The 72,089-nt window shown below is 35.5% G+C and overlaps 3 protein-coding genes, 1 long non-coding RNA gene, 1 other non-coding gene and 1 pseudogene across 7 annotated transcripts; 4 read left to right on the top strand and 2 right to left on the bottom strand.

Moving 5' to 3' along the window:
• Positions 1-18,294: 18,294 nt before the first annotated feature.
• On the bottom strand, positions 18,295-23,381 carry LOC110800473 (LEAF RUST 10 DISEASE-RESISTANCE LOCUS RECEPTOR-LIKE PROTEIN KINASE-like 2.1; annotated as a pseudogene).
• A 237-nt stretch (positions 23,382-23,618) lies between these two features.
• Positions 23,619-27,410, bottom strand: LOC110800474 (LEAF RUST 10 DISEASE-RESISTANCE LOCUS RECEPTOR-LIKE PROTEIN KINASE-like 2.1). Its single transcript, XM_022005779.2, has 3 exons — positions 25,937-27,410; positions 25,798-25,830; positions 23,619-24,944 (listed from the first exon to the last, which is right to left on the bottom strand). The coding sequence occupies exons 1-3, from the start codon at positions 26,766-26,768 to the stop codon at positions 23,830-23,832; spliced, it is 1,980 nt and encodes a 659-aa protein (XP_021861471.2). The 5' UTR covers positions 26,769-27,410; the 3' UTR covers positions 23,619-23,829.
• A 791-nt stretch (positions 27,411-28,201) lies between these two features.
• TRNAD-GUC (transfer RNA aspartic acid (anticodon GUC)) lies at positions 28,202-28,273 on the top strand. Its single transcript has one exon. It is a non-coding gene; the product is annotated as a tRNA-Asp (tRNA).
• Positions 28,274-31,450: 3,177 nt separating this feature from the next.
• LOC110779799 (uncharacterized) lies at positions 31,451-36,327 on the top strand. 3 transcript variants are annotated; one of them, XR_008919079.1, is made up of 4 exons: positions 31,451-31,702; positions 33,412-33,593; positions 34,883-35,101; positions 35,751-36,327. It is a non-coding gene; the product is annotated as an uncharacterized lncRNA (long non-coding RNA). The 3 variants fall into 3 exon arrangements; XR_008919078.1 differs by having other exon boundaries at positions 35,733-36,327; XR_002531234.2 differs by having other exon boundaries at positions 31,458-31,702; positions 34,883-36,327.
• A 3,490-nt stretch (positions 36,328-39,817) lies between these two features.
• Positions 39,818-41,521, top strand: LOC110780124 (F-box/FBD/LRR-repeat protein At1g13570-like). The gene is made up of 4 exons (XM_056841379.1): positions 39,818-40,166; positions 40,281-40,597; positions 40,681-40,839; positions 41,096-41,521. Exons 1-4 carry the CDS (start codon positions 39,818-39,820, stop codon positions 41,369-41,371), a joined length of 1,101 nt encoding a protein of 366 aa, XP_056697357.1. The 3' UTR covers positions 41,372-41,521.
• A 24,898-nt stretch (positions 41,522-66,419) lies between these two features.
• On the top strand, positions 66,420-68,034 carry LOC110777895 (F-box/FBD/LRR-repeat protein At1g13570-like). The gene is made up of 4 exons (XM_021982476.2): positions 66,420-66,745; positions 66,907-67,276; positions 67,370-67,528; positions 67,732-68,034. The coding sequence occupies exons 1-4, from the start codon at positions 66,420-66,422 to the stop codon at positions 68,032-68,034; spliced, it is 1,158 nt and encodes a 385-aa protein (XP_021838168.2).
• Positions 68,035-72,089: the final 4,055 nt, after the last annotated feature.

Raw genomic sequence — 72,089 nt, 5'->3', positions numbered from 1 at the left:
GTGCTGGGCCTTCGTCTAGCAAGCTCGTCCGATGCTAATTCGTACGACGCGCTTCCGATTAATTTTCCGATTCCGGAATTCATTTCCGATACGAACAATATTTAACATTTCCGATTCCGGAATTAATTTCCGTTTCGAACAAATATTTAATATTTCCGTTTCCGGAATTATTTTCCGATTCCGATAATATTTCCGATTCAGACAATATTTCCGTTTCCGGCAATATTTCCGATTCCGGCAATATTTCTATTTCCGATAATATTTCCCGATATGTACCATGTTTCCGTTTCCGGCAACATCTACGACTTGGATAATATTCATATTTCCGATACGATCCATATTTCCGTTTCCGGCAATATCATCGTTTCCGGAGTATTCATTTCTTGCTTGTGACGATCTTAGCTCCCACTGAAACCAAGATCCGTCGATTCCGAATATCCATAGATGGAGTATTTAATGCCATTAAATACTTGATCCGTTTACGTACTATTTGTGTGACCCTACGGGTTCAGTCAAGTGTAAGCTGTGGATTAATATCATTAATTCCACTTGAACTGAAGCGGCCTCTAGCTAGGCATTCAGCTCACTTGATCTCACTGATTTATTAACTTGTTAATTAATACTGAACCGCATTTATTAGACTTATCATTGAATGCATACTTGGACCAAGGGCATTATTTCCTTCAGTTGACACTAACTTGGATCGAATAAATGAGATAAAAGAATTTCCAAATTTAGAATTTTAAAATGATAAACGACATGGATGAGACAAATGTGATTTTGGTAGTAAAATTCATAAGGACTGCAAATGAAATTTGTCTTAGTTTGTCTCACTAAGCTGAAATTTTTTCTTATTACATTTTTTTTTTCATTTAACATCGATCAAGTTAGGACTCATTTTGATCCAAACATCCACTTAAATACAAAAGTGATCTAGTTTGTCAATCTGAATATGCTAAGATTGTTGGTAGTGTTATGTTTCGTATGAACTACACTACGCTTGACATTGATTATTCTGTGACTGGATTGAGCAGGTACAACCATAGCCCAAATAATGAATATTTGGATGCTATAAAATGATTTATTCGGTACTATATGGATACCATGGATTGGAGTTTGCACTACTCCAAATTTCCAGGAGTGTTGGAGGGATTATGTGATGCTTATTTGGTATCTGTGAATTATAAAGTTGACTCCAACAGTGGTTATGTCTTCACCCTAGCGGGTGGAGCTGTATATTGGATATCTTGCAAGCAATCTTGTCTAACTGCTATGAATAATATATAATATGAATTTATTGTTATTAAGTTGGCAGGTTATGAGGCGAAATGGTTGAGGAATGTGCTTGCAAATATTCCAATGTGGGGGAAGCCAGCTCCTTCAGTTGCAATCGTTGTTGCAAACAACCTTGTCTACAATGGGAAGAAAGACACATCCGTTTGAGGCATAAGGTCGTCAAAGGTATGTTGTCTATTGGAGTTATAACTTTAGACTGTGTAAAATCTAAAATGATTAGTGCGGATCCGTAACAAAAGGCCTATTAAAAACTAGTTTTGGAAACATCGGACGGGTTGGGCTTGAGGCCCATTGGATGAATTGTAAAGTAATGAACTCCTACTCTTAGAGTTCAAAGGGGGCCATCATATGACAATTCGGAAGCACAAAATTTATTTTTGTCCATCCCTAGATGTTTGTTATGTGCTTGCTTATTGGAACGAGGTTGAGCACACGGCTCTTAATGAACCCATATCCATACTTTTGGTGGTGTGATGTAGCTCACACTTGATGGGATTCACCTACTTAGGTGTGGAAGTGAGGCCGCTTCCTATGAGAATTGCATGGGCTATTCTCTAGAGCACGTATGAGCATCCAGGTTATGGACGTATGGCCAGTATAATGCGTCATTTTTTTTTGGCGGAGATTCAGAATATCATACATGTTCAATTGTGTGCTTTGAGTAATGAGTTTCTAACCTCCTATTAAGTTCAAAACGAAAGTCACTTGGTAGGAAAGAGATTCTAGCTTGAATGTCACTAAGTGTTAATTCAAGTCGAAAGACATTGACACCTATTCAATTGTTTGTTTTGCCCAGAAATTCAATTATTTTATTTCTTTCTTTTTCTTCTCATCTTCGGACCTGTGGGGGATTGTTGGAAATCCTAGTGAGAATACAAAAGAAAAATGAGTGGGGAAAAGGGAATGTGAAAAGTCCCACATGGGAGAAACACCAACTACTTTTAATGTTTATATTTGGGGGCTTGAGGGAATCATTTGTTTAAGAAAGCATGTGAGTGGCATAGGTGGATACACAACACACGCGGGCCGGGCTGTGGGCCATGGGCCTTAGTACTTGGTACTTAGCGAATGCGGTTCGCGGGCGTGGGGTGGGTTTTGTGGTCCAAGTCTTTCTTTTTGGTCAGTGGTGGGCTTAATTAATTCTAACGGGCAGAAAGAATTAATCAAACCCACTAATCCCGTAAGTGCCCCATTAACTCCACTAAATGTTATAACTGCCCATTAATTACCTAGTAAATGTGGTAACCTCCCACTACCCCACTACTAGCTGTTTATGGCTGTTGCAGCTTCCCTATAAATACATCCCTTCTGTTTCCATAAACACACAATCACAGAAAGTATTCTCTGCATTATTCTCAAACACTGTTCTCGTTTTTCTGGGCAAGTATTCTAGTCTCCAATAGAGTCTTGTGAGTGCACACAAGTCTTGATGTCGTGTTAACCCTGGAGGACAACCGTAAGCGTTCTACTGCACCGGGGTAGCGCGGAATTGTCTTTTAGAGCAGTGGTTTGGCCACGGCGCGACAATCGTTCAAATCAATTACCTCGTTCATCACGATATTGAGATAAATTTATTCTAATTATATTCCAGTTATATTATTGTTGCAACATTATTCTTTTATGGTATTAAATCGCGACAAACGATCCATTATTACTTCCTCGTTTATTCATCAAGGAGATGAGGGTAATATGGAATAGAATAAGACTGTGGAACATTTTTTTAGATTTGAATGAAATGGCTACACCGAGCTTTTCTCATCAAAAAACAAGTAGTTGTATAAAGAATTAAAATTGATAGAAAATCAAATGTACTCTGTATTGTGTGGGTGGTATCGAGTACAAAACCTATATTGTTTTCAGATATACTTAGAGGGGTGATGATAAAGGTCGCAAGTTGCGACAACATTTAGTTGTCGCAATCTTACGTGTCGCAGTTTAATTGGTACATACAGGCGCCACGTAGGCTATGCGTCATCAGAATATTTTTACTATCAATGCAATATTTTTACTATAAAAATATATAAATAAGGTAATCGATGTAAGGAAGGAAACAAATTAGAATATTAAGATTTTCCTACCTTTTTTAAAACATATATAATAGATTATGTAAGTTAAATATTTTATTTTCCAATTTAAATCATGACACATAAGCATGCCATGTCACCATTGTGACACGGCTTAAAGGTCGCATGTTGCGACCTTTATCATTTTCGTACTTAGAGTTAGTTGGTTCCAGAGATGCTCAGAGCTAGCATCAATTGTAAGGTAACTCTTATTTGCCCCTTCATAGTCTCTTCTCTCATCCTTATCACCACCATAAGGGTTACCAATCAAAAAATCCAAAAAATAAACCATCTTTTATATATTTACTCCCTCCTAATTATCTTTTTACATATTTTTCCTTTTTAAAAAGAAAATAAAAATAGGCTCTGCAAGTGCTCAATGTTGTTCAGTTCTTGAAAACGACCCAAGGCCTACAGTCAAGTTCATCCATAGCCTCGTCTGCCCCGGTGCCTCTGCACCCACCCCTAGTGCTTAATCAATAATATTATTGTGTTACGTAGAGTAGTACGGAGTAAGCATGCAATGCAATTATAGTTACGTAGATATTTTCATTACAGGTTCAATAGTAGTTGCAGTTAAGAGGTTTAGAATTAATTTTAAATAAATTATGATTATTTACTGTTCATAACATTTATGTAATGGTAAATTTCTCTAAGTATAAGGAGTCATTGTTATTTTGATAGGGTACGGTATAGCCTTTAATAAGTTCAGTTGCAAGAATTAACTGCGACTTTGAATGCGTCTTACAGTCCCTAATCCACCAATGCGCACCCGTCTTAATAAAGACTCGGGCCCAAACGATGGATTCAAGAAGTTCTTGCCAATAACCACGCCCGCCGGTACGCTTTCCGGCTCGCAACGACTTCAAACGGGATAGTGCTCGACCGGAACAACGGGGTATTCTGATACGCTATAGCTCCTTAACTACGGCTTTGGGACTCGGGCCCGTAGTTGTCTTGCCTTGCGGAGTCAGGCATTTCTCTATTCCTCACATCATTAAGGTATGAAGCATGCGTGACTCTATTTTATATAGGAATAAGAGTTAGCTAAAGCTATCCTTTTATTTACACGCTTAGTGCGAAGCATTAAGAAGTCGCTAAAGCGAAGCTTTTGGAGTCTTGTGTCTCGGGGTGTGGTTTGTAAGCCTAAAGCCCCCTCCTCATCGCACGCGGATGTACATGATTTTTATCAGAGAAGCACATCTTACGCTGCTTTCAACGCTGAATAATTCCTTAATGTTGTTGCCAACGCTTTCCCGGGCTTGAATGAGAGAAAGAAGTGAGGAATCCTCTTTTCGACTCTGACTCTGTCTACTTTCACAACTTTTCTCGCTTCGATGGAATAATATCATATAGTAGCTCAAATCGGGTCCTTTCCCCCCAATAGCAAGCTAGATTACCATGCCACTCAAGCCCCATGCATAGGATATTCTTTCATTATAAATGGATAGAGTGAGTTCACCCGTCTTGGTGACAGGATTGATTTCGTGACCAGCTTTTGGCTATTAAAGGTGCAATCGTAGCTTCCTTCGGTTCTAGGTTTCCGCGAGAATAACCAATCCCGGTTTGTGGATCGCGGTCTCACACACTAATCCCTACAGGTGCCCGTAGTAGGCCGGACGCTCTCTAATTGGATTCCCTTTTCTAACTGGATTTTATTCCAAAGATGTTATCTTAGAGCTCGCTTGCAGGACTGGTGGGAGTATGTCCCACCTAGGGAAGCCAAAAACGTGTGCGGTCTATGGTACTATGCCGGTTCTTTTGACCATCACGCTGTTAGGTTATGATACATATGATATTACATAAATCATGCGGAAACAACCATTAACCCAGGAATACATATTATTTACACATAATCATATAGCATAATTTAGATGCATACTCTTTGTTGCGTGCCTTCCCTAGCTGCGCCCGAACCGAACAAGAACAAGTCTTTAGGACTCCAAGTGTCGTCCCTCCGTAGATAGTCCACATCACGTCCGGATCCGCCTTAAGATTGACCAACTAGAATCGCCCTTAAGGTACTAGAATTTTCGGCACTATTGAGCAAGGAATGTGGCTGAATTTTTCTCTCAAAACTCACTTTGAATACTTGAATTAATCTCTGAAAATATGTGACCCTAGGCACGTATTTATAGAGTTATGGAAAGGGAATTGTAATCCTAGTAGGACACGAATTAATTAAACTTAGAATCCTACAAGAACTCTAATTAATTAATTTATCCAATTAGGAATATGAATTTAATCATATACAAACTCTAATAGTTTTAGGAATCATGCATGAACACAAACTCACACACACACGGCAGCCACAAGGGCCGCCCATGCGCGTGCGTGCGAGCAGCAGCCCACGCAGCGAGGCCCACGCAGCCGTGGCCTTGGCGCGTGCTGGGCCTGCCTTGCGGTAGGCCTGGGCGCTGCCTTGGCTGGGCTTGTGGCGCGCGTTTGGCTTGCTGGGCGATGGCCCGGCTTCGTGCTGGGCCTTCGTCCGGCAGGCCTCGTCCGATGCTAATTCGTACGATACGCTTCCGATTAAATTCCCGGTTCCGGAATTCATTTCCGATACGAACAATATTTAATATTTCCGATTCCGGAATCAATTTCCGTTTCGAACAAATATTTAATATTTCCGATTCTGACAATATTTCCGTTTCCGGCAATATTTCCGATTCTGGTAATATTTCCATTTCCGATAATATTTTCCGATACGTACCATGTTTCCGTTTCCGGCAACATCTACGATTTGGATAATATTTATATTTCCGATACGATCCATATTTCCGTTTCCGGCAATATCATCGTTTCCGGAGTATTCATTTCTTGCCTGTGACGATCTCAGCTCCCACTGAAACCAAGATCCGTCAATTCCGAATATCCATAGATGGAGTATCTAATGCCATTAAATACTTGATCCGTTTACGTACTATTTGTGTGACCCTACGGGTTCATTCAAGAGTAAGCTGTGGATTAATATCATTAATTCCACTTGAACTGAAGCGGCCTCTAGCTAGGCATTCAACTCACTTGATCTCACTGAATTATTAACTTGTTAATTAATACTGAACCGCATTTATTAGACTTAACATAGAATGCATACTTGGACCAAGGGCATTATTTCCTTCAGTCTCCCACTTGTCCTTAGGGACAAGTGTGCATTTCCTAATTCCTTTGTCGCTCGATGCTTGCTCTTGAACATAAGGTAAGAGTTGTCATCCTTATTATGTCCAGAGGTGTTCCTCGGTTTCAGAGTTCAACTGATCAAATAAACAGATAATCATAGCCTATGATTCATCCGAGCACGGCCATGCATTTCACAGTTTCTAGCTCTCCGAGTGGCCTTGTACAACTTTTAAGCATCTCATCCCGATTTATGGGAGGACAATCCTAATCTTGCGATCTTGAGATTAGACTTCGTTTGATAGGTGATTACCTGAGCGTTGCCTTTATAGCCTCCTTTTACGGTGCGACGGTTGGTCAACGTCAAAGCAACCAGTTCTCAAACAAGTAATCTCAAATCACTCAGGTATTGAGGATTTAGTGTCTAATAATTTAATGAAATTTACTTATGACAGATCTTCATCTCATACAGTAAAGTTTCATAGGTCTTGTCCGATACTAGTCTTCCCAAAGTAAGTATCTATGCAAATGATTATGACATTGCCATGTCCACATAGTTCAAGAAACAGAACTACTAGCCACCTTGCATTCTAATCGTCTAACGTTTTCTATGCGTCCAATTTTATAGAAAACTCCGACTAGGGACCATTTTCAACCTTTGACATTCAAGTTCACTTGATAGACATTTCTTAGTCACAGGACTGGTCCTGACAGTCTATCTTGAATATATTGTCAAATTGAAGGGACTCATCATTTAATAAACCACAAATTAAATGGAAAATGAATTCTTTTCATTTATTGTGAATGATTAACCAATAATGTTTTACAAAGATTTAAACTCTAAAACTTTAAAACATTAAACAGAGACATCAAAGCCATTCTCCAATATGCTTGATTCCCATAGCTGCAGTGTGCGAGTTGTGCTTCGCCTGCGGCAGAGGTTTAGTTAATGGATCTGATATGTTGTCATCAGTTCCAATTTTGCTTATCTCGACTTATTTTCTTTCAACGAACTCTCGTAGAAGGTGAAATCTACGAAGTACATGCTTGACTCTCTGGTGGTGTCTAGGCTCTTTTGCATGTGCAATAGCTCCGTTATTGTCACAATACATGGCTATTGGTCCTTTAATGGAGGGGACTACACCAAGTTCACCTATGAACTTCCTTAGCCATATAGCTTCCTTTGCTGCTTCATGTGCAGCAATGTACTCAGCTTCAGTTGTAGAATCCGCAATGGTGCTTTGCTTAGCACTTTTCCAGCTTACTGCTCCTCCGTTGAGGCAGAAGACAAACCCATTCTGTGATCTGAAATCATTTTTGTCGGTTTAGAAACTTGCGTCCGTATAGCCTTTAACAATTAATTCATCATCTCCACCATAGACCAGGAAGTCATCTTTGTGCCTTTTCAGGTACTTCAGAATGTTCTTGGCAGCAGTCCAATGCGCCTCTCCTGGGTCTGACTGGTATCTGCTCGTAGCACTGAGTGCGTACGCAACATCCGGGCGTGTACATATCATAGCATACATTATTGAACCAATCAATGATGCATATGGAATCCCATTCTTTCGTCTACGCTCATCAAGTGTTTTTGGGCACTGAGTCTTGCTTAGAGTCATTCCATGAGACATGGGTAGGTAGCCTCGCTTGGAGTCCGCCATCTTGAACCTATCAAGCACCTTATTTATATAAGTTCTTTGACTAAGTCCAATCATCTTTTTAGATCTATCTCTGTAAATCTTGATGCCCAATATGTACTGTGCTTCTCCTAGATCCTTCATCGAAAAACATTTCCCAAGCCAAATCTTGACAGAGTTCAACATAGGAATGTCATTTCCGATAAGCAATATGTCGTCGACATATAATACTAGGAAAGCAATCTTGCTCCCACTGACCTTCTTGTATACATAAGATTCGTCCGCGTTCTTGATGAAACCAAAGTCACTGACTGCTTCATCAAAACGTATATTCCAGCTCCTGGATGCCTGCTTCAATACGTAGATTGACTTCTTTAGCTTGCATACCTTTTTAGCATTCTTTGGATCCTCAAAACCTTCAGGCTGTGTCATAAACACAGTTTCTGTTAAAACGCCGTTTAAGAAAGCAGTTTTGACATCCATCTGCCATATTTCGTAATCGTAATATGCAGCGATTGCTAACATTATCCGAATAGACTTTAGCATTGCAACTGGTGAAAAGGTTTCATCGTAATCCACACCGTGGACTTGCCTGTAACCTTTTGCAACCAATCTAGCTTTGAAAACTTCAAGTTTCCCATCCTTGTCCTTTTTCAGTTTCAAAACCCATTTGCTTCCAATGGCTTGGTAGCCATCTGGAAAATCGACCAAATCCCATACTTGGTTTTCAGACATGGAGTCCAATTCAGATTGCATGGCTTCTTGCCATTGCTTGGAGCTAGGGCTCGTCATAGCTTGTTTGTAAGTCGCAGGTTCATCACTTTCAAGTAATAGAACGTCATAGCTCTCGTTCGTCCAAATACCTAAGTACCTTTCCGGTTGAGATCTATATCTTTGCGATCTACGCGGGGTAACATTTCTAGATTGACCATGATTCTCACCAGATTCTTCTAAAGATCTCTGAGTTTCATCCTGAATGTCATCTTGAGTATTCTCTAGAGTTTGTTGTTCGACTCGAATTTCTTCGAGGTCTACTTTTCTCCCACTTGTCATTTTGGAAATGTGATCTTTCTCCAAAAAGACACCATCTCGAGCAACAAACACTTTGTTCTCAGATGTATTGTAGAAGTAATACCCCTTTGTTTCCTTTGGATAGCCCACAAGGATACATTTGTCAGATTTTGGATGAAGTTTGTCTGAAATTAATCGTTTGACGTATACTTCACATCCCCAAATCTTAAGAAAAGACACATTTGGAGGCTTTCCAAACCATAATTCGTATGGAGTCTTTTCGACAGCTTTAGACGGAGCTCTATTTATAGTGAGTGCAGCTGTATTTAGTGCATGTCCCCAAAATTCTAATGGAAGTTCGGCCTGACCTATCATTGACCTGACCATGTCTAGCAAGGTTCTTTTCCTCCGTTCCGACACACCGTTCCATTGTGGTGTTCCAGGAGGAGTCAATTCTGACAGAATTCCACATTCTTTCAGATGGTCATCAAATTCATAGCTCAGATATTCACCGCCTCTATCAGACCGCAGTGCCTTAATCTTCTTGCCTAATTGATTCTCTACTTCACTCTGAAATTCCTTGAATTTGTCAAAGGATTCAGACTTATGCTTCATTAGGTAGACATAACCATACCTACTGAAGTCATCAGTGAAAGTGATAAAGTAGCTGAAACCACCTCTAGCATTTGTACTCATTGGTCCACATACATCTGTATGGATTAAACCCAATAGTTCATTTGCTCTTTCTCCAACTTTAGAGAAAGGTTGCTTTGTCATTTTGCCAAGTAAACATGATTCGCATTTACCATAATTCTCTAAGCCAAATGGTTCTAGAATTCCTTCCTTTTGAAGTCTTTCTAAGCGTTTCAAGTTTATATGGCCTAATCGACAATGCCACAGATAGGTGAGATCTGAATCATCCTTTTTGGCCTTTTTGGTATTTATGTTATATACTTGTTTGTCGTGATCTAATAAATAAATTCCATGGACTAATCTAGCAGATCCATAAAACATCTCTTTAAAATAAAACGAACAACTATTGTCTTTTATTAAAAAGGAAAATCCCTTAGCATCTAAGCAAGAAACTGAAATGATGTTTTTAGTAAGACTTGGAACATGGAAACATTCTTCCAGTTCCAAAACTAGCCCGGAGGGCAACGACAAATAGTAAGTTCCTACAGCTAATGCAGCAATCCGTGCTCCATTTCCCACTCGTAGGTCGACTTCACCCTTGCTTAACTTTCTACTTCTTCTTAGTCCCTGTGGATTGGAACATAAGTGTGAGCCACAACCTGTATCTAATACCCAAGAAGTTGAATTAGCAAGTATACAGTCTATAACGAAAATACCTGAAGATGGAACGACTGTTCCGTTCTTCTGATCTTCCTTTAGCTTCAAGCAATCTCTCTTCCAATGCCCCTTCTTCTTGCAGTAGAAGCATTCGGATTCAGAAGTGGGTTGACTGACCTTTCTCTTTACAGATTTGGCGCCAGTTTGCTTAGTTGGGCTGGCCTTGTTGCCACCTTTCTTAGCATTCCTCTTCTTTCCAGATTTCTTGAACTTGCCCCCACGCACCATAAGCACATCCTGCTTATCACTTTTGAGCGTCTTTTCAGCGGTCTTCAGCATACCGTGAAGCTCAGTGAGCGTTTTGTCCACACTATTCATACTGTAGTTCAGTTTGAACTGATCATACCCGCTATGAAGAGAATGGAGGATGGTGTCTATAGCCATTTCCTGAGAAAACTGCTGATCCAGCCGACTCATATTCTCAATGAGTCCAATCATTTTGAGAACATGTGGACTTACGGGCTTGCCTTTCTTAAGCTTGGTCTCAAGAATTTTCCTATGAGTCTCGAATCTTTCGACTCGAGCCAGATCTTGGAACATGTTCTTCAACTCACTGATGATTGTGAAAGCATCTGAGTTGATGAACGTTTTCTGCAGATCTGCACTCATGGTGGCGAGCATTAGACATTTCACATCCTTGTTGGCATCAATCCAACGATTGAGGGCTGCCTGAGTGACCCCGTCGCCTGCGGCTTCGGGCATCGCCTCATCTAGGACATACTCCTTTTCTTCCTGCATAAGAACTATTTGCAAGTTCCTTTGCCAGTCAAGGAAGTTTTTCCCGTTCAACTTCTCCTTTTCGAGAATTGATCGAATGTTGAATGAATTGTTGTTTGCCATGTTAAAAACTACAATTGAAAAGAATAAACAAATAAATAACCATTCACAGTTTCTCTTAATAAACTTAAATTCTAGCATGCATGCATAATTCAATGTTTATTAAGCATTTTATTCAAGTTATGTGTTCCGGCAGGTGTGAATAAAATGATTCCAAGATCCTAAAATCATTGAAGAACTAAGCACAGTTTGTCGACTTAATCCTAGAACATCTTAGGTAAGCAAAATCCTTTTGCTAATAGTCTAGAAACTATTCTTGGTTGATAGGTACGTCTAAGAACTTATTAGGTAAACCTATCGATTTTGCCACGACATAAAAGGACTCCTTACTTATATCGTTGAGTTTCACCAAAACTAACATGTACTCACAATTATTTGTGTACCTTGCCCCTTTAGGACCAATAAGTAACACCTCGCTGAGCGAAAACTATTACTAGATTGATGTAAAGGATATCCAAGCAAGTGTATATTTTGGCATGGCACCTTTTAACTCAATTTTTAAGTTTGGAACTTAAGGCTCTTACTATGTTGGTTAGATTTTAAGTGAACTAAAATCCTTAATCATGCAACATAATCAAGCTTTTGATCTCATGCATTTTAAGACATATTTAAAAGCAATAAATAACTTAAAACATGCATAAGATAAATGTGATCTAGTATGGCCCGACTTCATCTTGAAGCTTTGACTTCAAAGTCCGTCTTGAAAATCTCCGTGGGAGGCACCATTTTCTTCAAATAGGATAAGCTATAACTAATTACAACTATTTGATGGTACGCAGACCATATTTGAATTGAAAAATAACTTTGGTACTTTAGACCAATTACATTCAAATTAATGGTACGCAGACCATATTTTCTATCCTATTTGGGCCATACTAGTCACTTCATAACCTGCAAAACAGTACATATACAATATATACCATTCACCCATTCATTATCATGAATGGCCCACATAGCTGGTTAGTAAAACACATTATGCATCACGTAAACATTTGCAGCAATTAATCAAGGGCACCAATAATCTACCAATTATTCAGTCCTTATTAATTCTAATCAAGTTGTTTTAACCTTAAGGATTTGTAGACCTAATCAAGAGTTTTATGACTAAAAAGGCTCCCACTTAAACCAATAAATTCATATGCTTTACTAATTTTAAACATAAAAATGTATTTCTAGTCTAACCGGAAACATACAAATTTAATTAAAATTTAAAGCTCATATAAATTTATAATTGAATCCAAAAAGTTTAATTTAATTTCAGTCGTTATTTAAATTAATTCATGATTTTAATTTTAGTAAAATAATTAGAATAAATAAAATTTATTATAATTACAATATTCAAAATTAAAATCCAAGAAAATAATTTAAATTATTAATTTTAAAATTAATTAAAATTACGTGAACTGAAATTTTCAAATTAAACATTCAAAACGATCTAATCGTAACGCAAACACCCTACGCATTGCACGCCCATGGGCCGCACGCACACAGCCATTGCTGGCCATGTGCGCGCAGCCCATGCGCTCGTCGCATAGCTGCTGCATCTTCTATCGCAAGCCATCGCACGCTGTGGTGCTCGCTGCGCGCGCGCCAGCGCTCGTCGCACGCGAGGCATCGCTCGCTGTGCGCGCGAGGCATCGCTCGCTGTGCGCGCAAGCTATCGCTCGCTGTGCGCGCGAGCCATCGCTCGCTGTGCGCGAGCAATTCCGCGCGATCAACGCTGGGCGCAGCGCTCGTGGCACGCGAGCTTGCGCTCGCTGCGCGCGAGGCTGCGCGCCCTTGCGCGAGGCAGTGCACGTTGTGGCGCAGCTCGCTTGCTGCCCACACGCGACTGTCTTGGCTCGCCTTTTGCCCATGCCCATTTGTTCATAGCTCGTGGCCCACGACACAAGGCAGGGCTGCTGCCTTGTGCTCGTGCACCATGCCTTGCTCATTGCATTCGTGCCGCACGGGCGACGAGCTCCCTTGCTCGTCGTCGCATGCCCGCACTATACAACACCCCTTAAGGGTAACACAAAGCGTCCATTGCTTTGTGCGTGCAAGTTATATGAATGAATCGCATAAAATTTTAAAATTTATATTTAAAATTAATGACAAATTAATAAATAATATTAATTTCATAATTTTAGGGCGAAAAATCGAAAATTTATTATTCAATTGATTTCCGATTGTTGTGGATTCAAGTCTAGGTCATAAAAATTTAAAATTTATCATAAATTTACAATTTTTATGGTGGTTTTTAATCATAGGTTTCTAATTAAATTATAATTAATTATGAAAATCAAATTAATTCTAAATTATTCTAATTTTCAACAAATTAATCATAATTACAAATTAGATTGCATAATTAACAAGGCTAGGCATTCAAACTTGTTAAACATATACAGTAGGTCAATCAAAAATTCAAGATTTATCAACAAGAATCGCAAATATTTAATTTAACATCTTAAATTTACGAAATTTTGCATTCGAAAAACTAAAACCTTCGAAAAGTCATAGTTAGGCTTCGAATTTGAGAATTCTGGGTTCGGCAGAAAAATGTTATTTTTGTCAAAATTTTAGAATGCCTTTTACATGCGAAATTGACACAAAAATCACTCGATTTGGATGAATAACGAAGAAACTGCCGAAAAACTGCGTACGTATAATTAAATAAACGCAATTTGCAATTAATTAACAATTACGAAAATTAATCACCCCTTTTAATTCTTGCAAATTTGTAATATTTAACCATGTTCATGCAATTTAGATTATGAAAATAATAAGGGGCTCGTGATACCACTTTTAGGTTATGATACATATGATATTACATAAATCATGCGGAAACAACCATTAACCCAGGAATACATATTATTTACACATAATCATATAGCATAATTTAGATGCATACTCTTTGTTGCGTGCCTTCCCTAGCTGCGCCCGAACCGAACAAGAACAAGTCTTTAGGACTCCAAGTGTCGTCCCTCCGTAGATAGTCCACAGCACGTCCGGATCCGCCTTAAGATTGACCAACTAGAATCGCCCTTAAGGTACTAGAATTTTCGACACTATTGAGCAAGGAATGTGGCTGAATTTTTCTCTCAAAACTCACTTTGAATACTTGAATTAATCTCTGAAAATATGTGACCCTAGGCACGTATTTATAGAGTTATGGAAAGGGAATTGTAATCCTAGTAGGACACGAATTAATTAAACTTAGAATCCTACAAGAACTCTAATTAATTAATTTATCCAATTAGGAATATGAATTTAATCATATACAAACTCTAATAGTTTTAGGAATCATGCATGAACACAAACTCACACACACACGGCAACCACAAGGGCCGCCCATGCGCGTGCGTGCGAGCAGCAGCCCACGCAGCGAGGCCCACGCAGCCGTGGCCTTGGCGCGCGCTGGGCCTGCCTTGCGGTAGGCCTGGGCGCTGCCTTGGTTGGGCTTGTGGCGCGCGTTTGGCTTGCTGGGCGATGGCCCGGCTTCGTGTTGGGCCTTCGTCCGGCAGGCCTCGTCCGATGCTAATTCGTACGATACGCTTCCGATTAAATTCCCGGTTCCGGAATTCATTTTCGATACGAACAATATTTAATATTTCCGATTCCGGAATCAATTTCCGTTTCGAACAAATATTTAATATTTCCGATTCTGACAATATTTCCGTTTCCGGCAATATTTCCGATTCTGGTAATATTTCCATTTCCGATAATATTTTCCGATACGTACCATGTTTCCGTTTCCGGCAACATCTACGATTTGGATAATATTTATATTTCCGATACGATCCATATTTCCGTTTCCGGCAATATCATCGTTTCCGGAGTATTCATTTCTTGCCTGTGACGATCTCAGCTCCCACTGAAACCAAGATCCGTCGATTCCGAATATCCATAGATGGAGTATCTAATGCCATTAAATACTTGATCCGTTTACGTACTATTTGTGTGACCCTACGGGTTCAGTCAAGAGTAAGCTGTGGATTAATATCATTAATTCCACTTGAACTGAAGCGGCCTCTAGCTAGGCATTCAGCTCACTTGATCTCACTGAATTATTAACTTGTTAATTAATACTGAACCGCATTTATTAGACTTAACATAGAATGCATACTTGGACCAAGGGCATTATTTCCTTCACACGCTCCCTTATCACATACGATACAATTGAACTTCACGGTCAAAAGAAAGAGCTTCGTTCGGTTGGCCCCAACATCACGATCCATCTTGATAGACGTCCGTTGGGGTCGATCCCAAAGCCATAATGTCTCAAAACGAGGAGGCCTCTGCTAGGCAGCGTGTGGAATGGCCGAGAGCGGCCCTCAATGAGATGGGGAATTTTGAACCTCCCATTTATTAAGACTTTTGGTTTCTCTTTCTGAATTGAGGCCCGGCTCACGTCGTTCCAACAACCGGAAGCGAGTCTCCTAAACGAAGCTTTGGTCGCAATAGTGCACAATTGAAGTTGTGAAGGATAATTAACCAATAGTGCAGCCACGCCTTTACTTGATACCAGCTAGCTTGGGAATATGATGAAGACCTGGCTAAAAGCATTAATCTTATTTCATACTTTGCTAATAAAGCGGATCAAAAAATATCAGACATTTACAAAAACATCTGATGCAACAGAACAATACCAGACCAGGCTAGGTAGTTGGTCAGGTAAAGGCTGACCAAGCCAATGATGCTTAGCTGGTCTTTTCGGATGATCAGCCACACCGGGACTGAGACACGGCCCGGACTCCCATGGGGGGGCAGCAGTGGGGAATCTTGGACAATGGGCGAAAGCCCGATCCAGCTTTTGAGCTTAAGCGAAGCTTTCGGATTTGTAATAGCTAAAGCATCGAGGTGTGAAACGACTCCGTCGATAAGAGCTCTTGGGAGTCATCAGCCTGTTATCAACCTTTGGAATCCTCGTCAAGCACGGAGTCCTTGGCCACCTATCGGTTACTCTAGATTTTGGAAATTTTCTCTTCGATCCCACTCCATTTCTCCGCCAGGAATAGCCGTTAGTGGACACCCACTACTTTTCACCGGTTAGAGAGGCCCTCCTCATTAGAGGTGAAAGACCGACCATCGAAGGCTTTCCACAAATTGAGATTTGGCCGTAGAAGGATCAAATTGTAAGCTACGGGCATATACCCCGCCCCGGGGGGATTTCATTGCAAGCTTGCCTAAGGTGGGGGAGGATGGATCACCTAGTAAAGGTTGTACTAGACATGAGTTCTATGCCATCTTCACCCCAGCCCCATCGCTCGCTTGACTGAACTCGTTGGAAGAAATGAGGCAAAAAAGAGATCTTCCACTATTAGGGGAAGACCAGCAGGGCCGGAACCCCCAACGAGAACCCTTTCACCGGGTTGCCCCCCTCAACCTATTGAGTAGAAAGTGTTTTATGACTTGGTTCCGCAACTCCCTTGTTTCCAACTGTTCATATCCCTACTTTAAGGAGTGGGCCATCTCTTACACTTGAAGCTAGAAACAGTTTGTGTGCAAGCTCGAAGTTGAGCTTAATTAAGCGAAGCTTTTGTTTACTCGCTAAAGCTATGCTTTTGGAAAATAGCGATGCAAATCTCCTTGGCCAAAAGTCATATTTATTTGGGAGGCATAAGGGGCCAGGGGGACGTACAAGGATGATCAGACTGCTTGATTCGGTTCGCTTTCCTCGCGGGCAGGAAGCACACCAGCAGCGTGCATTGCGTGATTCTACTGTGTTTTTTGCACTTGGCTGGGTTGTTGTTTGTGTGAAATCCTCTTGCTTTTGAAGGGGTTTTCATTCGACCAATCAGGCTGGCACAATAGAAGCAATAGCTGCAGGAAAGGAACTGCCCCTTGACTCCATTCCCTTCGGTCAGTGTCGTGGTAAGAATCTTTTTCACACTGCCGGTTGAACGTCCGATGGTATTATCAATAAATTTATGAAAGTTTAATTACGTACTCTGACTTCTTATCTTTCTATTTTCCATGTATGCTATAGTGTTTGTTTTCTCTTTTTTACTCGAGATTCATGATAAGTTTGTATAATATACAATGAACTGGAGTATTTACAAATTAAAACACTTTTTGCACTTGGTTGTTTAATTTATGAAAGTTTAGTTATTCGAATTTTTATCTTTATATTTTTGCGTGTATATATGTTATTTACACATTGAAGTTACTTTTTTAAAAAAGTGATTTTTTTTTTTTAGAATGTTTGGCTAAAATTGATATATACTCCGTAGTTTGCTATAGTATTAGTGGACTGTGGACATATGCTCAGGGTTGATGTCCTTATTCAAGTCCATATTTGTGAGATCTTATCGAAGTTGGGTTGATGTTTTAACTGAAGTTTGGCTTCGAGTGAATCGAGTTGTATAAAATAGCAAATAGTAATGGGATTGCCCACTTTTGTAAATAATTATAGAGTGATATATTTGCATTGTCAATTTGTTGCAGTATAATTTTATCCCTCATTTAAAGAATCAAATAGTTACGAATATCTTTAAAAACTAAAACATTCTTTTTCGTGCATCGTACGGGCACTAACCTGGTACAAACACTATAAATATGTCGTATAAACATGTCGCCTTAGTGCACATACCAAAGTACACTTATTTATTGTCTTCGCATATACTTTAACCTAGATAACTCTTTCTACTACCTAGCCTAGTACTTACTTAGGCATCGAAGGGGTTCCTCATAACACTCCCGGGACAAGTTAACTTACTAGTGTACAGGTACTCTCGAGACCAAATACATTCAAGAACAAATTAGATCTTCTCCATGAACGAATAGGCTTCACCCGAAGTCCATTGTTTCGTATCCGGAACAACGGGTACCCAACATTTTGGATATTCCCGCAAGAGAATGGAACAGAACATGCTGAATAGCTTGGATTCTGACCATCTGAGGAATGAACAACAACTAACAAGATAATCATTGAGGCTATGAAAGGAAATTGAATTCTTAAGAAAGCACCACTGGTGGTACTGCAATATTCCTTGATTACAACCTCTATGTAGGTAGTCTAGTCCACGAAAATCAACTCCAATTCTGCTGCCAAATGATACATGCATGGGTCTGTTTCTTGTTGATTACAAGTATAGTTTGTAATACTACTACAACATTATGGTTTTGGCATCATGGATTTTCTAAGTTGATGCTGATAGACGGCGAAAGAGAAGGACAGGATGCAACTTCTGTAGCATTTCTGAACCTGGAAATCTGAATTTTAATCCAACTAAAGAAACCTGCAAGCTCAATGGATGAAAAAGACACGAGTTTCTAAAATGGCTATAGCTGGGGTAACTATTAGAGCTTGAAAGTCCCAAGTAAAATACCTGTACTCTGTAGAAGCAGTGACACTAGGAAATTGTCAGAAACTAAAAATCTACAGACTTTTTATACAACCTTGGAAAATCCCTGTTCTGATCACAATACATCTCCACAATTACAGTTTACAGTACACGCCACGGAGATAATGAAGGGAGGTACTTTCATATCATACTTCATATGTTTTCCGTCATCTGAACAAATGAAACAGTGCAGACAAGAGGATCATTTCTGCAGGAAAAACAAAATGAAGAAAATTGAAAGAAAAGAATGTTTTTGGGTTAGTTTCAATTGGGCTTGTCTAAGTGTAACTGTTACAATTGTAATATAACAAGGTTCAGCATTATGGATTTACAGTAACAGAATATAACAGATTCAAACCGCACTAGATTCAACTTCATCAACATACTTCTGATAATTTTCATTTGATGGAGAAAATGGACATACAAAGTAAGATTTAGCAATTGTTAAACAGATACAAATATACAATACTGGAATTTGACCTTAGGTGGTGCTCAGAGGTGACGCTTCAAACACGGATCTCGTAGGGGAAGACAGACGTGGCAAGGGGGGCGTTTCTATTGACTCGAATGTTCCTTCCAACATGTCTACAACTCTGTTCATAGGCGGCCTGTTAGTGGGATATGTTTGTATACACCATAGGCTTACCAATATCATCTTCCTCTCTAACTTCCACAATTCCATCACTCGCAACAACTTCCTCCTCCTCGACCTCAAGTCGGTTGTATATCCATTCAGGAAAGTACATTTCACTGCTCTGTTGATGAACCTCATTACTTGTATTTTTCCTACCACATACCAGGTCTATCAGCATCATCCCAAAGCTGTAAACATCCGATTTATGGGAAACGCCACCATAATACCTACAAAAAACTTCCGGAGCAATGTACCCAATTGTCCATCTTGCTTCCGACATTGATATCATACTCTTCTTTGGGGGACACAATCTAGCAAGACCGAAGTCATAAATCTTTGGGTGAAACTCTTCATCAAGTAAAATATTATGAGGCTTTATGTCAAAGTGTAATATCCGTGTGTTGCAACCTCTATGAAGATAGTCTAACCCTCGAGCAATTCCAATCGCAATGTTGAACACAGTTTCCCATTGCAACGATTGTCTATTTTCTTTACCGTGTATAAACTTTTCAAGAGATCCCGTTGGGCATGAACTCGAAAACAAGAGCTCTGTGGTTTCCTTCGAAACAAAACCCTAAAAGAGTGACAATATTGACATGGTTAGTTCTGCTAATGCTTAATACCTCGTTGATGAAATCTTTTCCATCTCCCTTTAAAACCTTCAATTTCTTCACCGCCACAAAAAGACCATTACATAGTCTGCCTTTGTAAACACTTCCATAACCTCCTTCACCAAGTTTATCTTTGAAGGAACTTGTGATTTTCCTTATTTCTGCATATGTGTATCTTTTTGGTGCAAGAGATCTATAACTTTGTAAAAAGGCTACTAAATTTTGATCCCTTTTTGTTTGTCTCCTCCATAGAATAGAAAACTTATTTGTTGCCCGTCTTTTACATCCACGGATGACCAAGACTACCAATATCATTGTTCCTATTCCTAGTCCTAGTAGTAAACGGATTGTTCCTATTTCTAGTATTAAACGGGTTGTTCTCATTTCAATTAGTAGTCCTAGCAGTAGACCATTAGTTATACCTGTAAATAATAAATAATAAAACAAAATCAAGCTAGATTAACTATGAAAAAGAGAATAATATATTTTACATTCCTTAATTTTCGTATAAAATACACAACAGGAACAACAAAATTTGACAGAGAGAGTAATATATACTATATACGTAGTAAGAAACAAATAATAAATACTCATAACAGATATTTCATCTGTTCTTTTTTAAGTTGACACATTTTTTTTATCATTGTTGCCAATGCAATAGTTAATTCATTTAATATCTTAAATTATCAATCGGTAAAAGTTATAAAAAAGTAATGAAGTATTAAAAATCAACAAAGAGATGATTATAACAATACCTTACATAACTATAATTTTTTCCCACAAAGAGTCAAGGATAAGTCATAATTGATATCAAAGACTCAAAGTAGATTACTTCATCCGTTACAATTTAATTGTCAACACTTTTCATTTTTATTCGTCCCAATTTAATTGTCACATTTCCTTCTATAACTTGGACCCACTAATATATTATTATCTCTCTTTCCGCTATGCAAAATTATGACCTCACATCCTCTCACATTCAATTAAAAAATTTATTCTACCATCTCCGACCCCACCTACTTTTCTACTTCGTAATAAACTTAAATACTCCATCCGTCCCTTAATACTTGCACAGTTGCACCGCTTCTATAAATGGAAAATTTTACCAATATTATATTATTTCTCACACTTACCTACTAACCCACCTACACCCCTACTCCCTACAAAAATCATTTAAAAATTCACACCCCCCACTCACCACTCACCACCCCTTTACACATTTCCCACTAATTATATTAAAAAAAACACCTCACTATCAACTAACACTCGTTAAATTAATAAGTCAACTCAAGTGTCTTAAACTCCGCACCGGTCAAACCGGTGCGAGTATTAAGGGACGGAGGGAGTATATAAGTCTACAACAACTAATCGCATGAAAATCCGTGAAAAGCTTAGTGTAACGATTAAATTGGGACATAAGTAGTATATGTTTAGTGTCAAAAGTCAAATTGTGTCCTCTAAAAAAGAAAGGGGCCAAGGAGGAAGTAAAAAATACTTCGTATCAAATAACAATAACACGTAACAAATAACAATAACAAACACGGAGTAATAAATAACAAATAATAATACTATATAATTCTTGATAAAATATTGATTGAATTACATAGAATTTAACTAAATCAAATCCAAAAGAACAGGGCCTAATGAAGGGAGATGTGTGAAAGTCAACTAAAAATATGAGGTATAAGTATTTGGCGTAATGTTATATGCAAACTAATGAAGGGAGATGAAGTTGATGGTAAAGGATATGAGGAAAAGGCACCTGATTGAGGACACTCTAATGGTTGTGGCCCATCTTGGCAATAACAAGCAAACTGATCGGAAAATGAATCCTGTGATGATCCGCATCTGCCTTCAGACTTCTCACACTTGGAACAGGCTACGAAGCTCGCCATGTACTCCATCTTAATTGGCCACTTGTTTAACGTAGTAGTAGCAAGTGAGGCATTTGTGCTACTGAGCTCATCTATTCCTCTCTTATCCATCAGAAAAGTAACATTATTCTTGCACGAACATGACGTACCTCTCCTTCTGATGTCTGGTGAATTTCCAAAGTAATAAGCAGTACCGTTGCTACCATCAGAGTTGGAGCAAGAAAATGTATTGTGGTGATACCGGGAGTGGCAATTAGTGCAACCATAAAACAAACTTATGTTTCTGCAACCGGCTTTTGGCTTCAATGTGGAAACCAAGGTTCCATTGCTGATCGCATTCATATGACAACTTCTAAGCAGATTTTCTTCTGAGAAAATCATGGTGTGGGATGATGTATTGATGACAAGGACATGTAATGGAGTGTTTGCAGATCCAAATACCTTCATAGTAGGGTACGGGGTAATCTGTATCATCAGAACAACTGAGCTTCAAGTTCGACACTCCGCAGAAATCGGACCTATTATCTCCCCAAAATGGGTACCCAACATTATGGATTTTCCCGCAAGAGAATGGAATAGAGCATGCTGCAAATTTTGTATCCTCACCATTTGACAAGGGAACAACAGGTAACAAGACGAGAAAGGTTACAAAAAAAGCAAAGTGAATACTTAGATTAGCACTGGAGATCATTTGTTATTGATGTTTAAACCACTTTTGAGTTTCATGTAAAAAACTATCTATATGTAAAAACAACACACTCTAAGAAGACAGTCTTGTGAAGAAACTTCAAACATTGTAGGCTAATCCAATCAGCAGAATTAAAGACTTGACTTGAGTTGACTTGGGATAGTGATAGTGACAACAGTCCAGAACAGAGTGTATGGCAAATAATGAGTCTCAGTCCCACTAATTTTGTCCTCCCCTTCTCAAACTTCTTGGTTTTTTCTACCCCAATTGTTTATGTATCTGATGAACTCTACATGGAAGTCAGCAGGAAATAAATAAATAAAGAGCATTCTAAAAGGAACCTTGTAGCTTGGCAAAGCCGAAAGACTTGGCTTCAGTTGACTTGGGTGACAAGTGAGTGTTTGGCAATGGGTGAACTCCAGTCCTACTGTACATTACACTCTACTCTTGAATATCTGTTACTCTTTCCCAGTTGTTTGATCGAGTGGCAGACTGGTGTTACTGATTGACATGTTCCTGAAAGAGTCCAATCGACTAGGAGGGCAGGCAGAGCAAGAGCGCTTTGAGCCATTTGATGAGAGTGCACATTCTTGATCTTTAAGGCTCCGTTTGTTTCTACGGAAAACAATTTTAAAGGGAAAACATTAATAGTTTTCCTCTGTTTGTTTCCTTACAAGAAAAATTATAAAGAAAAAGAACATAGAAATGGAAATGAGAGGAGAGAAAAGGAAATGTAAGGAGTTAGAGTGGAAAATGTGGCATTCCTTCTTTTCAAAAGGAAAGTTGTTTTCCACCTTTGGGAAAATTGTTTTCCACTCTTAATAAAACAAAGGAAAATGAGAAAATCATTTTCCGAAAATGTGTTTTCTGTCAAAACAAACGGAGCCTAATCCTTCTCTACTCTCCCCTGCCTTCACCTTCCATAATCTATCATGAAGTCACTGAAAATTGATATGGACTGGTAAGGACAGCAGAAACGAAAATTTCAGAAACAGCAACAGAAAAAGAGGCAAAAAATAAGACTGGAGAACAGACAAAAAGAAACCATATTGTCCCTAATTGTGTGCCGCATGGAAAACATGGGGCAGATGTATATGTGAGAGTAAGGTTGTAATCCCATAAACATTTTTAGTAATAGAGCAATCTTTTGGGGACAGACCAAAATGGCAAATTAGGTGTAAACAAAAAGCGACAGGGGATTAAGTGATTAACAACCTTAAAAAAAAAGAGGAATGTTACAAAATCAAATCCCATGGTCAAATGACACATTGACATATTCTCATTGTGATGTAATAAATATTGAAGAAACATAACAAGTTCAGCCTATAGTTTTTGAATAAAGCTAAAAGGCTTTAAGATTAGCAAAAGGATTATAAGAAAAACCTGATATCAAGTGGACATGGTGATCATAGGCAAGGAATCGAACATGGATCTTGTAGGAGAAGATAGATTTGGCTTGGGGGGCAATTGTAATGACTTTGATGAGCCTTCTAGCATTTCTACAACTCTATTCATAGGTGGCCGGTTTGCCGGATAAGTCTGTATGCACCATAAGCTCACTAAAATCATCTTTCTCTCTATCTCCTTTTTATCGTCATTCAAAATCCGGTTAACTGCAACTTCCTCCACGGCCTCAAGTCGATTATATATCCACTCCGGAAAACACATTTCACTGTTCTGTTGAGCATCATACGCTATGGTATTTCTGCCACATACTAGGTCCAACAGCATCATCCCGTAGCTATAAACATCTGATTTATGGGAAACGCTGCCATAATATCTACAAAAAACTTCTGGAGCAATGTACCCGATTGTCCCTCTTGCAACCGACATTGATATAATACTATTCATCGGTGGACACAATCTAGCAAGGCCGAAATCAGAAATCTTAGGCCGGAATTCTTCATCAAGAAGAATATTATGAGGCTTAATGTCAAAGTGTAATATTTGTGTATTACAACCTCTATGTAGGTAATCTAGTCCTCTAGCAATACCAACCGCAATGTTGAACATAGTTTCAAGTTCCAATGATTGCTCTATCTCTTTACCATATATATACTTGTCAAGAGATCCATTAGGCAAGAACTCAAACACAAGAGCTCTTTTGTCTCCTTCAAAACAAAAGCCTAAAAGAGTAACGATGTTGACATGGTTAGTTCTGCTTATGCTTAATACCTCACTGATGACTTCTTTTCCATCACCTTCTAAGATCTTTAATTTCTTCACCGCCACAAAACGACCGTCATTTAGCCTCCCTTTGTAAACAATACCATAACCTCCTTCACCGAGTTTATCCTTGAAGGAATTCGTCATTTTCCTTATTTCTGAATATGTATATCCTTTCGGAGCAAGGGATCCATAACTTTTCAAGAAGGCTGCCACATTTTGATCCCTGGCTATTTTTCTACTCCATTGAAAGGGAAAGTTGTCGGTACCTCGTCTTCTATAGGAAAAGATGAACACAGCAATCAACATCACCGTCCCTAATACTAAAGCAGCTAAACCTGTAGAGCAGAAATTAAAGTGAAGTTTACTAAATTGTGGATACAGTTGAATTTTCAATCATCATTAGCTACACTTACACAGTTATATCCTTATTTGATAACTAATACCATGTCCAAAATTAAGTTGAGGTATTACTTTTACAGTCCCTGTTGGAATTGTGAACTGTCACATGTGAAAAGTGGAATGTCAAATCAGCACAAATAGGTTTCAGTAACATATTGCTAAACCTAAAAAAGCATAAAACAAAATCCTCAGTCCCACTTCAAATGTAACGCTCGTTTTGATTGGTTCATGTTACTACTCCATACTCCCTCCGTCCCTAAAAGATTGCCCATATTTCTTTTTGGAATGTACCTATTTGTTTGCCCCATACCTTATTTAGTAACTTTCCTACATGCTCTCTCTCTCTTCAAAGGCCCGCTTTACCAACCCATGTACACATTCTACACCCAAATATTAATAAAGTGAAGTTTTCTCTACGGGCAATCTTTTAGGGACGAAGGAAGTACTTAATAGTAGAATGAAATGAACTGGTATGATGGATTGACACAAACGTGGAACATAGAAAGTGGGACAAAAGATTTATATTCAACAAGCACAAATACAAACTATGAAGTTCTATTCCCTTTAATCAACAACTCTCACATCTGAATGAATGTGAATTTCACTAAAAAGCTCGTTTAGAATAAAGAATTTCATATGATTACTCTCTTATATCATTATATGTACTTTATTCCAGAAACAAATAGATTTCGAAATTGTAACATCTAACAAGTACATGCCAAAAACAATATATGCATGCATGAGGCATCAAACCAGATCATATAAATTGCAGTATGACAGTAAGAATACCCGATCCAAGGATTATTGATCTTCTTCGTCCACCTGCACAAGGAATACACAGACATTAGTTTGTGCATGTCAAACACAAATATTTCCTTTCCAATTTCCTGATTTATTGACAAGAAATAATAAGAAGAAAGAATCTAACCTGAATGAGAGCACTCCAATTGATGAGGTCCATCTTGGCAATAACACACGAACTGTTCAGAAAATGGAACAGCATCTGACGATCCACATCTGCCGCCAGACTCTTCACACTTGGAACAAGCTGTGAAGTTCACCATGTACTCCATCTCAACTGGCCAATTTGTCAAGATACTCCAAAGCGAGGCGTTTGTGTTTCTAAGCTCATCTATCCGACTCTTGTCCACCGGAATAGTAACATTGTTCATACACGAACACGACTTACCCATCTTACTGATGTCTGATTGGTCTTCAAAGTAATAAGCAGAACCAGTAGTATGATCATTAGAGTTAGTGCAAGTGAAGGATTTCGAGTTGTATCCAGAGACACAATCAGCGCAACCATAAAACAAGCTTATTGCACTGTATCTGCTGTCTAACTTTAATGAGGAAAGCAGAGTTATTTTGCTAATATCTTGCAAATAACAGCTTTCCAGCAGCTTAACTCGAGAAATATCCATGGTGTGTGAAGATGTATTGACGCCAAGAACACTTAATCCCAAGTATCCATTATTATAAACATTCATTGTGGGGAGTTCAGCACCAGCAAGACAGTTAAGCTTAAAGTCTGTAATCCCACAGAAATCAGGCCTGCTATCCCCTCCCCAAAACGGATACCCTATGTTTTGGATCTTTCCACACGAGTATAGACTCGAGCAAGCTGCATACTTTGCATCCTCGCCGTTTGACAGAGGAACAACTAACAAGATGATGAAGGTCATGAAAGGAAAAAGGATGCTAATGAAGATACTAGAGATCATCATCCTAATGATGTTTAAATTGTATGTGTGCTCCATGTAACTCTATATGAATGCCGGCGTGAAATGAAATATAAAACAAGGGTGAAATGATGTACGGAACTTCAAACAATTTTGGCAGTCAATTCATCTAAAGTAAATAATTAGGAAATATGAATGAATAGAAGCACATGTATAGAATAAAAATGAATTCCAATCCCACTTTAACCTGCTTTTTAGTCGTCTATCATGACCCATCTTAGCTGTTCTAGTGGGAGTAGTTTCCCTTTCTTTGTATGGATGTGAGCTTTAGCCTTTCCATACACATGAAATTCTTTTTATATTACAGGGTTGTGAATATAAATTTCAAATATGTTAAGATGGAATCTTAGATGGAACTTCACTGGAACATATATTTCATTATCTACTAATCTGTATTTGTTCATGATTCGAATACCAGCCGCCATGATAATGCAATGTTAGAGTTGCATAAAGGGTTGCAACTTGATGCCTAGATTGAAAGAGCAATTTCACTTAATCAATATTTTTGTCTAATACTTCTGTTTAGGCAGGGCCGAGTCTGGTGTTTTATAGGGCCTAGTTGCGAAATACAAGACTACATGAAACATGAGCCTAAAATAGTACGGAATCTATGGAGCTTAAAGACTATAGGGGTGTTTGGTTAGGGGAGGTTTGAGGAAAAAAAAGTTTTTTGAGATAAATTAGAGGTTTGACTTTTTTAAAAAGCGGAGTAATTGAGAGTGTTTGGTTAGGGGAGGTTTGGAAGGGAGTTTTGGGTGGAAAAACTAATTCTCAAAAAAGTTCAATATAAGAGTTTTTTGCAATTAGAGGTTTGAAATAGTGAATGTACAATTACTATTTTGTCCTAATATTGCTTAAAATTACAACACTTATCCCATTTACTACTCGTTACTTGTTGTAATAAAAATTACTCCGTATATTAGTACATTGAAGTAATTAATTAAAACTATTGAAATCATGTTTATAATATCATCACTAACATTTCTACATTTGTATATCAATAATTTATGTATTTAAAATTTTATGTTCATAACCTTTTTTTTTAAAAAAAGTTGTTTTATTTTTTTTTAAGGGGATAAATTTGTTTTATTTTATTCTATGCTTATTTAAAAAATAAAGAGAAGATAATTAACATAATAAACTATTGTCTAATACTAATAAGAAACAAAATACTATTATACAAGGTATCATTAATGGTCATTTCACATATTAAATAGCTAACAACTAATTTACCAAACACTTTTACAAAAACGGCTAATTCAATCAACTAGTTTACAAACAGCTAACAACTTCTAACCAAACAGGGCCTATATAAGTGTATACTACTCGAGTACTCCTAACCTAAGTATAAGTGTATACTCCGTAACTCCTAAGTGTCTGACTAAGAACCTTCAACCAAGAACTATTTATGCATTCAAATACTATAAACCACTCATACATTCCAATAGAAAGTCGTTGTAGTATAGTGGTAAGTATTCCCGCCTGTCACGCGGGTGACCCGGGTTCGATCCCCGGCAACGGCGATTTTTTTGTTTACTTTTTTTTGCAACTGGATTCAAATACTACAATCTAGTAATCTACCATCATGACAAATAAAGTCAATAAACCATATAATCATGACAACATTAGAAAACCCCAAAAGAAAAGGACAAAGAAAGATGCACATGACCTGATGAAACTCATGCAAGAAGGACAGAAGGACAATTTGGTTTATTCAATTGATAATTGAATGTGAAAGGAAAAGGAATGCCCCAAATTCAATTGTTAATTGATAATCAAAATGCTGAAAACAAAACCAATTGTTAATTGATAATCAAAATGCTGAAAACAAAACCGAAGCTTCAATTTTGATAAATTTCCCCCTTGGATTTGACTGGTAGGCAATTGGCTTCGGAGCTGAGATAATTACAATTCAAGTAAACAGCATCGCCGATATTCCGATAAGAAGGAATTGTGGAAGAAACAAAGGGGGATTGAATGAAGTTTGAAGTTTGAAGTTTGGCGGATAATTTCTCAAAGAATTAAAAAGTTTGGCCGAAATTGGGGTGTGTATTTCTAAAGCGGTAAAACGTTGTGTTTAGGTTACTTGGACTAGAACATACTCGTATTAGGTGCATGACCGTGTACGTGGGCACGTGCTACACTCTCCCATATTTTCTCCTTTTGTGTGAGGAGTAAATGTAAAAGAAAACACCAATTGGTATAAAAATATCTTTGGGTATATGGTGCATGATGCATCTAGTAGACTAGTAATATTCATTCTCAGACACCCCCGTCCTTTGACACCATAAAACTTAATTTTAATGGTTTGTTTATTCGTAAATTGAACATATTAGGACTATTTATAGCTTATCAGGGATTATGTAGGAAATAATATTGCTAACCGCTCTTATAATTTGGGAGCCACGTCCCCTGTTTTGCAGAAGTTATAGCCCTCGATTAATTACTATTACTCTATTAGCAATCAAAAGCAATACGTCCTCTGCCTCGATTTAATTGTCGTAATAGATTTTTGACAGAGTTATATACAATAAGTTATTGTGAGATTAAGTATAGTTTATATAAATGTATGTATGGCGGGGGATAATAGAAAAAAAATTAATTGAATGTGGGAGCCTATAACATTTGATAGTAGGAAGAGGTAGTAGGGAGAAAGAAGTAATAAAATATTAGTGGGTTCATTTTACTTTTTTAATAGGTAAGAAGAAGAGAATCATACTGAACCAACACCTAGCACAGGTAAATCAGCCTAGCTACGCAGGTTTTCGATTGAGTCACTCCCAAGAATTTTGCAGTTGATGGGGCTCGACCCTGTGAACTCCAAGTCACAAGATGAGTTCCCCACCAACTTATGTTAATTATATTAGTGGGTTCATGCCAGAAAAGGGAGTATGACAATATAGTTGTGATATATGAAAAAGGAATTTGCGATGATAAATTGGGATGGAAGGAGTATTAAACGAATTTTCTTTGAGGGAGATAAATTACTACTCTCATTAAGGTTTTGCAGAGACGTGTTCAATATTAGGTGAAAATTCAGTTGCTTATGGAAGACATCTACCAACTGCTTACTCATTTTGATAATTTATACTATATTAAAAAGCGTTATGAATAATGTCTATGTGTCACGAACCACCAAATAATTCAACGAGGTTCGAACACCAGACCTCAAGCGTGGATGATAACTCTCTATTTTGCTCGTGAGCGGAATGGTATAAGCCTGCCTCATTACCATCTTAACCAACCACCAATATTGGCTTAACTCTTCACTTTAATTTATAAATAAATGTTAACATGAAGTTTAAAACAACTAAATTTTTATGTGCCTTTATTTTTTATGACTATTTTGGAATAAAACTAATAATTAAATCATTAAGACAACCGTAAAGAAACATGATATTACAAGTCTCATAAGTATCAACTATACAAATGTCTTGCATATATCTAAGTTGATGTTTATTAATTTGAAACACTTAGTTCCACCAAAAAAATATACAAATTGTAAGTAAGATGATCTAATTGAAAGATGGCTTGGAATGACAAATGACGTAGTGTGTTTGTGTAGTTGACGAATTTAATGATTCTTGTTCACTATGGAATGCACGTATTTTCGTCAAATATTAAGCTCAAGAAAAATCTAGATTTTTTACTATTCAGTGTAGCAACCAAGACATCGTCCGAGCCACACACAATCTATACTATATATTAAAAACGTGAAATGGAGACACCAAAAGAAAAATTTGAGTAACTCATAACTTCATAAGTCATAACTCAAAAGTCATACGGAGTAGTGGACTGGAGTACCTCATAAGTCATAACTTCATAAGTCATAAAAAAACTCATAACCACAACCACGTGAATAACGTTTCCATATCCACAAGTACCACCACAAGATCAAAAGAAGAAGGATTTGTAGGGTCTATTTAACCACAAAAGTTAATTAAAATTTAAGCGCGTTTTGTTTGTTCACCATTTTCCAACAAAAAAATCAAGAAATAATCCAACTCTAATTCATGTTTATCTCCCCGAACTTTCCTTCTCTTTCTATTTTAATACAGTTTATTTAATGTCTGCGTTACTAAAAGTAGAGAACAGATCGCCTTATTAGGAATGAGTGAATGCCAATTTTCAAACTTTTTGCAGAAATAATAATTTATCAGGGATCATGTAAGAAATAATAATTTGGGATCCACGTCCCCCATTTTGCAGAAGTTATAGCCCTCGACTAATCATGTAGGGACCTCTTGCGAGGGTTAAGATGAAGTTTGCTCCAAGGTGCACTAACAAAGTAGCGGACATAATGGCGAAGATGTGTCGAACGGATGTAATAGATAGACTTAACGTAGATTATTTTGAACTCCCTCCGAGATATGTTATGGATGTACTTTTGGAGGATAAACCTCCTTAAACAGACTTATAACGGTTTAACTATGTTTATTTAACGTTCCACGCTTTACATAAAAAAAAAGGAAAAAATTGAGTAACTCTTAACTTTTTTTTTGATAAAGAGTAACTCTTAACTTCACGAGTCATAACTCAAAACTCAAAAGTCATACGGAGAACGGAGTAGTGGAGTACCTCATAACTTCATAAGTCATAACCCCAACCACGTGAATAACGTTTCCAACTTTTCATATCCACAAGTACCACCACAAGATTAAAAGAAGAAGGATTTGTAGGGTTCATTTAACCACAAAAGTTAATTAAAATTTAAGCGCGTTTTGTTTGTTCACCATTTTCCAACAAAAAATTCAAGAAATAATCAACTCCTAATTCATGTTTATCTCCCCGAACTTTCCTTCTCTTTCTATTTTAATACAGTTTATTTAATGTCTGCGTTACTAAAAGTAGAGAACAGATCGCCTTATTAGGAATGAGTGAATGCCAATTTTCAAACTTTTTGTTTGCTGGTTGAAATCAACACAGAGACTCTAAAACCCCACTTCTCCCAGGTACTTTTCTCTCTCTTTTCCTCGTATTTTGCCTCTATTAGAAGCACACAATTCGTTATTTTGTTTTTTGGGGTTTTTGTTTCTATTAAATTTGGGATGTATGATTGTCAATTGACTGATTTTACTGGTAAAAAAAGTGGATTTTTTTCCTGGAAATTTCTTGAATCAACATTCAACAATGGTTGTCTGAAAATTGGCGTTTGACTCAATAGTCAAAATTAGAACAAAGGGGAAATGTGGAAACTTGACTTTTTTTTCTTCAATTACCAAGTTCAAATTTGGAGTTAAAAGTAAGTATTTAACTCGGGGTTTAGTTTTTTGATTGAATACTGTGATGATATGACATTATTGAATTAAATTATGCCTGTTTCTGAGATTTGAGGGTGATTAGGAGTTGATTGGTTGTTGTTTAGTATAGATTTGGGTAATGTGGGTTTTCACTCTGAAATTAATGGTAGAAGAAGGAATTGTTGATCACTTTTCGAGGGAGACTTGCCTTCTTATAGGAGGGTATTTCGTGTTTCGTTAAGTTGTATTAAGAGAATCGTAATGAGTTTGTATGTACTTCTAATGTATATTGATTATCTTATGTTTACAACAATGCTAATACATTTCGAGTACCAAGTTTGAGTTCTACATTAGACTTTGTTACCATTTGTTGTTACCTATGCTGTGTGGCTGTGAGTGGTGGTGAAAGTTAGGTACCATTTGTTGTTACCTATGCTGTGTGGCTGTGAGTGGTGGTGAAAGTTAGGGAAGAAACTGTTATATGGTAGTGAAAATGCATTAAGATGGATATTTTTGCGGGACAATACAACTAAAACATTCCTTCTCTCAATTGCTGAACCTTATGATTCGAGCCATAAGAGGAAGAGGAACAAATCAATGGATGAGGAAATTGTTGTAGAGAATGTAGTCTACTATCCTCGATTTGTAGCGGGGGAGGGGGTGGTGTCTTTTTCCACAGGGAGATTAGGGAGATTATAGACTGAGGATGGTAGGGTGGGAATATGGTGTCCTGGAAGAAATTCGGAGAGAGTACTATGCATCTCATAGTATATCTTGTTTTCTCGTTTGAACATCATATACTTGTGATATCTCCTTTCGCTTGGCTTTTTGTCTCAATCTGAATATCTAAATACAAATGAAAGATTGATATTCCCTTTTAATTGCTGGACCTTAAGATTTGAGACATAAGAGGCCGAGGTACAAATCAGTTGATAAGGAAATTGTTATAGGGAATGTAGTCTACTAGCCTTGATTGGAAGTGGGGGGAGGGGAGGGAGGATATCCTTTTCCACAGGGAGCTTATGGAGTGAGGATGGTTGGGTGAATCTATAGAGTGTGATGACCTAGAGGGTAAAGGAAACACGGAGAGAGTAATATGCATCTCGTAGTTTATCCTGTTTTCTTGTTTCAACATCATATACTTGTGATGTCTTCCTAGTCCCTTCTCTTGCTTTTTTTTGTCTCAATCTGAAATTCTGAACATATAAAAACAAATGAAAGAATTGCAATTCATGGAAAATGGGATTACCAAACATCATCAACTTGTTGAGTTGTTGTTTTATCAAGGGACTGTGAAGATTCAAATAATCATCAACTTGTTGTTCTTTAATTCTCTTCAGTGGGTGATGATGGATAGGTGTCAATGCTTGAGTACTCCGTTTGTTTTACTTGACTGTTAATATGCTATATTTGCATGTCAGATTTGCATGGCCCGGTCAGATGTTCCAACAATCTTGCCAGCAGGTGTCATATGGTGCATGGCTTATGTTCTTGTTGCAATTATCAGCTCTCTGCGTGCATGTACTTTAGTCTGCTTCTGTGTTTCAAGTTGGTGAAGCAGTTTTAACACAATTCAGAATCACTTTTTACTTTGAGTTTACTGGTTAGTGAGCTCTGCTGTTCAACACTTCAAATCTTAATTTCTGCTTGTTTCCTCTTAAAAGTTTGTAAGGTTTGATTTTTTATATGATCAGAAAATGGAACAGTTGATACTTCATACATATACCGAAAACCATACAATACGATTGCAAAATACTTATGCAGTTGTTGTCTTGTTGAGCCAGAAGCTGCTAATGAATGTGACTTTTGAATGTGCTGTTACAAACTTAGCAAAAAATTATGAATAACAGATGTCATTATAAATCGGCTATTTGATGGTTTGATATCTATAAGCTGAATCCTAATGACATGCATAGCCTTTATGCCCTGAGGTACCTAGGTGATTTCAGTATTTCACACTCTCACACCCTTCATTAGCTCCAAGCTTTATTACTGATTGTTACTCTTAATAAGTCACTCAGTCCAAAGGCCAAAACTATATTCTGGACTTAAGTTGATTAGTGATCTCTCTCTTCAGGCGATCAGGGCCGTAGAATATGATCTGAAGGGGTGCAATGGTCTGTGGTCATCTGCTATACAGTCCGTAACCTAGGGATTATATTCTGTTTTCATCTCACTTTCATGTTCATCAGATCTTTTTTCCGAAGTCAATTTTATATCAAACGGCACAATGGGATTATATTCTGTAGTTCCTAACTTCCTATTACTTTATTGCCCTAAAATAATTTTACTAAAGTGATTTCATCTTGATGTAAATACTGCAGGAAATTTTCCCATCAGAATGTACCTTCACTTTTATGAATATGTTTTGATATAGTGTTCATACTTCGTAGCACGTAGAATGAAAAGTTTCATTATGCACATCATGTTTTATAAATCTGTTTCCCCGTATCTCAGTTGCCACGGAAATTAAGTGTCACTAAGGGTACCACATTCGTTTGATTGGTGACAATGACGATCTCCTACGACGATTCATGTTAGCCGACCCCAAATCATTTTGGGACTAAGGCTTTGTTGTTGTTGTTGTTGTAAGGGTACCACATTCATATTATCTTCACTTCTACTGAAAACTGAAGTGTAATAGTAAGGAATTCGAAATGTCTAAGAGATGGTTTTGACTCGAGTTGGTATGATTTGTTATGCTTGCATTTAGAACTAGATAGATGATGGTCCTGTACTAGAACATCATAACTTTTGCAAACATAAATCCTCGTTCCATTACAAATCTTTTCGGTGGAAGTAGCATAGAAATTGTAAAGCATCATTGAAATGGAGCTGATACTACATCCATATCACGTAATTAATTTTGGTTTTTGTATTTGTTTTTTGCAGTGATTTCGTCTGAAGGTCCAGAAATCAGACATGGATAAGTGAGATGCTTGATGCAAAGAGATGAAAGTACATATATTCTCCGTAATTATTGAAAACTCATATAGTTGCGCCACTGTAGTTTAGGCAAGTAGATTCACCCACTAATACATCAAAAGATAGTTGAGCAATTGTGAATATATGAGAGGCTGCAGAATGCAGATTACAGGTTATCATGTTCAGGTAGAGTTTGACAGTGAGCTCTGAATGTCCGTTCATGATATAATGGTTCTCATTTTTGTGATTCAAGCAGGAATTTCCCGGATAAGTGCTTTGATATAAACGACTTACCCTTATTTTACATCAATTAAGTTGCTTAGCCAAAGTCTTAATATCATTTATGTTTATGCTCATACCAGAAAAAATCAAACTTAAACGAAAGTGAGATGGAAACTGGAAAGTAATCCACAAGCCCGGGTTGGTTCGTTATCGTTTTTTGTTATCAGTTTTCTAATTGTTTTTTTGTTTTCGGTACATTGGTATGGAGTATCAATTTTAGTCCAAACGTAAAGATCAGTGTTGTACCTAATTTGAATATGTGATACAAAAACAAATAATTGCGAAATTGTGTAGAACAGCAGGAAAAATATAATTATACGAGTAACAAAAGTACTATTATAAAGAAATTTGCCATTACATAAATGTTATGAACAGTAAATCAGCACAATTTATTTAAAATTCTAAACCTCTTAATTGCAACTGCTATTGAACCTGAAAAAAAAAAAACAGAAAACCTACTATAATTGCATTGCATGGTTATATGCTTATTATCAAGTACTACTACTACTGTAACACAATATTATTATGGTTTAAGCACTTGGGGCGGGAGCAGCAGCACCGGGGCAGACGAGGGTGTGGAGGAACTTGACTGCTGGCCTTGGGTCGTTTTCGAGAACTGAACAACATTGAGCACTTGCGGAGCCGGGATGATTACTGTTGAATAGATAAGTATCCAAATCAGTTTTACAAGCATCAATTCCAGCAACTATCTCAGGGAGATTAGCAGGCAATGGTGGAAGTGGCCCTGTGTATTTGGGTCTAGGCAAGACTCGAGGACGATGCGGATGCGGATGCGGCAAAACATGTGGCAAACGGTGAAATGGGTGTCGGAAAAAGGTTTCCTGTTGCACATCTTGGCCAAAGGCTCCACCTACGAAAAGAGCTAGTAAACCAACGAGCAAGATTGCCTTGTTCATCATCTTTTTTTTTTGTAGGGGTTTTGCTTTGGTTTTTCTTGGAACGTACTTCTCAAATGGGTTTGATGGTTGATTTCTGTGATTTTGAAAGTGAGGTTTAAGGGGGGTTTATATAGTTTTTGAAGCTATGGTTGAATAAACCTAAACTCTATAGAGATAGGTATTATATGCAATCCTATAAGATAGAAATTTTAGGAATGGTATTTGATTCAATCTCTAACTCTGATCTTACATATCTGGATAGGTTTAGCCGTTTAGGCCTTTAGAAATCGAATACGGATAGAAAATCCAAAACTATAATATTAATTCTTAGTTTTAGATATTGAATAAAACACTAAAATATTGGATAAAAATTAAAACTAGAATTTTATCAAAACAGTTTTTAGAAATAAACATCAATTATCCATTAAGAAACTTTTTTATCTTTTGAGATTAGATTATACTTGCATAGACCTGGTCGGTTATAAAAATACTACGGGATGGATAATTCTTGTTATCAATATCAAACATTCAAACTCCAACCAACAAAACCCTAATGTTTTGGAAGTCATTATCTTGTACTTTCAAGTTATACGTACCAAGTATAAATCAATAGTGCTTTTTTTGTTAGGTGTTACTTGACAGAGTTATATTTGTATTAGGATATATTAATATTAATTTTGTGTACGTAAACTACTAAACTCTATATTTACGTCGTACTAGTAGTTAGCATAGAGTAAAAGTACTGTATTAGGAGAGTCCCTAAAACAGTGCCGTGAGAATAAGGATTGAAAAACTAGGCAAGTGAAGACAATTGACTTGTTTTGACTCTTGACTCTATTCACATACTCTAATTTGACTTCAATTAAGGATTTAAACTTACAGGAACTAAAATCATGTGATATCTTATATTCATCTTACTAAGCAATAGAAAAGAGTCCAAAATAATGGTAATATTGATAATGATATGTAAGCACATCCCATGAATGGAACAAGGTTGCGGATTGTATGACTAACAAGGCGAGAAGGTTAAGTAAACACTTAAGTAAAACAGAACACAAAAGTTTTTGACCATTTGAGAAAAATGTATGGAAAACAGCAATGTCTTAACCAAAACAGAAGGTAATTCATAGATCCTCTAATGATCCAAACAAACTAGTTTTGCCTTTGCAGATGATCTCGGTAACTGCATAAGCTCTCTTGACATCTTTAGCTCTGAAATGGGGTCAAGATTATCACACTCGAACATCAACTTTTCAAGCACAACTGAGATTCTGAGCACAAACTCAATCAATTTGAGCTCCGCACTTGATCCTGTGATACCTGTAATTTCCGCCGTAAGGAGATGTCCAAGCTTAGAATTTTCATCGTAGTCAAATTTTTGCTGAACATAGCTTTTGCTCGGAGTAACCTGTCCACGATCACACATAGAAATCACACATATAGGGATAACAATGTATGTTACTTACTGACCTTTATCACTTTGCTAAATTGTACTTCTCTGTTTTAAAATAATCTTTACACTTTCCGTTTTAGTCCGTTTTATTATGTTTTTTTACGCTTTGCTTTTTGACATGAAAATTTACTATCTTACCCTTCTTACCTCCACACGGCCAAAATATTGTAAAATTTTTACACATTTTTCTTACTTTATCCATTTGTGTTAATATTTGTGCAAACAGTAACTGTAAAGATCTTTATGAAGCGGAGGTAGTATTCATACTCCCTCTTTATATACTTACTGATATTTCAAGATCTTTGATGAAGGGACAACTTTGAACCATGCAAATTGTGGAACAGAATACATCATAATCACCCAAATCAAGTCTTGTCAGGCTAAGCTTCTGCAGGTGAATAAAATTCACAGCAACTTTTTTGTTACTACCTGCAGCCAACAACTTGCATAACAAAGAGAACGGATATATATCAATCATATAGGGACCGGGCCAAACTATAATAAATAAATTGCATAACAAATACTTCGTAGCTGTGGATTTCATTTACCTTACAGATGTGACCATTCAATTGAAGGTATTGAAGCTCACATGGCTGCGTTGCAAGAATCTTAATCGCGCCAACTATTTCCATGTATGAAGCATTCGCCTCTAGGAATAAAGACAGTGAAATTTTCTGAAGACGAAAGAAATTCTCAAATGACAGTGATGTAAAACCCAATGACAGTTAAGTTTTGAAGAAAAGGCAACTGATGTATAACCAGATTAGTAATGCCAAGACAGTACCCAAGACTTAACGTAGTAAGTTTGGGACAACTTGCGATAAAACTGGTGAAAATATCATGTTTGAATTTGATAAACAGAAGCTCGAGACTCCGAAGACAAGCAAAGTTAATAGAGTAAATATTAGTTGGTGGAGTTATCAATTCAAAGAAACTGATACTCAGTTTTACCAGCTTCTGGCATGCGAAAATATGAGAAGGAATTGGTATCTCATAATCAACAAACGAGTTTACAAGATCGATTTTTTTGATCCCGGTTTTTGAAAGAAACGAAATCCATTGACTAAGATTAAGGTTCATCACTTGAATAGGATCGTCTGGGATGTAAAGATAGAACTTATGAATAGGGCCGTTGTGATGGAAGAGTATATTGCTGATGATGTTGCTGGTCTTTTGCCAATCAAAATGTCCATTTGATGTATTTTCTTTCCAGAATGCTTCATCGAAGACGAGGTAACTATGAGACAACCATTTCTGCCTCCAATTTTTTGATAGCACACTTGTTTTAGCTGATGTTGATAGTGGTAAATGTTTCAGGATTTTATCAGTCAGAATAGTTGGTAGGTTGCTGATCAAATCTTGGTTTGATTCAGGGTTCTTGGGGATTTTTTAGAATATTTGATTTGTTGTTAGAGATGGATGATGCCATTGTGCAAACAACTGAGAGATTGAAACAGAAATTTGGCTAATTATATTAAAAAAAGGTGCAAGAAGTGATTAATATAGGTGACAATATTACTCAGTTTTTAGCCCGTTAGAAAAGAAATACTGAGTACGCCAGTACTCCGTATATATTGATTCATTGGACGGAAGTTTAACAGTTAAGTGTTGTGACTTGTGGTTGTTCCAATGAATCAAGATTTTTGATTGTTTGATGAGATGTTAATAATAGTAAAAGAAGTATAAATCAATATCTGATTTGTATTTCAAGATACATATCATCTCACTAAACAACAAAAATAGTCTAACGACAAACGATAAAGGACAAAATCAAATTTTTTTTCAAATGGCATCCGTTTTTGAAAAATGGCATCGGTTTTTGAAAAATGATATTCATTTTTCCAAAATGATAACTGTTTTATAAAAATGGCATCTATTCTTTGAAAAGTGGCACATATTTTTAATGTTTGTTTTATTCCTATTTTGTTGTTTAGTGGGATGATATGTATCTTGAAATACATATCAAATATTGGCCTCTCTGCCCTCATAATAGTAATAGTAATGGGTGGGATGAATCTTAGAGTTCAACTTCTCGTTTTCTCCGAAACAATAATTAAAGTTTGGGTTTGTTCAATGAATCATCACCGGAAAACGAAATAAAAAAGTTAATGTTAGTGGACTTTTGATTTAACAGTTTAAATGATGTTGTTTGTTCCAATAAAAGCTGCATGTTGAAACTCTTGAAATTCATCAACAATTGAGAATTGGAGGTATTTATAAAGCTACATTTCGGGTAATTCAATCTCTCAGCAGTAAGTGTCAATTAAAATGGCTTCTTCCAACATTTCTCTGAACACTACTGATGAAGTTAATCAAGATTTGATTAGTAATCTTCCACCAATCGCCACTGAAAAAATTATGAAACGCTTGCCAATTAGAATGGCAGCTAGGATGAGCGTGCTATCAACAGAATGGAAGAATAATTGGTTGTCTCTTAGACATCTTGTCTTTGATCAAACTTTCTGGGAAGTAATCAGAGATCCACAACCAGTATATATCTACGGAGCAGCAGCAGAAGCAGAAAAAGTGAGCAGAATTGTTAGCAATATACTCCTCCATCACAACGGCCCTTTACAGAAGTTCTATTTCTTTTGTCCACTCTATGTGAAAGGAGAATGTATCAATGTCAGTCAATGGCTATCTTTTCTTTCGAGAACCTCTGTCAAAAAAATATATTTTTTAAATTTTAGTAATCTTATCCGTATGCCTTGTCATATTTTTAAATGCAAAGATTTAATGAAATTGAAACTCAGGCGTTTTGTTCTGAATCCCCCACCTCGTGACTTCAAGGGCTTTGCTGATCTTCGTAGTCTTGAGCTATTCATGGTAAAATGCGATCCTGATATATTTGGGAGTTTGGTCGCGGGTCCAAGGCTTACTCTGTTAAAACTTGAACATTGCATTGGCTTTGAACATCTTATTATCGATATACCTAGTCTTAAAACCTTAGTTATCAAAGGCGCATTTCCTTATCTTAGTTTCGAAAATGTTGTACGGCTTGCAACTTGTTGTAAACTTCAACATCTTGAATTTTGGGGTTTGTGTCAGGTAAAACTCACTGCTTTAATAACTGCAGGAATACTTTGTTCTCATATATTTCAATCTCATATGCTTTTCTCTTGTCATGCAAGTTCTCGGCTGCAGGTGGTGTTGCAAAATCGTTTCCTCTGAAATTTAACTACCTGAGTAAGCTTTGTTTGATAAGCCTAAATTTGGGTCGCATTGATGTTTATCATTTTGGTTTTGGCATGATTCAGAGCTGTCCTTGCATCAAGGAACTTGAAATTTCGGTGAGTTGTATACCATAAACAATGTCTGAGTGTCTGACCTGTATTTTTAATTTTTAGATATACTGATTTATCTATTTTTGACATTTCCTTTACATTAAGCATGTACTTTTAATTTGCAATAGAAAAAGTATATAATAATATAGGTTCTGTATCCCTAATCCCCTATATGAAGTAGAATAGCTGGAAATTTTCATGTTTAATTTGAAGACTTGTTTAATCTTTTGTTTAACACAAACCGATTGCTTCTTTTACACAGTTAACATCAAACAAAAATACTCTGGTACCGAAACTTGAATACGATGACAACTTCAAGTTGCCCCATCTTCGGAAGGTGAGAGTGATGGGTATTAAAGGATCATTAGCAGAGCTGAAATTCATCGAGTATGTGCTTGCTATATCAGTCGTGCTAGAGAAGTTCTTCTTCGAGTTTGGATATTTAGAAGATGCTAATTCAAAGAATCTGGTGTTAATGAATCTGCTGCAGCTCCCTAGAGCATCTCCAAAGGTGCAACTTGTTTGTTTGAAGCAATAGAGGATCGATTCAAAACAGTATTTTGTGGTGTTTGTAACATGCATTGTTGTTTTCCTAGCTATTTTGCTTGAATGATTAAAAGAACTATCTTGTGTCATCATTAGTGGTTTTGTCGAAAGACTTACTGGAATAATGAAGTATCATATTAGATCTTCATGGAACAACTTATTTGTTTGATAGCAACATCTACCTTAAATTAAGCAACATTCACATATATATGAAGTGCTCACGTGAAATATTAACCGTTAGCCCACATGAGAATTACTTGCTGAAGCTAAGTGAGTAAGTAACATAATTTATGAGAATGGAGGTGCTCAAATAGAAACGTACTACGGCATCATGAGAATTGCCTACGATGATTTTCCTCAGATTAACGAGTTTGCGAGCTTTTGAGCCGAACACCACTTAGTTTGAGTTTGGTTTGTTTAGTTACTCAACTTTTAATTTAAGAGCTCAAGATTGGTCCATTAACAAACGAGCTCGGTCACTTTTATTGATTTATTTCGAATGTTTAGAAGCAATTCTATTCATAACCCCCTACTTACCACACACACTTATTCCTTATCTTTGTCTCACCTTATCTTTCTTATTCATATCTCTCATGCACAGTACTAAACACCCTCATATAACATACTAGTAATTAGAGGGACAACTTAATAAATAAAGTTCTCGAAAGCCATATTTTGTGAAGAATCATCTCATTATTATTTTATTCTTGTTGTGTCCGTCTGTAATGACTTAAAAAAGCAACATAATATTACGGAGTATTTTTTTGAAACAAAACCCTTCGTTGTTTTTATAGACAAAATCTAAGTAAACTAGTATTGCTAACCTGCAGCTGGAGTACGGAGTACGTTTTAGTTTTGGCCCAAATCCACAGGAGGCAAATCTCAACTGTACGTGGCCCGATGAGTCATAACAACACAAGTTAAAAGTTGTACAGGAGCGTAAATTTTTGGATGTACCCGTGTACAGCCAGAGTTGGTTGTACCCCATCCAAAACGAAGTCGTTTTGTATTGTTTAAAATGAACATTAATATACTGGTATAAAAATGAACATTTACTATTTTGGAAATGAACATTTATTTATTTATGAACATTTACTATTTGGGAAATGAACATTGACTATTTTAGAAATGAACATTTATTTATTTGGAAATGAACATTTATTTACTCTTTCAAAGATGAACATTTATCTAATTATTTGGAAATCCTCATCTATATATTATACTAAAAGAGAGGAAATCAATGTGGTGATGACAAATGTCACTCATTGATTGGCCTCTCTTATAGATATAAAAAAAAGTATTTTGTTAACTTTCACCTTATAAAGTATGTGATTCTATTTTCCTAAAACAAAAAGATGTCATTCTATACATGGGAAATATTTTGTAAAATATTTTCTATATTTTGTTAACAAATATAGCCAATATGATTATCTTTTTATAAAAAAATAGTCCATTATACGTAGTAGGATTATTTTTTTAAAAAAAAGTTAGTAATCTACCAATTTGTACTTACATAATATATTAGAATACAAATAAATTAGAAAATCAATACAATATGAATAAGAGTGTATAATAAAAAGTTACTGTAGTACTTTATATCTATATAATATACTAAAAAAGAGGAAATCAATGTAGTGATGACAAATGTCACTCATTGATTGGCCTCTCTTATAGATATTAAAAAAATTAAAAAATTAAATAAAATACTTGATGCTATATTTATTTTGTTAGATTTTACCTTGAAAAAAATATTTCATTCCCTTTTCCTTAAAATAAAAAAGATTACAATCTGTACATAGAGAATATTTTTAAAATTATAAATCTTTTTTATATTTTGTAACAAATATAACCAATATAAGAATAATAAGATTATCTTTTTTATATTTGGTAACAAATATAAGATTATCTTTTTATAAAAAATTAATCCATTGTACGGAGTACATAGTATAACTTTTATAAAAATTTAAAAGTAGTCAATTTATTTGTATTTCGTACTTAATTGGGCGGCAATAGACGAAATTTTATTGTTTAATGGGGTCAACAAATGTATGCGTGGCGGACGAAGGGGCGATGATGGATTTTAGATTGTACCCGTCTGAGTCGTTAATCTTTCATCTAACTTACATATTATAATATTTTTTTTATTTACTCAGTAACTCTAATCAGACAAACGAATTTTCAGAGGCTCCATAATAGAGTTTTAAAATTCAAACTCTCTTACCAAAAAAAAAGTCGAGTTTAGGGGTGGGTGTGGATACATGGGGATGGGGGTGATGAAAAGGTGATGGATTTTATATTGTACCTCTCGAGACGGGGGTTGAGAGGGGTGGGTATCCTTCTTATCGTGGATGGGAGGATGAAGATGAGAATTGTAGGTGGGTGCGGGTGTGCAAGTCTTCCCCCGCCTCAAAGTCATCTCTAGCTCAATAAAGTACATGGTCTAGATAGATGTTAAGTGGCCGGGTAATCAGGTTGACGAGTGACTGTGCAAGTATTAAGTGAGTATTAATAACGAAGTGAAAGACGGGTAAGATAACTTACGCTTGACACAAGTGGTGAATGAGAATGGAAATAATTTTATCTATTTACCATGTAATACCCCGAAATTTTAAACTCGATTTATTAAAATTAAAAATATTTATTAACTTAATTTCGTTTTAATTAAATTATGAATAATCGAATTTCGTTATTTTATTCGTTTTTACGATTTATTTTAAACGATAAATTTATAAACGAAAATTATTTATTTTCGTTAACGATAAATTTATTTATAAGAATTATTTTTACTTAAACATTTCTATTTTTAGCAATTTCTGAAAATTACAAACAATTTCTGAATTTTTGCCGAAATTGTGAATTTATTAAAAAAAAAAAAAAAAAAAATCAGTTTTCTTTCCCCATTTTTTCTTCACGCAGCCTTTTTCCATGGAAGTCAAAGTTCCTTTACAGATGTCTCAACTATTCTTCAATTACATCCACGTATCTTGTATAGCTTCCCTTAGTCATCAAAAATCCCAGACTTTTCTTCACATCTGTCAACATAAACAATCTCAATTGAAATTGAAATTACGCCTTACGACAAAGAACACCCATTCACACTATAACTACCTCTCCCAACTAGGCAGAAAATGAGAAAGAAATCAAACCCAAATCATCAATAACAATCAACTCCAATTGCAATTCCAATTTCAATTTCATACTCCCCATTAAAAATAATGATATTAACTCACCTCCCTTATCTTTTCTCAAACCACCACCACCACTTGTAACCACCACGAGCAGCACCACCTTCGACCACCCTACTGCACCACCACCACCTGAAACCGCCGCCCCTCCATCAGCGACGAGCTTCCCTTTCTCCTTCTCCTTTTCACCCACCACCGCACCCCGTCATTCCTTCCTCTCGCCCTCCTGCCCTGTTCTCCTCCGCGCCCAGCAGCCAGCGGCCAGCAGCGCCACCTTCCGGCGTCTGTCTGGCCGGAGTACCGCCTCACCACCGGGCCGAGCTACGGTCCTCCCCTTCCTCCTCCCTTTTGACTCCCCCTTTTTCGTGCCCTGCTATTGTTTTTTTCTAAGGAAATCAGTTTCCTTTGGAAACTTTGGTAAGATCAATTAATTTCCACCTTTTTATTCTCTCTTTATTCTATTTTATTTTATCTTTTTTTTAATCAGCTTTATTTACCCATTTCCTAGTTTTTGGAATCTTTGACTTAGTTTGATGATGTATACTATCTTAGTTTGGAAAACACTACCTAGTTACCTACGTACATGTTTTTATTAATATATATGCTAAAGTATAGTATTTAAAATTTCTACATTATTTCATCATAGATAATTTAGTTTCATTATTAATATGTTAAGTTAAAAAAAAATATAAGTATTTTAATATTCTTTTATATTATTACTTATTTTCAAGAAAGAGAGTGTGATTTATGTTAAACTTTTAATAAAATAAATTACTAGCTTTATTTAATTAACAAAAATAAAATTTATATAATATTTCCATGTAATCGATTTATGGAATACATAAATATATTTTTCGATTAAATTTCATTTAATAATATTTTCATCAAATTATGAAATTATATTTATTTATAAAATCTTTACTTATAGAATTCATTATTTATAAAATATTGATTTTAAATAATAATTTGTCGATTCAATACTAATACAATGATTTAATATTTGAAAGAAATTGGACTCGGGGCTCAGAACGAACGAACCAACGAAAATCCTTAGCAAAGAATCGTGAAAGTGAGGTAACGGCTATTGCTAGTACCCGCAGTTCCCTTATAAATGCGATTATGAAATTATAACGTTATGATTGTTTTATGAACTGAATGTTTTAACATGTCTTATGAATTGCGGGAAATGAAATATGATTTGATTGAATTATTTATTATAATATGATTTGATTGAATAATTTATTATATAATTTGATGGAATTATTTCTTATTTTATGATTGATTATAAAATGATATTATGATTGATTGAATTTCTTATAAAATGTTGTTTATAAGAAACCATGAAAGAAAGGATGTTTGATCGTATGATCCAAAGGAAATATGTTACTTCAACTGAAGTAAAAAGGCTAAAATGTAAAATTAAACGAAACATGATAAACGAAAGTGAAATTCCTAGTCCGTTTGGCAGTATATGTTCACAGGTTACGATTCTCGGTCATGCATGTACCCATGGGGCATCCGCCCATTGAGCCAAGGCTCTCATGTTTTCGGGCCAAGGCCCCATGTTTTATGGACAGCGGTCCATCGTGGGAGACGTTCCACCATGTCATACTTGCCACGGCTAGCATGTGCACCCTAAAGTTGATAATGAATTAAATAAAGAACTTTATAAAATGTTTTACATTATTCTATTCTCCCTGTGTTATTAAATAAAATGTATTGAAATGAATTTACGTTGCTAGAATAGTTCGTTACTGAGTCTTCGGCTCACCGTTATTTTGTTTTCTATTTTAGGTACCGCTGGGATCGATGGGAACGAGTAGTGGCGAGGATTTCACTTTAATAATTCCCACCTAGTTTATGCCTTAAGTTTTAATAGTTTAATTAAAGTTAGTAATTTATGTACCTTTATTTTGGTAATATAAAAGATTAATATATTGATTTTTGGGATTTAATATCTTATGATTGAAGGTTGCCTTGTAATTCCCAAGAGGGAGTTACGGCAGGTAATGCCCCGACCAATTAGGTTAATTCCGCTGCTAATTATTCTTTAATAATGTAATTAGAGGTCGGGGTGTTACAGTTTGGTATCAAGAGCAAAGGTTCTGGACCATAAGTGCTAAACCTTACGGGTTTTCGCACGAATAGAATTCATTAGGCTTTAAGTAAAGAATTTTAAGGAATGAGTTAAAAAGAATGTTCTAAAATCTTGCTAAGTTAAAATGAATATGAGTGTGAGTGTAGGAACGGGATCAAAGGGTTTATTTTATATTATTGTTTCGCTTCAACCTGATAAGATATGTTATGCAGAATGTCGACCATCGATGCTATCAACGATGTTACCAACGGAGCTCGCAACGAGCATCATGTTCACGATGATAACGACATCACTCATGAAGAGTATGTCCATGTTAATGACCACGAGGAAAGGATGGAACGATTGGAAAATGTGAGTTCAATGTTGGCAAAATTAGTCCATGATTCTCGGAAAAAGAAAGATGTTAGTGGAAACGAGAGCACAACGATGTTCAAGAACTTTTCGTCACTCAACCCACCATCCTATGATGGCAAGCCTGATCCAGTTGAGTTCGAGGATTGGATAAGTCGCATGGATCAGTTGTTTGAAACCCTGCAGTGCCCTGAGAAATGGAGAGTTGATTTCGCAGTGTTCTACTTGTCAGGCCAAGCAGGATTATGGTGGAAAGTTAACAAGGAACGAAAGAATGGGCCTGGATTTGGTTGGAACGAACTCCAGAAGTTAATGAGAGACAAGTTTTATCCACCATCCTTAAGGAAACAAAAGGAAGATGAATTTCTCCACCTGCAACAAGGAACAATGAGCGTGTTGGAATACGCAAATAAGTTTATGGAGTTGTCAAGGTTTGCACCAGACTTGGTGTCGACAGAGCAGTCCAGGATGAGCCGTTTCGAACGAGGTCTGCACCTTAAGTACCAGGATAGGTTGTCCACTCAGAGGTTTACTTCATACCAGGATATGGTTGATATTGCAGCTAATGTGGAGCGAGTGGTACTACTTCGAGAAGCGAAGAATGTTGGGTATAAAAGGCGAAATGATAACCAAAGCCAAGGAGAAGCAAAGAAGCCCAACCAAAGTTACCAGGGAAATCAAAGGAGGAATGACGGTAATCAAGGAAATAATAGGGGACAAGGATTTCAAGGAAGGAACAATCGGTCGCAAGGATGTGCCAAATGTGGAAAAAGGAGTCATGTGGAGAGTGAATGTCGTGTTGGCACGAATGCTTGCTATCGATGTGGAAGCCATGATCATTACGTCAGAGATTGCCCAAATCAAGTGACGCCAACCATGAGAGGACCAGTTCCAACTAACAACAATCGTGGTCGCAACAACAACAACACAGGAGGTTCAAACCGCAACCCACCTCGACCACCGCCAACTGGAAGAGTTTTTGTGATGAGACAAGATGAAGCAGATGAGGATGATAATGTTATCACCGGTACCTTTTCTATCCACTCGTTACCTGCCCATGTTCTTTTTGATTCTGGAGCTTCACATTCCTTTATTTCACCATTGTTTGCTAAATGTTTAAGTTTGAAACCATGTTGTGACTTTCATGCTATGAGTGTTTCCCTTCCTAGTGGAGAAATAGTGAAATGTAGGACCATGTATAGAGATTGTCCCATTGTAATAGAAAAAGTAGAGTTTCTAGCAGACTTAGTAGCTTTTGACCTATCTGAATTTGATGTAATCTTGGGAATGAATTGGTTGACTAAGTATGAAGCTAACCTTAATTGTTCAAGGCAAAGTGTGACCCTTAGAACGCCAGATGGAGATAGAGTTTCATTCCATAAGTTAGAAAGAAAACCAACGATTCAAATTGTCCATGCTTTGAGAGCACGTAAAATGATTGAGAGTGGTTTATCTGGTTACCTATGTAGTGTTGTTGACCTAAATACCCATGTACCTTCCATTACTGACATACCTGTTGTTTGTGAATACCCACATGTTTTTCCAGAAGAAATACCTAGTATGCCCCCACCAAGAGAATTAGATTTCAGCATTGAATTAATTCCAGGATCTACCCCTATTTCTAAGGCACCATATAGAATGGCACCAGCTGAGTTACAAGAATTAAAGAAACAATTAGATGAGTTACTTGAAAAAGGATATGTTCGACCTAGTGTTTCACCTTGGGGAGCTCCTGTCTTGTTTGTGAAGAAAAAGGACGGGACTATGAGGTTATGCATAGATTATCGAGAGTTAAACAAGATTACCATTAAGAATAAGTATCCTTTACCCCGTATTGATGATTTGGTTGACCAACTTCGAGGTGCAAAAGTGTTTTCTAAGATTGATTTGAGGTCAGGTTACCATCAACTTCGAATTAAACCTGAGGATATTCCAAAGACAGCCTTTAGAACTAGATATGGTCACTATGAGTTTGTTGTGATGCCTTTTGGGTTAACCAATGCGCCAGCTGTATTTATGGATTTGATGAACCGTATTTTTAAACAATACCTTGATAAGTTTGTAGTTGTTTTCATTGATGATATTTTGGTATATTCTAGGAGTAATGAGGAACACGAGGAGCATCTGAGAAAAGTGTTGGATATGTTGATTGAAAACCAGTTATATGCTAAGTTGTCGAAATGTGAATTCTGGCTTAAGGAAATATCATTTTTAGGTCATATTATCTCTGAGAAAGGTGTATCTGTTGATCCTGAGAAAATAAAAGCAATTGTGGAATGGCCTAGACCAACTAATGTACCTGAAGTACGGAGTTTTATGGGTTTAGCTGGATACTATCGAAGATTTGTTCAAGATTTCTCTAAGGTTGCCTTACCCATAACCCGATTAGTTAGAAAGAATACTAAATTTGTGTGGAATAATGATTGTGAATGTGCATTTCAAGAACTTAAGAAACGTCTCACCACCGCCCCTATTCTTACCCTTCCATCTGGAACTGACAGATTTGTAATCTATAGTGATGCTTCTAAAAATGGGTTAGGATGTGTCTTAATGCTAAACGGTAAAGTTATAGCTTATGCTTCACGCCAACTCAAAGTTCATGAACAAAATTACCCTACCCATGACCTCGAACTTGCAGCTGTTGTTTTCGCCCTCAAAATTTGGAGACATTATTTGTATGGAGTTTCGTGTCAAATTTTCACCGACCATAAGAGTCTTAATTAGTACATTTTCACCCAAAAAGAACTCAACATGAGACAACGTAGGTGGTTAGAACTTCTTAAAGATTATGACCTTGATATCCAATACCATCCCGGAAAGGCTAACGTTGTTGCGGATGCATTAAGTCGAAAGTCTCACTTAAATTCTATCCTAACTTTCTCCCGAGTCAACCAAGATGATCTACAAAAGATGGAAATTGAGTTTATCAAAGGAGATGCTTGCTTGAATGTGTTGGTAATGAAACCAACTTTGATTGATGAGATTAAGGAAGCGCAATGTAAGGACTTGCAATTAGAAAGAATAAGGAGTGAAGTGGAAAACGGGAAGTCACCTGGTTTTGTCATTCAAGAAGATGGCACGTTAAGGTTTCAGGGAAGATTATGTGTGCCTAATGATGAGAAGTTGAAAAAGAGAATTTTAGAAGAAGCTCATAGTTCACCATACTCGATTCACCCTGGAGGAAATAAGATGTATAAGGATTTAAGGCAAGTGTATTGGTGGAGCAACATGAAGCAAGAAGTGGCAGAATATGTGGCTAAATGTTTGACGTGTCAGAGAATCAAGATCGAGCATCAAAGACCAGCAGGTTTGTTGCAACCTCTGGATGTGCCAGAATGGAAATGGGATTCAGTTTCAATGGATTTTATCATAGGTTTACCAAGATCAACCAAGGGAATGAATGCTATTTGGGTTATTGTTGATCGATTAACGAAGTCGGCACATTTCTTAGCAATGAAGAGCAATTCGAGTTTAGATCAACTAGCTGAGCTATATGTGAACACTATTGTGCGATTGCATGGAGTGCCTAGTTCGATTGTTTCTGATCGTGATACGAGGTATCAATCAACCTACTGGAAAGAATTGCAGAAAGCCCTTGGGACGAAACTTAACTTCAGTACCGCATTTCACCCAACGACTGATGGACAAACAGAACGCACTAACCAAATTGTTGAGGATATGTTGAGAGCTTGTGTTTTAGATTTTCAAGGAACTAGGGAAAAGTTTCTACCTATGGTTGAATTTTCGTACAACAACAGTTATCAGGCCACCATTGGTATGGCACCTTACGAAGCACTTTATGGAAGGAAATGTCGAACACCATTATGTTGGAGTGATATCGATGAGGCGCGTGTTATAGGACCAGAATTGATTCAAGAAACTACTGACAAGATTCATTTAATCCAATCAAGAATGATGGCAGCGCAAAGTAGGCAAAAGAGTTATGCAGACCAACGAAGAAGACCTCTAGAGTTTGAGGTTGGAGGTCACGTGTTCTTGAAAATTTCGCCAACAAAAGGAATAATGAGATTTGGTCAAACAGGGAAGTTGAGCCCAAGATACATCGGGCCATATGAGATATTAGAAAGAGTAGGTGCAGTAGCATATCGACTAGCTTTACCAACCGATTTGGAAAAAGTGCATAATGTGTTCCACGTGTCGATGTTAAGAAAATATGTTCCTGATCCTAGCCATGTGATTACGCACGAACCCTTGATGTTGCGAAACGATTTGACTTACGAGGAGAAACCAATTGAAATTCTAGAACGAAGAGAGAAACGACTTAGAAGCAAAGTAATTCCAATGGTTAAAGTCTTGTGGGCCAATCACTTGACATCTGAAGCTACATGGGAAGTCGAAGCGCAAATGAGAGCGAAATATCTCCAGTTATTCGTTTAGAAACGATAAGATGTATGAATTCTAATATGCTTTTTGAATGATTATGTTATAATGTTATTCCGCCATGTTTGTCTAGCGAATAGAACGAATAAGTATGAATTGTATGATTTCTATGAATGGCTAGTTCAAATGAGCTCCAGTTTCGAGGACGAAACTTTTTCTAAGGGGGTAAGAATGTAATACCCCGAAATTTTAAACTCGATTTATTAAAATTAAAAATATTTATTAACTTAATTTCGTTTTAATTAAATTATGAATAATCGAATTTCGTTATTTTATTCGTTTTTACGATTTATTTTAAACGATAAATTTATAAACGAAAATTATTTATTTTCGTTAACGATAAATTTATTTATAAGAATTATTTTTACTTAAACATTTCTATTTTTAGCAATTTCTGAAAATTACAAACAATTTCTGAATTTTTGCCGAAATTGTGAATTTATTTAAAAAAAAAAAAAAAAAAAATCAGTTTTCTTTCCCCATTTTTTCTTCACGCAGCCTTTTTCCATGGAAGTCAAAGTTCCTTTACAAATGTCTCAACTATTCTTCAATTACATCCACGTATCTTGTATAGCTTCCCTTAGTCATCAAAAATCCCAGACTTTTCTTCACATCTGTCAACATAAACAATCTCAATTGAAATTACGCCTTACGACAAAGAACACCAATTCACACTATAACTACCTCTCCCAACTAGGCAGAAAATGAGAAAGAAATCAAACCCAAATCATCAATAACAATCAACTCCAATTGCAATTCCAATTTCAATTTCATACTCCCCATTAAAAATAATGATATTAACTCACCTCCCTTATCTTTTCTCAAACCACCACCACCACTTGTAACCACCACGAGCAGCACCACCTTCGACCACCCTACTGCACCACCACCACCTGAAACCGCCGCCCCTCCATCAGCGACGAGCTTCCCTTTCTCCTTCTCCTTTTCACCCACCACCGCACCCCGTCATTCCTTCCTCTCGCCCTCCTGCCCTGTTCTCCTCCGCGCCCAGCAGCCAGCGGCCAGCAGCGCCACCTTCCGGCGTCTGTCTGGCCGGCGTACCGCCTCACCACCGGGCCGAGCTACGGTCCTCCCCTTCCTCCTCCCTTTTGACTCCCCCTTTTTCGTGCCCTGCTATTGTTTTTTTCTAAGGAAATCAGTTTCCTTTGGAAACTTTGGTAAGATCAATTAATTTTTACCTTTTTATTCTCTCTTTATTCTATTTTATTTTATCTTTTTTTTTAATCAGCTTTATTTACCCATTTCCTAGTTTTTGGAATCTTTGACTTAGTTTGATGATGTATACTATCTTAGTTTGGAAAACACTACCTAGTTACCTACGTACATGTTTTTATTAATATATATGCTAAAGTATAGTATTTAAAATTTCTACATTATTTCATCATAGATAATTTAGTTTCATTATTAATATGTTAAGTTAAAAAAAATATAAGTATTTTAATATTCTTTTATATTATTACTTATTTTCAAGAAAGAGAGTGTGATTTATGTTAAACTTTTAATAAAATAAATTACTAGCTTTATTTAATTAACAAAAATAAAATTTATATAATATTTCCATGTAATCGATTTATGGAATACATAAATATATTTTTCGATTAAATTTCATTTAATAATATTTTCATCAAATTATGAAATTATATTTATTTATAAAATCTTTACTTATAGAATTCATTATTTATAAAATATTGATTTTAAATAATAATTTGTCGATTCAATACTAATACAATGATTTAATATTTGAAAGAAATTGGACTCGGGGCTCAGGACGAACGAACCAACGAAAATCCTTAGCAAAGAATCGTGAAAGTGAGGTAACGGCTATTGCTAGTACCCGCAGTTCCCTTATAAATGCGATTATGAAATTATAACGTTATGATTGTTTTATGAACTGAATGTTTTAACATGTCTTATGAATTGCGGGAAATGAAATATGATTTGATTGAATTATTTATTATAATATGATTTGATTGAATAATTTATTATATAATTTGATGGAATTATTTCTTATTTTATGATTGATTATAAAATGATATTATGATTGATTGAATTTCTTATAAAATGCTGTTTATAAGAAACCATGAAAGAAAGGATGTTTGATCGTATGATCCAAAGGAAATATGTTACTTCAACTGAAGTAAAAAGGCTAAAATGTAAAATTAAACGAAACATGATAAACGAAAGTGAAATTCCTTGTCCGTTTGGCAGTATATGTTCACAGGTTACGATTCTCGGTCATGCATGTACCCATGGGGCATCCGCCCATTGAGCCAAGGCTCTCATGTTTTCGGGCCAAGGCCCCATGTTTTATGGACAGCGGTCCATCGTGGGAGACGTTCCACCATGTCATACTTGCCACGGCTAGCATGTGCACCATAAAGTTGATAATGAATTAAATAAAGAACTTTATAAAATGTTTTACATTATTCTATTCTCCCTGTGTTATTAAATAAAATGTATTGAAATGAATTTACGTTGCTAGAATAGTTCGTTACTGAGTCTTCGGCTCACCGTTATTTTGTTTTCTGTTTTAGGTACCGCTGGGATCGATGGGAACGAGTAGTGGCGAGGATTTCACTTTAATAATTCCCACCTAGTTTATACCTTAAGTTTTAATAGTTTAATTAAAGTTAGTAATTTATGTACCTTTATTTTGGTAATATAAAAGATTAATATATTGATTTTTGGGATTTAATATCTTATGATTGAAGGTTGCCTTGTAATTCCCAAGAGGGAGTTACGGCAGGTAATGCCCCGACCAATTAGGTTAATTCCGCTGCTAATTATTCTTTAATAATGTAATTAGAGGTCGGGGTGTTACACTTTATTTGTTTTAATTGTTTTAATAAGCAAGACACCGAATGAGCAATAACAATTTATCCATTATTAATCAATTTTTATTTGAAGAATATCTATAAACTCTATATTGATCATAATTGTCTATATACCAGATTTCATAATAATTTATGTTTAGATTATAAATCGTGCATCGCACGGGTATTATACTGTGTTATTACATTGAGCATTATATTTACATATAAGGTGCAATGAAATCATGTCAAACAACATATTTTACCAAAAAATAAACATTTTAGCCATTGCCTATGTAAAATTGTAGTTGAATTACAAGATGCTGGTACAAATCATCCTCTTATTTTTCTATATCTTCAATCTTGAATCTTGCTTTTGATGTAGTCTTGAGTTCTCATACTTCTGAATGTGTCTATGAAGTGTGATTTGAACACAATATTTGACCTTCATGGTTTCAATTTCCTCATTGTTGTAGGCTGAAAATGAAAAAAGTAAGTAATTTGATATGATGATCACAACTAATTTAAAAATGAACATTTACTGATTTAAAAATAATGAGCATGCAAAATGTTTAAATGATAATATACAAAGAATAATCAATCTGAATTAAAATATATATATATATATATATATATATATATATATATATATATATATATATATATATATATATATATATATATATATATATATATATATATATATATATATATATATATATATATATATATATATAATGTGCTTATACTTGATCGAACATTCAACAGCTTACAAATGTACATGCTTAAAATGAATTTTAACATGTTGAACTGTTATCATATAAATCAAGCACAATTAACATCATAATCATTTTATAAATGAACATAACACTTCCTCAAAATGAATATACACAATTTATATATATATTATTTACTAAAGTCAATATGAAAATGTGTTTTTGAAAATAAAGAGAGAACTTATAAAAAAATGAACTTAAATAGTTATACAATGAACATCATACCTCTTACTTTTTCATAATTTGAACATAAAACTTTATGATAATGAACATTTTATTATCAGAAAATGAACATTTTATTATCAGAAAATGAACATTTTATTATCAGAAAATGAACATTTTTAAGTTCCACAACTTAATCAAGTTAACCATGATAAGTTTATTCTTTATAATAAGTAGATGTGGACATCATAATCTCGGAAAATGAACATCATACCTCTTACTTTTTAATAATTTGAACATAATTTTTTTGATAATGGAACATTTTATTCTCAAAAAATGAACATTATTAAGTTGCATTACTTAGTCAAAAATGAACTTAGTCACAATTTTAATCTTAATAAATAAGAATGTATATAAGCATTTGAATATTACAAAATGAAGATAATCATGCATTCGATCATATGAACCTCGAAAAAAATGTAGATCTAAACAATAAACAACATTCTAGATCTTTTTTGGGAAAAAAAGTTGGCAAGAAAATTGAGATGTCAACCAGATTTTATTTTAAATCATTTACATATTAACAAAATCAATTTTAAGAAAAATAAAATACTATACACAACAAAATGAACATTTTATTCTCACAATATGAATATTATAAAGTTCCATAACTTAATAAACAATTATGTATATAATCTTCATAATAAAATGGTATGAACATCAAAATCTTACAAAATGAACATAACTATATATAAATATGAACATTTTGAAAAATCTGGATTTGAACATAAAAATTTCTAGATCCGATTTTTTGAAGAATTTTTGCAAGAAAATGGAGAGAGAATATGGAGATTCAACCAGAAAATTTCTAATTCACATAAAAATTGATGTGCGCACAAATGTATAACATAAAAGGGAAAATCTATTGAGTTATCAAAGACATGCTTCTAATCAACATGTTAATTCAATCAAGAGAATGAGATAAGTATACGCTTTAGAATTAAAAAGATAAATTTTGGTATACATTTTTAATAATGTACCTATTTTTTAGGGAATTTAATTTTTTAGTTTTGTATATGATTTTTTGGTCATTTTTTTCCATTCATAACTATTTTTATTCTACCCTTTTCATTTTCTACCTAAATTAAAAAGGAAAAAGCCAGGAGATGACACGTGTATAGATCTTTTTTTAAACCGAATTTTTTATAAACAATTTTTTATAAACAATTTTTTATAAACTGGATTTTTTATAAACAGCCACCCTTGTAACCATTCGAATATCTACCTCAATAAGAAATCCCAAATTATAAAAAAAAACCCGATTTTTTTATAAAAAATCTTTTATAAACTGAGTTTTACCTAGTTTTCTGATTTTTTTATTCGATATTATAAATATTTAAAAAGGAATTTATAAAAGAAAATTACTATGGACTCACCAAGACATGACATGTGTCATTCCTGATGTGTCTTTAAGTATATAGTAATAGATAGATAGATAAATAGATAGATAGATATATAAATAGACTCTGATTTTTTTATTCGATATTATAAATATTTAAAAAGGAATTTAAAAAAGAAAAATACTAAGGACTCACCAAGACGTGACACGTGTCATTCCTGGTGTGTCTTTTAGTATGTAAAATACTCCCTCCATTTCTTTTTGTTTGTTACGTTTGGACTTTTGCACGTTTATTAACGTACTAGTCTTATATACACGCGATGCGTGCGAATATAAGAAAACATTTCAACCCAAATAACATTTGAACATTTATAAAATGCCTTAAGATTTTTTTCTTGTTCAACACCCTATAAAGAGGCGTTTTTTACGTCCATTTTTTACTTGACCGTTCTCTATTTTCTATTCTCACCATCATCATCAAGCTCCGCGAAACACCATTTGCCACCTAAATCAATTAACATTACTTTCAGTAAATCAAATTCTTCATATTTAATCGAATTACACAAATTAATTCTCATTAAAAAGGTGCAAAAATAAATGACCAACAATCAATTTTGCAAGTCCGATAACGTATAATAACACAAAATTCAATTAAAAAAAATTAATTGACCTCCCATCACCAGAAGAATACTGCAGCAACTGCTCCAACAACCTTTTTGCCGACCGCAATGTTCGCTTCCCCGAACAAAGCTAACCGACAAAACCAACCTAGAGGCAGTCGTCTCCGCGATGTAAGAAACATCAACAACAAAGAAGTTCAAAGAGATGGGAAGGCCCAAGGCAGCAGTCGTGTGGGCAAGGAGCCGCTGGCTCTCATTCAAGGTTCGACCTATAAATTACCAACAATCAATTTTGCAAGTTCAATCAATTTGTAATAACTGACACTTCAAAATCACAGCACGAAATAAATTAAGATCCTTATAAATCAAAATCGAAATCATTATTTTTTGAAAAATCAAAAAAATAAAAAATCAACCTTAATAAAACGTTTGGTAGACGGTCATCAATTACTACTGTCACCATACATTACGACCTCCCAAACAAGTGGTAAAAGTCAGTTAAATGCCGGAAAGTCAGTTGTTAACTTGTAACATTAAATTGTAAAGCTAATTCTTTTAGCTTGTGTGATTGTTGGTGTATAGCACCCCTTTCAGAATAAAAGGCGCTATTCTTGTATCTTTGTATGTTTCTTAACGTATTACAATATTATTTCACAAAGAAGTACAGACTATATACAGAGGTCTGTAGTTTGTACTATTAATTTCAGCGCAATTAGGCACAAATGAAATGCCAGTAAAAATGCCAGTAAAATTCTTACAGGTATAGCAGCATCTCGAATATCTTTAGAAGTGAATTACACATTAGGGATGATTGTTCCCAGTGCGGCACTCCTTCAACACAAAAACTCCATCTAAGAAAAATAGGAGAGAGAAATTAAAGCGGGAGAATAGAGAGAGGAAGAGATAGAAATTGCCTTTTTGCTCAGGGAGAATGACTTTGTTAGTGATAACATCCAAGCCATGGTAGACTTGCTATGCCCCACCGTAAGCCCACTGGTACAGTGATCGGCCTGATTTCCCATAGGCATATAAGCATTAAGCTAAGTTGGTTAGAAATTTTGGAAAATTCATAGAGAATTAAAGACTGTTATCAACTAATCAATTCATCATCTGCCCTTGGCTGGGTTACAACTTCACCATTTTCGTTCTCATACTTTTAATCAACTATCCATAACAAATTAACAATACATAATCTCATGAGTCACAATTCTATAAGTTAATATAGAAAAAAATAGTTCAAAGAATACGAGTAGCATTAATTAGCAATCATTTCTCCAAAGTAATAGTTCAAAGAACAGGCGTACTTTGCTTCAGTTATTGACACTTAAACTTACCCCAGACCATTAATGATTCAAGGCAACGAAACAAAGAAAAAAGATGAATGATAAAAGGCAATGCAAGCAAGATTTTTCACCAAAATAAAGGTGCAAACCTTTGAAACCATTGTTCCACCATCTTCTTCAACTTTTCGGAACTTTGGGGTATTCCGAAATGCACAAACCAAAAGAGTGTAATTGGAATTCCAGTCCTGCTGATATTTTGCCCCCATTTTTAAAGCTTGTGACCGCAATATACCCCGCTCGGAGTTTACAAAGTCTGACAGCGCAAAAACTACCCCTTCCCGTCCATATTACACTGGAAAATCATAATCAAATCCATTAAGAACAATTTATCAATTGCAACCAAATTTATCCTCAATTAAAAATTGAAAGAAAAAACCCTAGAATTAGTTTCGTTTTTAAATCAAATTATAAAACTAAAAAAAATGTTATTGACGTTGCAAGAGTTGCAGCGATCTCTACATCTATCTCCAAATTATCCTAATAATTATGAAAACAGAAAAAAAAAAATCCCCAAATCTCTAGAGATTCCTCTGTTAGGGTTTTGATCTCTACATCTATCTCCAAATTATCGAAAGAAAACGCATCACCCATAAACAACTCCGAATTAAGAACATACCCAAATTTTCCCAGAGAAACAATATATCAAACAATTCAATTCAATGGGTTCAATACCAAACCTAGTTTCTCTAATTTATCAAACAACATTGCACAAAACTTCTACAAAACCATTTTCAATGAGTATCAAAGCCATGCATGGCTAAAGAGCTCTATTTTAACCATTTTCAATAATCATGAGACATAATTTCAGTTACCCATTAATTTCCTAAATTTGCACAAAAAATTAAGTCACTCATTTGTACAAAACCTTCACTTGACTAAAATTCAGTAAAATTCCAGACAAATTTGGAGAAATTAATTCACGATAACTTCAATTATCCCACATTAGGCAAATTCCCATCACTTAATAGTCAAATTACAACATAACTCAGATCAACAAATAAAAACCAATAAATCAGGCTCCAACTTACAAAACTCGCATATATTGACAATGAGTTGCAAAATTAATCAATCATACTTCTCATCCTAATATGCATCCAAAAAACACCACATTTCTGGCACAAACAAATTCCGCAGTGAAAAACTACCCAAAGCAATTAACATCGATGTTCAATAAATTAACCTCAATAAACAAAATTTTCATCCAGAATTCTCAGAATTACAAAGTCCAGCGCTCATAAATTCAAAGATAACCTCAATTTGGATTAAAGAACCCACAAATTTCTTGAGCAAAATTCAAAATTGCAGTTGAATACTCCTATTTAACAAAATCTGGATAAATAATAGCAAAAATTCAGAATATAAAATTAGTGTTTGTAAGGAACTTACAATGACTTCCCGGAAGTTCGAAGAAGACCGGAGAGCTCCTTAGGGTAAAACGGAGTCATGTGAGCAAAGAACATGGCCTTATCACCGAGGTCTTTGGCGGCAGAAGTGTCAGGGGCAATGCCGCTAACTGTTTGAAGCTGAGAGCAGCTTGATCCTCGAAAATCTTGAGTAAGGATTTGAATTGATCGTAAAGATCGAAACTGCAATTCGGACTCATAGCTTTCTGGATCGCATTTCATTTTTTATTGTGGGGTTTGGAGGGTCAATTTGTCGGCTGAGGGCCCGGCGGAGGAGAAGCCCTCTGCTGCCATCTCCGCTGCGAGAATCGATATTCCATCTTGATTTGGAACCCTAGTTTGCAATCCGTAATTTGTGTGCCTACATCGTTGTTTTTCCACGATGAGGAATCCAGATCTTCGAAATTTGTTAGGTTTCTTCATTGAATTTCTAGAGTTTCAATGGTGACCGGAGAAGAAGACATGGATGTTGGGAGGTCTGGGAGTTGCAGAATTACCATGGAGTTGAGAGGAGAGAGAAAAGGCGTGAGTTGAGAGGAGGGAGAGATCGTGGGTCAGTGAATCTCTAGGGTTGGGAAGGATATATGGGGTTAGTGAGGGTATTATCGTCTATTCCTAGGGGGACACGAAAAGTGTAGTTACTCATTTACCCTCAGCTGTTCCTTTATATAATAGAGATAATAAATATAGTTTTTCCTTTTTATTTTAAATGCTTTAGATTCCATCATTTATATTAAAATAATAAACCAAAGTAAAACCTCAATCAGTGTTTACAAATTTCAAAGGGATTTTAGGCAGGAAATAGTAAAATTTCTTCAAAAATTTGGCTATTTCCAGCCCATTTGGTTTAATTTTTCATGTGTTTGTCTTCAGATTCAATAAAACTACATCGTTTGAGTGTAGTAAGTTCCCCTATGGTGGGATTAGTGACTGTAGTAAGTTCTCCTATGGTGGGATTAGTTGAGTATTTGGATTTTAGTATTAGTATAGTTTTGGTGGAGTATCGTCGTGAATTCGGTTCGTTGATAAAGAATTATACGAGATTGAACCAGTTATCAAAATTTCAAATCGATTTAGATGAATCGGATGGAAACCGTTCTCGCGGCTACAACAAATCGTTAGACCGTCTCTCCGAAAAGGCTGTATGTGTAACAGCCCACGATTTTGAGCTGCTATTTAGAATTACTCATCTCCCACTAATTACACTTAGAAGTCAATTTACAAAACAAACCCGAATTAACACTTATAGTCAACTATAAATACACAAGAGATCTTAACCTATCATAAACTTTGATGGTCCCATAACATTTCAGCAACATTATCCCTTCCTCAATCACATCTGTAATCCACAACCGAGCTTTACACAATACCTGCAAAATCACTAAAAAGGATTCTGCCCCCACCAGGACAGGCTCAAAGAACAAAGTCAGGGAAATCGAGTACACATTGCCCAACCTGAAACTCATTTTAGTGGCTTAAAATATAATTTCGTGATTTATTTATTTCAATGATAAAACTGATTCTATATGAATCAGATCATATTCAAATTAAACTCGGTAATCACATTACAATAATTTAAAGCACATGAAACATTGAACACAACTTTGATGTTTATAATTGATAAATAAATCAAGAAAAGGTTGCACTCAGTCACCAGGTGTTTTCCAAAGATCGTACGATTTATATTCTCAGAAGTCTTCGGATCTATTTTTCAATATAACTAATCACATATGCTTTGAGAATGAATTCATCACATATTCTCAACTCGTATCTCAAAGTCTACCTTAGCTTAAACACTTAACACGACTTAACTAAGACTAATTATTCAATTCCCAATATAATATGAAGAAAATCTTCTTGCTGAGGCTCACATCCAAATCACACATGTATATTCCTTTTTGGAAACAACGAACTCAAATACGAATTACTCTTGATAATTTATTTTGGAAATTATATCAAATAGTAATATATAAAATATATTTCTTAGAAATCCTTGATAATTTAAAGCTTGCACAAACGCGAAGATTTAAGAGATATTTTCTTTTTCTAGCAAATCCTTTACATTTCAAAATCACACACATTGACAACCTTCACAATATTTGCTACTTCTAGCATAATTAACACATTTTATCTTTTAAACATATTTATAAAATCGGGAAGAGAACACGAATAGAGACGGGTTGAAGAACCACTGCCTCCAAACTTTTAGGGGTTGTCACCCACCTTTTTACACATGCTTGCAAGACTTTTTAGGACATGTCCACACACAGATGTACATATGTACATTTACACAGATGCGCAAAGGCGCATTTACACAGATCACACACAAATACACAAGTGTTGTTCATGGCCGTTGTTAACGGCTTCTTCCCCCACTAAAACACATTTGAAAACTCATTTAACAAATTTAAGAAATATATAAATATAATTTTTCAAAGTCTTGTATCACAAACCAAATCACATCTGAATTAAACACAATTAAACATAGTCACAATGATACTTATTCAATTTGCCAAATCCATTCAAAATATTTGCTTAAAGATTATAATAGCTTATCCAAAGCTTTTCACAAACTTTTTATACATAAATCTTGAAAAAAAGATCACCTAAGCACCTATATGTCGTTCGGTTCGCTTCAAAGCACTCGCATGTAGTTAAAATCCAAGATATATCCGAAATCCTTAAGCTTGTCAGGAATTATACTCACGAATATAAAGTCGTAAACTCAATATTAATCAATTGATATATTCTCGGTCCCAAAACGCAAATATTTAGTTTGTAGCACAAAGATCACCCTTTCAAATTACTCCAACCTTTAGCCACAATTGTATAATAAACTCAAACCCTTATTATACTGTGAAACCTTCATAACTCCAAGTATAAGAACCCCGAAACCTTCCTTATAAGTAACTCCAGATGCATATAGGTTATACCCAAGTTAGCTTAATAGCTCAATTAGGACTAGTCAACTAACTTTTATCTTAATCGTACGTGGTTACATACCCAATACTGAAATTAGATCTTAAAAAAAAAATCTCATTAAGAATAAAGTTTAAAATGATGTATAAATACACATTCTAATCGTATAAAAATATATATATAATTTATATTATTTCATCTTAGTCAAAGGATAATTTTGGTCTGTTAAATTCAAACATACTCTTTACAGAAACCATATAAATATCTCAATGAAATAATTTAATAAACGTTGAGCTTCACAATTCGATAAAAAAATAACTTGGTAGATATAGGCCATAAATCATAATTCGGAAAATCAAAATACATTATATATTGAGTAGCTCAAAACTGGATTTTAGAAGATCAATTAGTTTATTTATATGGTCGCCCAATTCATAAAATTTATTTCAAAAAGCCTTTACGTTGTAACCAATCCTTATCGTCATATCAGAGTTAAAATTATACAATAACTAGTATGTTGGTAAAAATGCCATTTAGTGATACCATTGACTATAACATAAAAAAAAAAAAAATTATCTCATAAAGATAATTTATAGATCTTATTATAAAATTGTATGGCTAAAATAGTAGTTCAAGAAAAACAAAAGAATACAAAGGAAATATATTTGTCGCTTATAATTCAATCGATAGTTCTTGCTAAACCTTATTAATCCCAACATAGGTTAATATATTTGAGTCACACTCATATTTTCTAATCATGTACTCCATAGGTTATTTCAAAAAATTTCACACCATAGCTCGAATACTTAGAAAGATGCTCAAACACTATTTATCAATCATACCAACATTATAGTTACACTAGCATAGGCTTGCCCATAGCTTTCCATAATGCAAACTAATACCTTCACAACCAATATCATTCTTATGTAGGCATAACTATTTGTAACACAATCTAACATCAATCGTATATCCAAACACATGACCAACTTTCACAAGTCTCACCTTCAAACTCACAACCGCGCGCATGATCACAAGTCTCATGTTCAAATCAATCAAAATATTTAGATTCAAAACACAAAACATTGAGTTCATTGAAATTCTAATAATATAAAGATCCCACATATTTTTACGAAATCAAAATTTCCAAATCATAATAACGTAACACTTGAAATTAATTCAAAAGTCTTATTCTTAAATGTAAATCACATAATTCACAGAATTCATAAAACCTATGAAACATAAGTAATAAATTTTATAAAGGTGGATGGACAATGTGTACCTTCAATTGCACATCTAACCTCCAAGAATCTCATTTCTCGATCACCATCGATCGCTTTAATCCGAATTCAATCTTTCAGAACACATCCCATACTTTTAATCTCCAATGGTAACTCATATTCTTGACTATCAATTTTATCTTGAATTTCATAACTTATTCGCCAACAATTTACCTTGTCCTTTAGAAGCCAACAACACAACTAAGAAGTTGGAAAAGTGAGAAGTAACAAGGAAGAGGGGCTACAACAACAACACGTTGGCAGCAATAACTGTCAACTTCGGAAGACCGTATTTCCTAGCTCAGGGTTCCGATTTTAGTAATTCTTGAGCCTACATTCATCAGGTCGAAGAGATATACAATTCTTATTTAGAGAGTAGAATCTCAAAATGATCAGAAGATCATTTAAATAGGAGAAACTGGTACTGACATCACAACAACAGCAGCAACACTGAATTTCGGAAAGGATTATCTCCTAGAATACGGCTCCAAATTAAGTGATTCTTGAGGTAAAACTGATTAACTTTTCAAGGGCTACAATTTTTGTGAAGGAACTAATAGCTAAAAGCTATTGCATGCTGGAGATATGTTAGCAAAGAGAAACGTCCACCATAGAGGAGATAGAATTTTTATGGTAATACACTCATCATGATCCTTCTAGAAACCGATTATAATAAACAATAAGAATCTTGATTAAATTCCAAAATCTTGAAAAACCAAATTTGGGTGTGGTGTTTTGATAATCAGCTTGACAACAAAACATTTTATTATCCCAAATCATGACACGTAAGGCATGAGTTATGTGAGACATATTTTTTTTTTGTATTTTTTTTTATTAAGGGTAAAAGGGTAATTTAACATAAATGGAAGTAAAACCAGATTTACTCAAATTACTCTTAATCATTTGAACAACAACAAGATAATAAAATATCTTAGCCTAATCTAAACATGTTTAAAAAGCAAGGTTATTACAGTATGTTTCAGCGATATGTGTGAGAGATGTCCCACAGTGCAAGATTTTCCCAACGATGGTAGTTTTGATGAAGGAATATCTGTTTTTTATTCAATTTGTTATGTATTTGTTAAATTCGATTTCTGTTGTAGATGTTGTATGACTTTTTATTAATGAATTGATTTTACATTCAAAAAAAATAAAAGTAAAACTTCAATCCACTAATTATTACAACAACCAATAAAATTGTTTTATTTATCAAAATGAAACAATAATGGAAAAACACATAGATTGCTAACTTAACATACTTGGGAAATTGTAAAGAAATTAATGAGTTGAAAAAATTGGACCAACTAAAATTAAAAGCTGACACAAAAAATGATAGTATAATAAGTTTATAAAATGAAATATTCTCCCACGTAACAAACATTGTGAAACACCCTAAAAGGAATACGTAACAAACAAAAAGAAACAAAAGGAGTAATAGATAGATAGATAGATAGATTGTTAAAAAAAATCATTTTTAGAAGCAATACAAGTATTAATGGACGGCCCGAAAAGGAAAGCGGTGCGAGTATTAATGAACGGATGGAGTAGTTATAACTTTTTATATTTGAAATGTGACAAATGTCAAATGTGTGATGATTTTAAATACGCAAGTACTCAGTACGTATTGTTTCATTGGATGGAAGTTTAACAGTTGAAGTGTTGTGGTTGTTCCAATGAATCAAGATTTTTGGTTGTTTAATGAGATACTCCCTCCGTTTCTTTTTGTTTGTTACGTATTTTTTTATGGTGTTTCACAATGTTTGTTACGTGGGAGAATTTTTTCTTTTATAAACTTAATATACTATTATTTTTTGTGCCATCTTTTAATTTTAGTTGGTCCAATTTTTTCAACTCATTAAATATCTTTGCAATTTCCAAGTATGTTTAGTTAGCAATCTTATTGCTTTTCCATTATTGGTTCATTTTGATAAATAAAATAATATTATTGGTTGTTGTAATGATTAGTGGAGTGAGTTTTACTTGGGTTAATTTTTTTAATAAAAAAGATATGCAAAAGTCCAAACGTAACAAACAAAAAGAAATAGAGGGAGTAATAGTAGTAATTAATGGGTGGGATGAACCTTAGAGTTCAACTTCTCGTCTTCTCCCCAATAAATCATCACTTGGAAAACGAAATAAAAAGTTAATGTTAGTGGCTTTTGAATTAAATGATGTCGTTGTTCCAATGAAAGTTGCATGTAGAAACTCTTGAAATTCATTAACACTTGGGAATTGATGGTATTTATAAATCTCTCAACAGTAAGTGTCAATTAAAATGGCTTCTTCCAACATTTCTCTGAACACTACTGATGAAGTTAATCAAGATTTGATCAGTAATCTTCCACCAATCGCCACTGAAAAGATTCTTAAATTCTTGCCAATTAAAATGGCAGCTAGTATGAGCGTGCTATCAACAAAATGGAAGGATAATTGGTTGTCTCTTAGACATCTTGTCTTTGATCGAACTTTCTGGGAAGAAATCATGAGAGGATCACAACCTCCACAAGATAACTATGTAGCAGAAAAAACCATTATTATTGTTAGCAATATACTCCTCCATCACAACGGTCCATTACAAAAGTTCCTTTTTTCTGTTCCACCGTATGTGCACGGAGCATGCATCAATGTCAGTCAATGGCTATCTTTTCTTTCGAAAACCTCTGTCAAAAAAATGTATCTTTTAAATTTTAGTATTCTTATCCCTATCACCCTATGCCTTGTCATCTTTTTAAATGCAAAGATTTAATGAAATTGAAACTCAGGCGTTTTGTTCTGAATCCCCCACCTCGTGACTTCAAGGGCTTTGCTGATCTTCGTAGTCTTAAGCTAGACCGTATTGAATGCAAACCTGACATTTTTGGGAGTTTGATTGCAAGTTGTCCCAGGCTTACATTGTTAAAACTTGTACATTGCATTGGCTTGAGACATGTTATTATCAATATACCTAGTCTTGAAAGCTTAGTTATTATAGGCGTACTTGATTACCTAAGTTTCAAAAATGTTGCAAGTCTTACTTACATCTCACTTTTAGAAGTTTATAAAATACCTAGAGGCAAAACCGAAGTAGTGGACTCTTTTAAGGATCTTGCTACTTCATGTCAACTTCAACATCTTCATTTTGGGGGTGATCAGGTAATTAAAACACATTTATTATATTGCTTTTATAAATAACTGCAACAATATGATCTTCATTTAATCTTATATGCTTTTCTCTTGTCATGCAAGTTCTTGGCTACAGGTGGTGTTGCAAAATCATTTCCTCTGACATTTAACCACCTCAGTAAGCTTTGTTTGACGGAACTCAACTTGGGTCGCCCAGATGTTTATCGTTTTGTTTTTCGTATGATTCCGAGCTGTCCTTACATCAAGGAACTTGAAATTTCGGTGAGTAGTATATCATAAACAATAATGTATGACCTGTATTTTTAGATACACTGATTAATCTGTTTCTGGAAGTTAAATAGCGCATGAATTTTGTTTTTAACATTAAGCATGTACTTATAAAATACAACAGAGAAGAGAAGTATAATAATCTAGTATCTGTATCCCTATATGAAGTATAATTAATCTTTTGTTAACACAAACAGATGGCTTTAATTGCATATTTTGCATTCGATGAAAATGCTCTGCCGCTGCAGAAACATGAGTATGATGATGACAACTTCAAGATGCGCCATCTTCTGAAGGTTATAGTTACGGATATTAGAGGATCATTAGCAGAGCTGGAATTCATCAAGTACGTGCTTGCTATATCAGTCATGCTAGAGAAGTTCTTCTTCAAGCTTTATGGATATTTTTCTGGTGATAATTCAAAGAATCTGGTGTTACTGAATCTGCTGCAGCTCCCTAGAGCATCTCCAAAGGCGCAACTTGTTTATTTGAAGCAATAGAGGATCGATATATTCAAAGCATATTCTAACAGCTTGAATGATTAAAACAACCTATATTTTGCCATCATTAGTGATTTTGTTGGAAGACTTATTGGAATAATATCATATTAGATCTTCATGGAACAACTTACTTCGAATTGGTTTGATTGCAACATCTCCCTTTAAATTAAGCGACATTCACATATGTTCACATAAAATAAGTTTGGATATGATAAATTTAATCAGTACGTTTACAACGTAACTAAGAATAATAATTCATTGGGTTAGATGGAAAAATACTCCGCAAGCCCGGGTTTGTTTTTAGTTTTCTAACTGATTTTTTTGTTTCCAAATCTTTCTTTTGTTTACTGTAGGTATGGAGTATCAATTTTACTCCCAATTTAATATCGCTTTTCTAACTAATTTGAATATGTGATACAAAAGCAAATTGTAGAGATTATGCAAATTTCTGTTGAACAGCAAAGATAATTATGCGAGTAACAAAAATCCTATCGTAAAGAAATTTACCATTACATAAAGGTGCCAAAAGGGACCTTTTATAACTCAAATTTTGTGAGAAAAGATCTTATATAATTTTTTTTTTGTGAAATCACACCTTAATGTATTTTTTTTTGCGAGGAAGGACCTAAGGGAAGTTTCCGGCATTGACTGAGCTTTTCTGGCCATTGACTTGTGCGTGAGTAGCACGTACGGCTTAACTTGGCTAAAGACACTGATTTTCCCGAGTTATAAAAGGTCAACATCTCCCTTTAATTTAAGCGACATTCACATATGTTCATGTTGACCCTAATTTTGGTTGATGACAAATAGCAAACTTCCTGATTATGTTTCTGTTGTGTCTACAAGTAAAAGTTCCTGAGAGGAACTTGAGATGGCTGCTGATGTTCCTGAGGTGGAATGCGCAAAGCTAGGAACTACAAGCTGACACACATCAGAGGAACAACAATGCACAGAAGGGTGAAGTTTCCATATGATGAGTTCCTCTGTCCCTTTAGAGGAACTCACCTGTTCTAGAATAAGAACCATTGCAGTTGCTGAGTTGTAGCTCCAGTAAAAGGATAAACACGAAGCTAGGTAGTGAAATACTCTTAGATTTTGTGTAAAATAATAATAGCTATAAGATACGTTATGGAACTATAGGATAGTTAATTAAATATTTATTAAGATTTTATCAAATTATTTAGCAGCAAGTTTTAAGGAAAATTACATAAATAAATTATCGTTTTATTTCCATAAATAAAATCTGATTTTATCTTTTAAATCAAAAACAGTTTTACTGCTCCTAAAACTTCTCTTAAAATCTGATTTTATTTTACTAAATATTTTCACAAATCTTTTAGTGGCTGACAAAGTCCAAAACCACGATTTTCTCTAAAGCAGTTTAAAGGGAAGTGGTCTTCCCTTGATCCACAAGTTATGGATCGTGGAGACCAAGTAGTGTAGGAGTGTGGGAAGTTGAGATTTGAAGGGAACTAACCCTAAGGATCATTTCTATAAAAAGGGTCGCTTTTCTTCTGGTAAAAACACACAAATATCCTACAAGCTTTCTTATCTATCAAACGCTTTCAAAAGAGTTTATAAAAACGATTTGTGTCCTAGCAAAATTCGAGTTCCTAAGTTCCATAAATATCAAAAAAGCTTTATTATTATTTAGAGTCTTCAAAACAAATTGTAATCTGAGTGAGAGAAGATTGAGTAATCTAGTAAAGGCTTTGAGTTAAAGTCGAGAAAGAGATAAACAAAAGAGAGTGTAGTCAGAGTCGATTACTGTGAGAAACTTGAGTTAGAGAGGAACTCAAGTTGTTATATTATCGTAATTGAGGAATTATTTTAATATAAAAGAGCTTTGAGGTTTTCTCTTCTTGATTAGTGTCAAGAAGTTTCCTCAAATTGAGTAACTTTTGTTTTTGTATTTTTCAGCTCCTTAAATTGCTTTAAAGTTCGAAAGAAACTCACTTAAGTTTCAAATACAATTCACCCCCTCCCCCTCTTGTGCGTGTTCCTATTAGACTATCAATTGGTATCAGAGCCAGTACTCACTAAAAACACAGGAAACCCTGTTTGAGTCTAGTTCCTGATAGTATGAATTCACAAGAGAATCTGGAAGAAGGCTACTCCACGCAAAGGCCACCTATGTTCAATGGCAAGTTCTACTCAAACTGGAAGAACAGAATGAAGATATTCATCAAAGCGGAAAATTACCAAGTTTGGCGTGTGATTGAAGTCGAAGACTTTGAGGTAACAAAGACCAATGCAGAAAACGAGGTAGTTCCTAAACCTATGTCTGAATTCTCCAAAGAAGACTTTGATAAATATGAGATGAATGCTATGGCAGTTAAAATGTTGCATTGTGGACTTGGACCCCATGAACACAATAGGGTCATGGGGTGCAAGAACGCAAAAGAGATTTGGGAATTACTACAAGTAACTCACGAAGGAACAAATGAAGTTAAACGTTCCAAAATTGATCTATTAATGTCTAAATATGAGAGATTTGAAATGCTTCCAAAAGAAACAATTCAAGAGATGTTTACTCGATTTACTAACATAACAAATGAATTAGTTTCTCTTGGTAGAACCATTCCCACAGATGAACAGGTAAGAAAAATACTAAGGAGTATGCCACAAGATGATCGTTGGAGAACAAAGGTCATAACACTATTTGAGACCAAGGATTTTACAAAATTCAACATTGAACAACTTGTTGGTTCCTTGATGACACATGAACTACACCTTGAGCTGCTGTTCCTGAGAGCTCCAGAAATCGAGGACTTGCTCTAAAAGCTGAGGAACTCGATGAGTCTAAACCAGATGAAGAAGAGGCTGCTATGCTGGTCAGAAGGATGAGAAAGCTCTACAAGAACTTCAAACCTGGCAACCAGAAAGGAAGGAACTTTGCAAGGAAAACTGTCAGTTCCAAAACTGAGCAAGGTTGCTTCAAATGTGGAGAAACTGATCATCAAATTCGTGAGTGCCCTCAGTGGGAAAATGACAAAGGCAAAGGAAAAGGAAAGGAACAGGTCAAGGAACTCTACAATAAGTCCACCTTCAACAAGCCTAACTTTAAAAAGGCTATGATAGCTGCATGGGGCGAAGCAACTGATTCAGAAGATGATGAGGAACAACCAAATGAAGAAACTGTAAATCTCTGCCTTATGGCAAGAACAGAAGGAACTGAACAAGTTCCATCAGAAGAAGTAAGTTCCTCCCCCTTCAGTGTCTTTCAAAGTCAAAACTAATTGAACTGTTGCTAGAAACTCTAGATGATTACAAAAAGCTAAGTATGTTAAAAGCACAAAGTAATAGAGCCTTAGAACTCAGTAAAGACCACATAAATTATCTGAACAATATTAGATCTGATGTTCAAGGCAGGTTCTTTGAATTGCTAGATAGAAATACCACCATTAATGAGTCATTCGAGAAAATTAGAAATGAAAACATCCTTCTACAAGTGCAACTCAGTCGATATAAGATGTTTAATCTAAGTTTAGACCCTACAAAATCCTTGGAGATTAACATGGGAGTTTTTAACATCGACTTAGAAAGATTAAACAAAGATCTGATCACCACAAAGGAACAGAAAGAGAAACTAGAGAGGGAACTAGCCATGGCCAGGGCACAGAGACAACCACCTAAAGTTCCTCCCAAATGGATTGAGAATGCTCAATCTAAGAGAACAGTAGGATTAGGTTTTAATCATAAAACTAGTCATAAGAAAAAGTATGTGGATCTTCCAAGTGTGAAAGTCTGTTTCTCATGTGGAAGTGGAAGTCATGTAAGTACTGAGTGTTCCAAGATGAAGGAGGATCAAAGAAACATAAATTATGTAAAGCAAAAATGGGTTAAGAAGTCAGATGTTGTAGTTGAAAAGGAACTCGAGGAAACCCGAGTTCCTGTAACTAACCTTTGATCTCTTTATAGGTTCTAGTGAAGAGGAACAACTCGTGGTATCTCGACAGCGGGTGTTCCAAACACATGACAGGAGACAAATCTAAATTCCTCTCACTAGAAGCCTACAACGGAGGAACTGTGACCTTTGGAGACAACATGAAAGG

This window comes from Spinacia oleracea, chromosome 4 (assembly GCF_020520425.1).
Source record: "Spinacia oleracea cultivar Varoflay chromosome 4, BTI_SOV_V1, whole genome shotgun sequence".
Taxonomy (NCBI): Eukaryota; Viridiplantae; Streptophyta; class Magnoliopsida; order Caryophyllales; family Amaranthaceae; genus Spinacia; species Spinacia oleracea.
The sequence above is the reverse complement of the archived record's forward strand: the minus strand, read 5'-3'. Positions and strand labels throughout refer to the sequence as shown.

Excerpts from the sequence above, each read along its gene's own strand:
- LOC110800474 (XM_022005779.2), bottom strand. The coding sequence starts at position 26,768 with ATGGAGCACACATACAATTTAAACATCATTAGGATGATGATCTCTAGT. Across the intron at positions 25,831-25,936 it reads ATTGGAGTGCTCTCATTCAG|GTGGACGAAGAAGATCAATA; the intron begins GTTAGATTCTTT and ends TTCCTTGTGCAG. Across the intron at positions 24,945-25,797 it reads ATCAATAATCCTTGGATCGG|GTTTAGCTGCTTTAGTATTA; the intron begins GTATTCTTACTG and ends TCTGCTCTACAG.
- LOC110780124 (XM_056841379.1), top strand. The coding sequence starts at position 39,818 with ATGGCTTCTTCCAACATTTCTCTGAACACTACTGATGAAGTTAATCAA. Across the intron at positions 40,167-40,280 it reads ACTCTATGTGAAAGGAGAAT|ATTTAATGAAATTGAAACTC; the intron begins GTATCAATGTCA and ends TTAAATGCAAAG. Across the intron at positions 40,840-41,095 it reads TCAAGGAACTTGAAATTTCG|TTAACATCAAACAAAAATAC; the intron begins GTGAGTTGTATA and ends TCTTTTACACAG.
- LOC110777895 (XM_021982476.2), top strand. The coding sequence starts at position 66,420 with ATGGCTTCTTCCAACATTTCTCTGAACACTACTGATGAAGTTAATCAA. Across the intron at positions 67,277-67,369 it reads TTCATTTTGGGGGTGATCAG|TTCTTGGCTACAGGTGGTGT; the intron begins GTAATTAAAACA and ends TTGTCATGCAAG. Across the intron at positions 67,529-67,731 it reads TCAAGGAACTTGAAATTTCG|ATGGCTTTAATTGCATATTT; the intron begins GTGAGTAGTATA and ends TAACACAAACAG.